Source organism: Hippopotamus amphibius, chromosome 2, assembly GCF_030028045.1.
Source record: "Hippopotamus amphibius kiboko isolate mHipAmp2 chromosome 2, mHipAmp2.hap2, whole genome shotgun sequence".
NCBI classification, from domain to species: Eukaryota; Metazoa; Chordata; class Mammalia; order Artiodactyla; family Hippopotamidae; genus Hippopotamus; species Hippopotamus amphibius.
The window spans coordinates 214066435-214136959 of record NC_080187.1 but is presented as its reverse complement, the minus strand read 5'-3'; the positions used below and the strand labels follow the sequence as shown (position 1 = coordinate 214136959).

At 53.2% G+C, this 70525-nt stretch overlaps 1 protein-coding gene across 1 annotated transcript; it reads left to right on the top strand.

The window, feature by feature from the left end:
• The first annotated feature begins 45227 nt into the window (after nt 1–45227).
• INSYN1 (inhibitory synaptic factor 1) lies at nt 45228–57721 on the top strand. Its single transcript, XM_057719784.1, has 3 exons — nt 45228–46240; nt 46664–47359; nt 56936–57721. Exons 2-3 carry the CDS (start codon nt 47204–47206, stop codon nt 57656–57658), a joined length of 879 nt encoding a protein of 292 aa, XP_057575767.1. The 5' UTR covers nt 45228–46240; nt 46664–47203; the 3' UTR covers nt 57659–57721.
• The last annotated feature ends 12804 nt before the right edge of the window (nt 57722–70525 follow it).

Below are 70525 nucleotides of genomic sequence, written 5' to 3'. Positions count from 1 at the left end.
CCAGCAGAGAAAGAAGAATATGTAAGCGAGTGATGCTGACCACAGGCAAAATGAATTCAGAGTATGTAGATGTCCTGTCCTTCCCCTCCTCCTAAGGCTTTTCTTCTTCTCTCTCCACTGCGCTCCAGGGCGCCCTGCTAGGCACCTGCCAGGAACTGCTCCATGAAGCTTGCCCTCTGGATCACCAGGGCAGGGGCTTCGGTCGCAGCAGCAGTGCCCAAAAGTTGGTGGCTCCGAACTCAACGCACCTGATCCCCCTGTAGCAGAAGCCAGTTCTCGCTCGGCCACACTTAGGAGTGGACAGTTCAACGCCAGCTCAATGTCCACCTCAAGCACCTGCTGTCAATCTTTCCAATCTGTCTTTCTGATGCCACAGGTGCCTGCTGGCCTCTTAAGCAAGTGCCATCCAGGCAGGCAGAGGCGTGGACACTCCTCTGGGGCAACTCCTCAACCAGTGGGGGATGGGAGCCAGTGGATATCTGTTCCAGGCTTCCATCTTTTTTGGCAAACAGTTGGAGAGATCTCAAGGGAGTAGAGCCTCGTTCCCCAACCTTGGCTTCTCTGCTGATGTTCCTTTATTTCAGCTTTCCTGCCTTCCCCCGCCCCCTCCCCACTCCTCCCTCCTGCTTCCTGATGTTCCCTCCCAAATATACCACAGGCACCCAAGTCCTTGTCTCAAGTTTTGCTTTCAAGGGAACTCAGACTAAGCAAAGCTCTCCATCTCCCCCAGCACACAATCTCTCTGGCCTGCCAAGCACCTCTAGAATTGCCCAAGACAGATAGATCCCCACGGCAAAGGAGCAGAGCCCAGTCTCAGCAGGGGGAGAGAGGACAGTGGCCCTCCTCCCGGAAGCTGTCCCTGCCTCCTCTCCAACCTGACCACAGATAGTGAGGCTGGGGGCCGCTGGATGGACGTGGGGTGGGGCTCAGCTCCACCGCCACCACGCATGTGACCTCGGACGCGTCACTTAACCTCCCCGGCCCCGTTTTTCCCGTCTGTCAAGTGAGGATAATAACACCACGTTGAAGAGCTGTGAGAACTAAATGAGACGGTGTGGAAGCAAGAGGCACGATCCAGATTGAGAAGCAGGAACCACTGTTTGTACGAATTTTGTCTCCCTAAACAGACTGCCAATTCCTTGAAGGCGAGGCCCTTCTTTATTTTTTTTTCCTGTCTCCCCCACAGCACCAGCATGGAGCTGGTGCACAGGAGGCTCTCATTGAGAACTCCCTGGGTGGAGTGGGAGTGAGCCCCGGGGCCCTGGCTCCTCTCAGGCCAGCAAGGCCGAGGGGCTGGGGGATGGCGCTGGCTCTGAGCGTGCCCTGGACGGCACGGAGCTGGCCTGGCCCCCTGCCCAGAACCAGCAGGAGGACAAGTGGCTCCCCAAGCTGAGAATGGAGGGGGTGCTGGCCAGAACCCCAGAGATGTGGCGCTAGCTGGTACAGCCATCCCCAGCCTCATAAAAAATCCAGGATGACAGCGTTGGGGGCTTCCATCAGCCCTGGACTCTGTTTGAGTAAAGGGGAAAAAATTGGCTTCCACTCTGAGCCCAACTGCATTCGACATCTGGCAGCTCAAAGTGAAGTGACTCATGCAATCCTTAGATACAAGGAAGTGGGGGGAGGAGGGGAAGAAGGAGGAGAAGAAAATCACACAGAGGGAGGGAGGGCAAGCAGGTGATGCGATGCGGCCCTAGACAAAAGACTCAGCAGCCAGGCTGGAGAGCAATGCTGGTCCCATGTCCGTGTGACCAACGATGAGGTGTCCAGCCTTTGTTCTGCTCACCCAGCTTCGGGCCTGGCATCAGAACCTCTGACCTAAAGAAACACAGATTCTGACCAGCCCAGGCAGGATATGGAGTGATGCTATAGGTAGTAAGCAGCCTGTCACTGGAGGCATGTAAGAGCAGCTGGAGGAGCCCCAGTAGGGGTGTGTTAAAGGCTCTGGCCTAATAACCACATATGTTTGTCTGACCCGGAGATGATCCACAAAGGGCTGGGGAGGGGGCTGAATGAAGTCGTGGAGGTTAAGGAGCCTCTAAGCTCATGCCTAAAGCCTGGTTGTCCTACTCCAGGAGCAGAAGCCATCTCTCTGCCATGCAGGTGACGAGGGCAGGCAGGATGGAGACGAGGGGCCCTGCTTTGGCTTTTCCTGGAGACCAGGGCTTGGTGGCCTTCTCCCCTCCAGCATGATCGCTCTGGGGGAGGGGGAAGGGGAAGGATTGAAGAGCAGCCTGTGACATCACCTCGGGGAGCTCAGGGCATGGCAGGGGAGGAGCTCAAGCCTGTGGAAGGACGGAGGAAGAAATCTCAATTTCACACAGTCCCATCCATTTCAGCAGAACAGACTCAGGCTGAGAGCCACTCAAGGAAGTGAGGGGTTGGCGGGTGGGGGCGATCTTGGGAGAATTCTTGGAGGAAGTTGAGTCTGGGGCTGTGTCCAACCACAGATACAGGTCCAACCAATATAAGGGAGATTTGGGAAGATAGAAAGGAAGGAGGAGGTCATTCCTGGTGCAGGGGCTGCTGAGCAAAGTTGTGAACTGCAAAAGAGTCTGGCCTGTGAGGGGCCAAAGCAGGCAGTCAGGGGCCAGGAGGTCCGCCTCTGTGCTTTCTAGGCCTTAGTTTATGCCTCCCTCGAGGATCTATCTTTTCAGGGTTCCTCCTGGATGGTTGGAAACATTGGACAATGTTTCCTGCCTGCTGGTTCCCTGGGAGGGCCACACACCAGCAGCAGGAGGTGGGGAGGGTGGTGAGCGGCCCTTCCCTCCTTGGAGCTCCTGTTTCCCACCAGCACAAGGTGTGTTGGACCACCTGATCCGTGAGGGCCCTTCTAGCTCAACTATTCCCAGATTCTCAGGCCTATAGGCCAAAGTCAGGCCAAAGCAGAGGTCACCTCTCAGCTGACTTAGTGGCAAGACCGCCAGCAGCTGCCTTTGCCTCAGCCAGACCAGTTCAACTTGACACTGGCCTGTGGGTCCCTAGCATCCCTCCCCCAGCAAGTGAGGAATTCTCCCCCTTTCCAGGAATGCCCCACCAGTCACCCTGACCTCCAGGCCTTAGCTCATCTGTTCCCCTTCCTGAGGATGCACTCGCTCTTCATGTCTGAGCAAACTACGAGTCCTGGGAGGGCCAGCAGCAGGTCCACATTGTATTCTTTCATTCAGCCTTCCAAGAAGAGCTTGGGATGGGTCACAGGCAGGGGTCTGCCCAGGGTGTGCCCTCGAGGAGCATCCTCCCATAGGAGACTTTGCTGAGTACCCCACCCACAGGAACCCTGCCCTCCAAGCACTGAGGAGCTGATGTGCTTTCTCCCTCCCCTGTCATCCCCTTGCCCTGCGGCTCCCGACATGCATCTCAGGATAGCACAGTGTGGGCCTTAGGAGCGTGGGCTCAGCGGTAAGATCCTTGGGTGCAAGCTCGCCACGCCTAACCGGATGATCGTGGGCAAGTTAGGGAGCCGCCCTGCACCCCAGTGTCCTCATCTGTAAAAGGGGGATAGGATAGTACCTACTCCATAGAGTTCTCATGAGCATAAATAGTAATTTACGTGAAGTGTCAAGTATTGCACCTGGCATATCATAGGGGTTCAATGTTACTCAGGTACAATGTTCAAATGGTACTATTGTAAGGACCCCGGCTCCTCTCCCCACTTTCCTCCGGGATCCTCAAGGGCAGGGCTTTGGAGGCGCGTGAAGGGCAGCATGCGTGGTGGAGGACTACCTCGTGAATGTGTATTTGATTGTTTCATCAGTCCCTTGAGCCCTTTGGACTCCCAGGGACAGCCTGAAGGGAAGGGACCAGGACAGGTAAGTTTGGGCCATACGGAGTGTGGAGCTTGAAGCATCCTGGAGGGGTTCCTGGGTAGTTTCGGTGCCTGGTAAGCCCTGGGGTAGGGGCTACTGCTGAGGGTAGAGCAGCTTTGGCCATATCGGGCCTCATTCAGGGCCAGGGAGATTGAGCGAATGACATCCAGGGACAGGCAGGCCCTGTCTCTGTCCTCAGGCTCCAAAGGCCACTGCATCTGTCTTACTGCAGACCTGGACTGGAGATGGAGAGGTTAGGGGTGCTGCTGGGGAGGAGGTCTGGCCAGGAGGGTCTGGGAACCACACTACATGGGAGACTGTCACCTGGAGAAACGGTGTTCCAAGGACAGGTATTCTGGCTTTGCTCTGTTTCCTTCCTGAGATCCCCCAGCGCCCAGAGTGGGGCCTGCATGTGGTAGCTGCTCAGTAAGCCTCTGTTGAGTGAATGAGTGAATGCGTGAGTGAAAGGCAGCAGGAGCTGGGTTGCTCGGCCGAGCTTGCCTGTGGGACCCTCCCCAACTCTCCAAAAGAAGCCCACCCTCCTCAGTCCACCCACCCCTCTAGTCCCTGCTGCTACCCCAGCTGTGGCTCCTAGCTCCGCCCCTCCCAGGCCCCACTGCGGCCAGTCTCTCCCCCCATCCTGCCCAGCCCCCACTCCTGCCCGGCAGCCCCAAGCAGGCTTCCAGGCAAGCCCTGGGAGGGAAGCCAACTTGCAGGCTTTCCGTTGTCATTAGCTGTCAGGTCTCAGGTAATAGCTCCTGTAGAGAACCAGCTGCCTTCAATGAAGAGTTTGCAAATGCAGCGCGGGAGGGGGCGGCAGGCAGCCCTCGTGGCTGGCTCCTCCCCTGGACACCCTGGCCCCCCCACAGGCTGGGGCGGGGCGGGGCGGGGGCGGGGGCGTCCCTCCCGCACTCTGAGAGCTCCCCCTGCACAGCAGGCTTTAAGACTCATGCTGCCTGTCTCTGGCCGCCTCTTGGCCTGGAGCTCCTTGGCCCAGGCCCAGCCACACCCCTACCTGATCCAGGTCACTCCTGGGCAAGGGGGAAGGCAGACGGGGGAAACTGAGGCTCAGACCAGGCACATGCCTTACTCCAGATAAGTGTCGCATTGCTTGTGGAGGAGGGGGTCCAGAGCTCACATCTACCTCCCCCTCCAAGTGGATGAGGTGTAGGTGGCTGGGCAGAATGCCCAAGTGAGTCTAGCCAAGGATACTAGTGGCACTGACAGCCCCTGTGGGTCACGGTGTTGGCCTCTAGAGGTCAAGGGGCCAGGGTGGGAGAAGCGGCAGCCCTTCCTTCCTTTAGTTAAGAGATCCCACCACCCAGAAGGCGCCCCAGAGCAGCTACTCACTCCCTAAAACTAGTGCTGTCAAAGATGCCAATTGCTTCCAACTAGGGTGACCGACTCCTCATAGTTTGTCTGAGGCCTGCCTTGTTTCAGCACCTAAAGTCCCAGATTCCAGGTAGCCCCTGAGTTTCAGACAAACCTGGACACTCGGTCGGCCCACTTCCAAGTTGCCCTGCATCCACCCTCCCAGCTGAGTACAGTTTGGGCTCTAATTTCTGATCTGTCACCTATGCCACCTCTGCCGGGCCTGGGCCTCCCTGGAATCAGCCCTGGTCTCCTGTGAGGGCCCCCAGAGGCCTTCAGGCCCAGAAAGCTCCTGCTTCTTGGCCCTGCTCCGGTAGACGGCTATGACTGGCCAGGTGGAGCCTGCTGCTCTGTCCTGTCAGGACCCTCTATGGCCATAATAAGATACTGACAAATGGGACTTCTCAGATAGCCCTCCCCAGAGGACAGGCCAAAGTGCCGGCCTCTGGCCACCAAGGGGGCAGCCCAGGGCCTGAGGTGGAACTCCTCCCTCACGGCATCCTCAGGCAATTGGTGGGAGCGCCCAGCCAGGCTCAGCCTGCCCTCTGGCCCCCTCCTCTGCTGGCTCAGTGCCCAGTCCATCAGGGGCCGAGCATCTCTAACTGGGTCACCCCATCCCCACCATCACGCCTTCACCAGCGATAGCATTTTAGCTGCAATTAAGAATTTCAAGTTGCAATTAAAAATTAATTGGAAACTGTGGGTTGTTTATGTCTCTCTGACCTCCATCACCTGGCTGGGGGCGGGGTGTGGCGGAGGGGAGGACAGGTGAGAGGAGGAAGGCTTTACAGAGCAGTTAGCCATGGGAGGGAGGGCCTCTGAGCTGGCCTAAGTAACACTGGAGCACATTTCTCTTCGAGGCTGAAAGGAATGACATCAACCTGTGGGCCTTGAATGCCGCTGTCCCTGAGTTCTTTGAGAGCCCAGAGCATGGGGGTCTGTGGATGGGAGAGGAGAGAGAGTGGAAGAAATGCACGTAAAGGAACAGGTGGCAGAGCCAGGATTGGAGGTAAAGGTCGGGGTGTCCTGAGTTCATGGTTGCTTCCTTGAGTCTTTGACTTGAGGGCCAGGAATTGGGACCAGGTAGGTCAACATCCTCAGAGCCCCACAGAGAGGCACCAGGTGTACAGTGAGAAGTATGAAGACTTCTGGTATCTCAGAGATGGCCCACTTGCTCTCTGGTCCTAGGTCCCACTGGCCAGACCTATGGGTGTGGTTCTCCCTCATGTTCTTAGGCAAAAAGACTGAATTCACATTCCTTGGTCTCCCACCAGGGTTTGATCTGTGATCTCTGTACTTTCAGATGAAGACGTTCCTCCCACTCAGTTCCCTGTGGACACAGAGGTCAAGGTCCCTTTAGCGTTGTGTTATCTTAGCCTCTGCCCTCAGGTGGCCTCTGTGCCCCCTGCCTCTCTCCTTCTCAAGGCTTGTTGCCCCCAGCTGGCCCTTCCAGGTCCCCTCTTCCTCCAGGAAATCCCCTCTAATCCCTACAGGCCACTGCCTCCTCTGAGACCCAGAGCAGCTCCTGTCCATGACCCTCCATGGACCCAGGTTTTATCCCATCTGTATTGGTAATAAACCAGACTGTGTGAGTCTATTTTCCCCTAGGACTTGACAAGGGCAGGTCCTGGGTTCTCTTCCATTCCATGATGCAAAAATTTGATCGAATAGTGCTAGAAGCAAACAGGTTCTCAATAAAGCAAATTATAGATGCCAGATTATGAATCTGCACCCCCATGGCCCCAGAAATAGACTGAAACCTGGGGTGGTAGACTAAGGAGATGGTTGAACTCCTTGCTTAGAGAATGTCTGTGACTGCTTCTCTCCCACTGATATTGTGTGCAAAATAGTGTATGTGTGTGTGTGTGTGTGTGTGTGTGCACATGTGCCCATGCCTGTTTGCAGATATATGTGTCTGTGGAGTGGGGTCCCATCTTTTATCACATTCTCAAAGGGGTCAGTGGGTTAGTTAGGATTTGCATTCAGCTGCTAATAACAGAAACAGTGGCTTAAGCAAATTAGAGGTTCATTCTCTCAAATGAGAAGTCTGGATTTAAGCAGTCCAAGGTGGCATTGTAGGTCCATGATGATCAGGGATCTGGGTGCCTTCTATTTTTTGACCCACTATCCTTACCATACAGCATTCATTTTCAAGGGTCCAAAATGGCTACTTGAGCTCCAACCATCACATCCACATTCCAAGCAAGAAGCAGAAATCAGAAGGCTAGTGGAAAAGGGCATGTGTCATCTGCCTATCTTCTCCTTCAGAAATATTCCCAAACATCCACACTACAACTTGTGCTTATATGTCATTGGGGACCTCTAGGTGCAAGGGAGGCTGGGAAATGTAGTCTTTCAGCTGGATATCTTGCTACCTGGAATGCAACAGAGGTTCTGTTACTAAGAAAAAAGGGAGAGAATGGGTATTGGGACTGCAATAAGTGGGCCATGTCACATCCAGCAACCCCAACAAGTCAAATAATCCCCAAGACCTTGAGGCTGGTGTGGGCCAAGATGTCATGTTTTTCAGGAAGGAGAGGGACTCCATATAGTCCCTGGGTCACCTATGAGCCACCACCTCCCTGTTCACAAAGAGTAGGAAGCCAAAGTTACCTGAGAGGTGCTTGGCAGAGCTGCCTCTTAGCTGGAGTTTATGGCCTTGCAGGAAAGAATGGGAGGAGGATTGGCCAGATGAAGCCTGGGACCTGAGACAGGGAGACAGATCAGGGACTTTTCTTTCATTCATATATTTGCTGTTTCATTTTGCATCTAAATTGTAGGCCTCCAGATTACTCTTCTAGGAGGTGGTGGGCACCACAACTGTACCTCTTCCTCAATTCTTTTCTAATGAAACACCTTTGCCTGCCTCTAGCTCCTGCCAGGAGAGGTACAGGATGCTGCCCAGAGCCTGCAGTCACCCTGCTGTTTTAATTAGGAGAGAGGTATCTTCTGAGGATGTCTATAGTGAGGCTGATAATTAGGGAGAAAACTAACTGCCTGCGTTTTCAAAACTGACTTGGACACCTTGGAAGGGACTGCCTTGACCAGCGCTGTTTGGAGTCTCATTAACAAACTTGTTTTGAGCACTTAAGATGTATTAGGCAGGGTCTAGGTGATGGGGAAGACAGACTCTCCCCACCCCAACCCCCACGACACAAGTACTTACAAATGTGATAGGGATTTTGAAGGAGAACGCAGGATGGAAGGGGACCCGCCGTAACTTGATGGATCGACCAGTGGGAGAGATGGAGGAGGAGGACCCCTAAGCCTCTCTCCTGGAGGTCTAGGCCAAGGAGAGACAGGGCTCAGCCTCATGGCACAGTCACAGAAGCACATTCATTCAACCAATATTTACTGAGCACCTGCTTTGTGTCAGTCTCCGTTCTAGGCCTGGGGTTGCCTCAGCAAATAAAGTAAAGACCCATCGTTACGGGGTACACACTGTAGCTGGCAGAGACAGACAGTACACAGTCGAGCAATTCAAGTGCTATAAAGACATGAAGCAGGCCAAGGAGCTATGGAGGGTTGGAGGTGGGGGGGGGAGAGGTTGCTCTTTGCTCCTGGCTGGTCAGGAACGTCACCATTTGAGATGAGATAGAAAATCAGTCACAGAGTAAGTCTTCAGAGTCGTCTAGGCCTAAGGGCTATATAGCATTAGAAACCACAAGTGCAGAGGCCCAGAGATGGGCGTGTGCCCAGCATTTGTTGAGAAGCAGCAAGGAGGCCAGTGTGGCTGGAACAGAAGGAGGGAAGAGGAGAGGAACGGGAGGGGAGGTCAGGTTGGTAAGGGGAGGCAGGTCATCAAGGGCCTTAAAGGCCACAGTGAGGCCACAGTGTGTGGAGCCTGCCACAGTGTGGAGAGTAGGCTGGAGAGGGCAAGGGAAGGAGTGGGGAGACTGGTTGGGAAAATATTACAACAATCGCAGGAGGTAGTGAGTGTTTTGGTCAAAACTGTCAGGTATATTTGATTTTTAAAAAAACACAGAATGGCCTAAGTATGAAAAATTCACTGGCTCAAGAGAATTCCCTGGCAGTCCAGTCAGTGGTTAGGACTCTGCACTTTCACTACCAATGACCTGAGTTCAATCCCTGGTCAGGGAACTAAAATCCCACAAGCCACATGGCACAGCCAAAAAAAATTTTTTAATGAATAAGATAAACAAAAATGTACATGCTGTATGTGTGTGTAAAAAAAGAAATTTACGGCTCACATAAAGGGATGTTTCAGGTATAGCTGAATCAGTGGCTCAACTGAGGTTATCAGGAATCCATATGATTTTCTCTATGCCACCTCCCCTTTTTGTGGCAAATAGTCCCCAGTAGTTCCCAATTTATCAATTGTAATGGAGGGCACCTCTTTTTCAATGGTTCCAGCAAGAGTCCCAGAGCAGTGTCCCATTGGCTCAGGATGGATCATGTGACCATCACTGTGCCTCTAATTGGCTAGCCCTGAGTGATGTGCCCATTCTTAGAAGCATAGGGATGAGGTCAACTCCACCCAGATCTCATAGACCGAAGTGAGAGAAGGGAAGTTTCACAAAAGGAAAAGATGGCTATGGTTTCCAGAAGGGGGGAACTGATGGTGGGAGAGAAAAAACAACAGGTTCGCTTTATGTAGCATACACAGAACAGAGCTAGGCTGGGTGCAGAGCTGTTATTAGAGGAAAGAAAGGGAAGGAAAGAGGAGCAGAGGGAGGGAGGGAGGAAGATTCAAACCTAGAGGACTTGCTCCAGGGGTGATTAGGAGAAAAGGGCCGTCACTGAGGGAATCCTGGAAGAGGAGAGACTGATTCAGAGGCAGGAGGGGACCTTGCGTTTGGGCAGGAAAGGGCCAGACTGACCCATTGCACGGGCAGGCGCAGAACCTGGCAGGCTAACTGCAGCAAGAAGACACTGAGTAGCAAGTGTGAGCCTGCCTGTGCCTACCCCATGCCCTTGGAATGTGTCCCACCAACGGCCTCCCTGGCCACCTTTCTATTTGTGGAGCAGTCATCACGCCCCATGTTAGACACGGCTGCTGTTCCAAATGGATTATTGCAAATGATTTAATCACCCACATTAGCACTCCCTGGCTCCCACGTGGTGGCCCCGGAACATCTCCTCTCACATCAGCTCTGGCAGGAGATTTTCTGAAGGGGCTGCTACCCAAATCACTGCAATTGACACAGGCTGCTAGTACATGAAGTGGTCTCCAAAGTACTCTTCCTGCCCCGGTGGGGGCACAAAAGGATTCACCGAAGTGTGGGGAGAAAGTTATAGAACTTCTATTTATATTTGATTTTTTTATCTGATCCCTTTAAAATTACTATTTTGTATCAATTTTATAACAAACAGAATACATTAGCACAGAAATACATGCATATAATTTACAAATGAATTAATATCTCTATAGACTGGAGGTGTCCTTAAATTTTTTACCGACAGGAGTGGGCTGTCAGAAACATTTGGGGTCTACTACTGCAGATAATAAGAGCTAACAGTTACGTGGAACTTGCCATGTTCTAGGTCCTGTACCCAGGGCTCATTTACTCCTCCCAGCAGCCCATTTTTACAAGTAAGGAAACTGGAGCACAGAGAGGTTAAGTAACTAGTTCCAGGCTACTCAGCCTAGAAGATGCAGGGCTGGGATTGTCCCCAGTGGTCTTGGTTGGAATCCGTGATGCTTTTCTGATTAGATGGGGGTTCTGGGACAGGAAGAGGGGATCTGGGATTGTTGGGTATATCCTTTGTTTCTGACAAGATAGCCCCTAAGCCACCCAAGATCAGTGGCCTGGGTCCCAGAGTAGCCCCCCAGGCCCAGCTCATTCCTGCCTCTCATGGCTCTCTCTCGCCAACCCACCTGTGCCACCCCCATCACCCCCATTGGATTTCAGCCCTTTTCTCCTCCTGGAAAATGGAGAGCAGATGTTGGTTTTGTTGACTAGAGCAGGGAGGGCTGGCCAGTGGTTGGAATTCTGTCCTCTTAGGAAACATCCAGATGAAGGAGAGGGGAGGAAAGAGGAAGACAAAAAGAATGAAAGAATCCTGGAGTCTTGTGATGGAGGGCCTGAGAAGTGGGCCAGAGGACTGCTGGAAAAGCGAGAAAGAGTCTTGTGGGGCCCAGGCAGCAACTGGGAGCGGGCGCATGGGAGGAAACCCAGCAAGCTACCGTCCAGAAGCCTGGGGTCCTCCACTCAGATCTGGCAACTGAAGGAGCCAGGGCTGCAGGGCTGATCTGCCCCCCAGAGAGCACAGGCCATAGCCAAGCAGAGTTCCCAAGAAAAGTAGAGAGTCGTCAAAGGAGTGAGACTCCTGCCCCAAAACCTTCCCTACCCCAAGCCTTCCTGCCACCAGCTAAGGTCCTCACGACTCAATGGCTCTCTTGGCTAGGGCTGAGCAGGCAGGCTGATGCTCTGACTCTCTGATCCTACTCTGAATCAGAAGGGCAGCGTTGGGGCCAGCTGTAAAGTGGCGAGCCCTGGAGCCTTCCATATGATAATGCGGGTGTGTATGTGTAGATGCGTGTATAACAGAGACTAACGATTCCTGACACAGTGTGTCAGGCTCAGAGCCAGCAGCTTTCCATCTCATTCGGCCTCCCCAGCTTATGAGCCACGTGTCATTCTCCTCATTTACAGGTGAGCAACTCAAGGTTTAGAGGTCAGAATGTTGCCCAAGTGAGAGTTGGCAAGTGGTGAACCAGGATTTGGACTCAGCCTGTGTGATTCCACAGCCCCTTCTCTTAAAGATTACCTTACACTGCTCCCAGCAGGCAGTCCCAGAGCTCCTGGGACCTTGCTCTAAGGAAAGTCAAGTTCTGGAAACATTAGCTTCTGACAGCAGCCCCAGGCTGAATTCTGAACATGGTCACACAAGGAACCATGGTCACACCGCACCCCACACCTGGTCACCCTCCGAGCCCTGATGGATGACTACCACGTTCAGAAAAACAGCCAAAAGCACCATTTGTTGAGTAGATCATCACCAATGGACCTGTGAGAGCTATACTGAGATAACAGCCTCCTCAGGAAGGATTTGGGGTGTTCATGCCATGTAAGATGCTGATGGGACGTTGCGAATTCTGTTAGTGGCTCAGGATCCGATGGGGTTCTTCTTGGAAGTCAGGCCCTGGGAGGCACCCCATGCAGGCGCCTGGCAGGAAGGATGGCCAGGTTGGGGCAGAGCTACCTGGAGTCCGAGGCTTCTGGGATGGCAGTGGCTGGCACAGCAGGGACATGGGTGGGGAGGGGGACTGAGTCTGTCCAACAGATTCCTGCTAACTGGGAACCTAGCCTACTTGATCAGAGAGAGAAGGGTCCCAAGACCCCCTCTCCAGGGACACTGGGCAGGTCTAGCAGAGAGAGGTACCCTCCTTTGCTCTCCACAGGGAGTGGCCTTTAACTCTCCCAACTAAGGCAAGTGCATTTTCCAGGCTTCGTGCTTGCCCTGAGCCTTCGAAACAGAATCTTAATCACTCTCCAGCACACCCTCCAATACTCCCAGATCTTCCCAGTGCCCCTAGAAGGAGGGAGCAGGGCAGGGATGCCACTTCTTCTTTTCCAGATGAAGCATCTTGGGTCCGGAGAGGGAAAGTAGCCCATTCAAGGTCCCACCCCACTTCTCCAGGAAGTTTTTCTGATACCTCTGGTCCTCCTAGAGCTCTCCATCTTCCTCCCACAAGCACCAAGCGCCCAGGGCTTCTCCTTTCACAAGGCCATGTTCTGTCTTTACAACTACACAGGCTGAGATATTGGAGCAAGTGGTGGAATGAACGAATAAATTAATGCGTTCATTACTGGGTGGCTGGCTTGCTGCGTGGAAAGGGTCTGTGTCAACACCATAGGTCCTCCAAAAGTCTTCTCCATCCCTTCCCAGGGCTCTGGCCTCTGTTCTTTCTGCCCCTTCACTGCAGAGATCCGCTCATCCCCAGATATTGGTGGATGGGGTTGTTAAACACTTGTGTGACCTTGGGCAAGTCACTTGCCTCTCTGTACAGTTCCGTCGTGGGAAATTAGGATTCCAATAGTGCCCACCTCACAGATTTGCTGCAAGGGCTACATCTGGTGGTGCAGGTAAAGCAGCTTATAAGTGAGCGGGCTCCAGCAAAGCGCCTGGCCTTAGTAGATGGTCAATTCAGCTGAGTCCCAGTTTCTGCCCTCTGTCTACCACCTTCTCTATGCCCTAGTTGGCAGGAGGTGGAGTGGGATGTCCTTGCCTGACCAAGGGATCCCTAAACCCCAGTACCTTATTCCCACTGAATCCTCAGATCCCACCGCCCCCGCCCCCTGCAACTCATTCCAGCCATTTATCCACTCAGTCTCTCCCCACACCCGCCTTTGCTCTTGTAGTTGTTGGTTTAATGTGCACAATACAATTAGGCAAAATGGCTTTCGCATCAAACCCCCAGCAACTTGCCTACCCCCACCCCAGCCCAGCATCACCAGGCCCCATTCACTCCCTCCCTTGGGGACCATGGAGTTTAATTTCAGGAAATAATTCCCCGAGTAACTCTCCTCTAGGGAGCTTCACACACACCCCAGAGAACCCTTGGAAGCCAAGATGGAATTTGGTTGGACAGGAAGCCCCAGGAATCAGGGTCAGAGCCCAGTAAGAGAGGAAGTCCATAGTCAAGACATTTCTACTGGGTAGCTCGCTGTCTTGAGAAGGGCTTTCTCAAAAATAGAATCTAAGACCATAACTTGGAGGCAGAAAGTTTGAGAGCAGGAGAGCAAGTGGGGGAGAGGACCAGCCAACATAAGGAGCACCCTCAAGTTCCCTGTGGTGGAGAGGAGGCTCCCTTCTGCCCTGACCCCTGAGAAGTACACAGACCACCTCCAGGACTGTCTGCCTGAAAGGCAGGGGGCTGGAGCAGTTACAGGCTGGCTCCCCCCTCACCTTGGCTGAGGGTTGTCTGGGGATGTGAGGTTCCCCTGCACTTTCAGCCTGTGTTTCTTCACAGGTCAAGCACGCTTCCCTGGCATTGCACAAGGCCCTGAGGCAGAAAGCGAACATCTCCGGAGTGTGCTCTAGTGGGAACACGGCCAGCATGGAGTGAGACCAGGCTTACCCAGAACACTGCGCTGCAGCTGTGGCTGAAACCAGAAGTGAGCAGAGAAGATGTGCTGGGCCCAGAGAGATCTGCTGTGCTGGGTGGTGCCTTCTTGCTTCCTCGTGTTGGAGACCCTACAAGGGTAGAGATGACAGCCTTCTTCGGTTGGAACCATCCTGCACACTGCACTCGTTCATTCTACATACATTTCCGGAGGCATACTGAGGGCCAGTCCCTGTGCTGGGTGCTGGAGTCAGGAAGGGCAGTCAGGTACAGATCCTTCCCTTGAGGACTTCTCAGGCTAGGGGAGGAGGCAGAGCCACACCTAAGCAATGCCACAGAGGTCTGGGAAAGTAGGAGCACAGAGGAGGGAGTTAGCTAGGAGGAGTCAGGGAGGGCTTCACTGGGGAGGTGGTATTTGAATTGGCCTTGAAGGGTAAGAGCTTAGCAAGTGGAGAAGTGGGCAAGGACTGTCTAGGTCTAGGGCCTGCCCACAACACACCCCATAAACAGTCAGCAGATCACCTTTCTAAAACCCACATCAATCCTTTCAAGAGTTCCTGTCCAGCTCTGTCTGCTCTCCCTCCCCAGGATGGCCTGGGCTGGGAACGCAGATTCAGCAACGCAGGAGGCTCCCTCCTGGCCCTGAGCCACCTTCTCTGGGTCCCTTTCAGAACCTGGGTCCTAACTATGCCTGTACCTCCCAGGGCCTGGATCTCAGCCTGTGCCAACTCCTACCCCATCACCTACCAGGCCTCCCTGATGCCACCTTGTGGCTCACCAGGTCTCCAAGGCCACCAGCCCCATGAACCCAGTGGGGAGGCAAATGACCTTGAGGGTGGAGTCCTGGGGTGCACGCACCTGGATTTGGATCCTGGCACCACAGTTGTAAGATCTGGGGCAAAGTGCCACTTTCTGTGAGCTTATTTCCATGGGCTGCAGGTGAGGGTTACAGGCGATAACTAGAAGCAGGAAGCACCTTGGGCACAGGAGAGATGAGGTAAAGGCAGGTGTTATCCCTAAGTGGATTGTTGTTTATTTGCAGGGGAGATTGGGAAGGGGCAATGTCCCATGCGTCGGCCCTGAGCTGTAGAACCTACCCAGCCGTCTGGGGACTTGCTGGGCACAGGGCTGGATCCTGGAGCTGGGTACCAGGAGGCTAGGCTGGGAAGGACCCTAGAGACCCCGGCCCTGTGCCCAGGGCCTAGGCTTGGGGTGGGTTTCCTACTGGCAATTTCCCCTTCAAGCTATTTCCATCTGTCACATTAGCATGAGAATGGGGCTCCGGCTGGGATGTGAGGGTTCAAAGGTATTTGTATTCCAAAGTGTTCCCTCTGTTCCCTCAAAGTCTTCGCTATTTGAGCTGGGAGGCTGGGCTGGGATCCAGAGGCCACTGCAGGGCTGACGAGGGGAGAGAGGCACCCGCCAGAGGGGAGCCACCCTGGGCTCCAGGCCCTCTGCCACCTTCCTTTCCAAGGCCCTTGCCACCATCTCCCTGGTTGGCCTGAAGTCCCTACAAATCCAGCCCAAGCTATTCTTACCTACTCCCCCCCAACCAGAGTGAGCCTCAGTTGTGTGTGTGGGGGGGGGGGGGGGAGCTGCTTTTTAGTTTGGAAAAGCATATTTCATATAATAAGTGCTTTGATTTGTTTTTGGCCTCAACCTTTTATTTCTTTGACATTTGCAATCCCGTACCATTAACAAGAGTTTGAGGCTTGTATGCTTCTCACAAGGAAGGCTGCAATTTTTTAAAGTTGAGAAACATTGCCCAATGGGATTAATAATAACCACCAGAATAATAGCTCACAGTGGTGAGCATCTGCCCCTGGCCAGGCGTTATGCTAAGCAGTTTACACATATTATCTTTTTTAATCCTCGTAAGGAGCCTATGTGATACTGTTTCAATCCCCACTTTACTGATGAGACCACTAAGGCTTAAGAGTAGTGACTTGCCCAGGATCATAAAACCAGCCAGTGGCAGCATGGACCCCCTACCCAAGCAGCCCCAACCCCCCAGTCCTCTCTGGAATGGAGGAGCACTAAGGGGTGCGGGCTCAGGCACTGGGATGGGGGTGGGCACAGTTCCAGGGGGAGGTTCTCCCTCAGACCGCTCACCATCTACCCCGCTCCAGAGGTGCCCGCTGGCAGGAGGACCGGCCTACCTCAGGCTCATCAACACCCTCCCAACCTTGTGTGCAGCCCTGGAGCTCAGAGGACACAGTTAGGGCCTCTCCTTTGGGCTGAGCTCGCTGACATGTCCAAGGGAAGGGCAGAGGAGTGCCCCTAGCTCGAGTGCCACTCACAGGAAAGAATCCAGGATGCTGCGTCTGCCCGGCAAGGATGCTCTCTACTCATGCGCCCGGCTCCCGCTCCCCCTCTCCTTGTCATTCCTGCGTAGATACCCTTGACACCTATTTTCCCTCTCCTCCTCCTCCTCCCTGCCCACTGCAAGCCAAGAGCCCCATGAGCACTGGGGCCACTGGACAGAAGAAAGCTACAGGCCCCACCAGGGCCCATGGGAGGCAGGCCCATGACCTGCCCAGACTCCCCTCTGAAAAACCTGTCCCTCGCTTCCTATTCCATCGGGATGTCATCATACAAGCCAGAAACCCTCATATCTGGCTTTGTCACTTCCTCAGCCAAAGGGTCCCAGGATCTAGGACATCCTGACCACTCCTTCCACACTGGGTAGGAGCACCTGTTGTGACCCCCACAGGAAGTGCTAACGAGGGATTCCAGGCACCAGGTCGTTCCTGCCATCTGTGCATCCCACAAGGGCCATGGCTGCCCACGTCCTACTGCAGATCCGGGTACAAGCTCTTCGCTTGAGTTCAAAGGAGCTGAAGGTGGGGGTGGGGGTGGGCTGGGGGCCGGGACAGGGATTGCGGGGAGGTGGGTGGCCTGGGGAGGAACAGCCTTGCCAGGCTTTTCATCTGCTCCTTATTATCCTCTGCCTGAGAAGGTAATTAAGTCTTCCTCCCATCAAAGGCTAAGGGCTGGCTTCACCCCAAGGCCTAGCTCGCATGGAAGGGTGATAATGAGTGCTCTGGCCAGGGCTGGGGAGGGGTAGGAGCCCAGCCCAGGCCCTGTCCCCACTCCATCACACACACCCATCCGGGAGGCTGGGAGGAAAGCTCAGCCCCCAGGATGTTCTGATGGCCAAGGGGAAAATCTGTGTTGTCCCGGGCCTCTGGGTTTAGGATGAGGCTGTGGAGGAGCCCAGGAGAAGGGGGAGGTGCCCCCAAGTCATTCATCTAATTCAGCAGAAAACAGGACGGGGACCAAGGGTGTTCCGGGAGTCGGTCGGGGAACCACAGATTCCCGTCAGCAGAATGATGAATGAAGAGGCTGACACAGCTCCCTCTGCTCGCGTCCTCGTCCTCGGCGTGGGCCGCACACTCTGCTGGGCCCGGGGAGGCGGAATCTCGTTTAGTGAAAGCGGCACCACGCCCTCGCTGAAGCCGATTCTTGTCGTTCCCTCATTTTTTTCCCAGAGATACAATCTGAAGCTTGGAGAGGTTAAAGAACTTGTCCCAATGACAGAGGAATTCTTCCTGGAGGAGTGGCCTTTGAAGGATGGGAGGATGGTAGGAAGGCCAAGGGGAGGATGGCGGGGAGGACAGCAGCACAGGTGTTGCTGGGACAGTGGGTGGTCGGGTCAGGCTGAGCCTTGTGACGTGGGGAGGGCGGGCAGAGGAAAGGGTGACAGTGGGGGCAGCAGCTGCTAGGGAACCACCAAATGTTTAGGAGCAGAAAAGTAACAGGAACAGGCCTTAGGAACAGTGCTGTCAGGTGGAGAGAAGGGGCCAGTGTTTAGCAGTGGCAGGAGCCTGGTCTGACCCCTGATCTCAAAAGCCTGCATTCCTGGCTCTCCTCCAACAGGGGAGGTGGTTCGTCGCTGACCAGGGATAAGGTGGAGGCCTGTGCCATGTGCCATGACCTCGGGCAGCCAGCTGCCCTGGCTCTTGACCTGCTTCAGTAGGAATCAGCCACACCTCTCTGAGCCTCAGTTTCCTCACCTGTGGAATGGGATGATGATGGTGTCCAGCTCACAGCTGGAGAGGATTAAGTGATGCCATGTTTGTGTCACAACAGACCTGCTCTGGGTTGCCACAGGTTTCTTCCAGCCAAAGGAGGTCCTGGACAAGCTCATTGCCTTTTGAGGGACTTCAAATCTCAGAGATATGCACATTTAATAGGAGGGTTTCAGGCCAACCTCCAACTTTCAAGTAGTAAGTGCCTTGCCCAGAGCAGCTACTCAATTACCCTTAACCTTGATGATGTGGAGCTGGGCCACTGCAGACCCCAAACAAGTGCTCAAGCCCCGTCCCCCAGTTACCCAACCCCCACCCCCTCCTTATGGTCCCCAGGTGACTGGGTGTGGATGTGGATCGCTCAGGACAGCTTTTCTCTCCTGCCCAAAATTGCCTTCTCATGCCAGCGGGTCAGATTGGCAGGCTGGAAGAGAAAATGTTTTGGGCCACAGAGACCTGGTTTGAAATTCCACCATTAGCACTTGGCTCGGGGCCTAGAAGGCCCTTCTCAACCTGTCAGTCCCCTTTGGGCACCCTTATTAGTCATGAACAGCTGCCTCTAGGAGTGATTTTATTAGATCCCTTTTAACCAGTGGGTCTCTGGGCAGGAACAGGTTTGGATGGTGGGAGAGCAGAGCAGAGGGTGTCGGCCTCACAAGGCAGGAAAGGAAGCCAAGAACACTGAGCCTGATAACCAGCTGGGTTGGGGCCTCATCTCAAAGGCTGAACACTGGGGCCCCTGCCTCATACAGGTTGAACCTATCTTATTACAGGAGCCCCAGGAGGAAGTTCCCCAGGTGTATGGCAACAAACACACACACACACACACATGCAGAGAACTCTTCTTGGTTACTTCTGGGCTGAGTGAGCCCATCAGAGAACAGAAAGAGAATGGGAAGCTGCGGCTGGTAACGCAGGCAAGGCCTCACTTGATGTGAACTCATTTTTTCTTCCTGGAAAATGGGGAGATTTTCTGACTTCGTGTGATCAGCTCCTGCTCCCCACGTCCTTGTCCCAGAGCTGGTGAAAGTACCACGCAGCACTGAGCTCTGAGACCTATGACTCCAGACGGAAGGACTGAGCTGTGATTGCTCCCCTGGGGAAGGCGGTTCACTTTAATGTGGACGGGAAGGGCGGGATCAGATGTGCTGGATGTGGCGAGACAGGCCTGGGCATGGTGGAAGGGAGTGGTGGGAGGAAAATATGGGTTTTTTTTTTCCACTCAAGCACTCTGGTTTCAAGCAGATGCTGCCACAAGGTGTCACTAAAGGCCCAGAGAGGTTGACTGACTTGCCCAAGGTCACACAGGCCTTCTGATGCCCAGCCCTTGGCATTTCTTTCCAGACCCAGAGGGAATTTCTGCTCTCCCTCTGAGGCTGGGTGGGGCAGCCACGGAGAGGACCCGAAGGACCTTGCTGTGCTGTAACATCGGAAATAGTGTCCTGGGCTCAAGGCCCTGAGGACTAAGGCTGTGCCAGATATCATCAGTGGCAAGAGGCACTCTCAGAGGGGCAGGTAACCTGGGCTCTCGGACACTGTGGGGGCTGACATTGCTGGGACGGCAGAGACCTCCTCACGTCACATCCAGTTCATGGGTAACTCTACTAGCCCTGTTCATCTCACACCTTCTGCAACCTCCAAAGGAAGCCACTTCATAACTGGTCAGGTGAAGTGGGGTTTTGAGACTAAGCTTATTTAAACTCCTTTTCTCCAAAGTCAAGAAAAGCTGTTTGTAGGCTCAGGACCCACCAATGTTCAGGGGGCAGGACCCCTGTTCCTCAAGGCCGGGCTTGCTTTGGTCTCTTGCTCTCTTTTCCGCCTGGCTTGGGTTGAAGCTCATTTCTCCACTGAGCTCCAGGGCCCAGACCCAGGGCAATCATTACTGTTGGTTGAGTGACTGCTCCCAGGAGGCCATTTCTGGACCAGCTGCCTCCCACTTCTGGGGGCTGGAGGCTGTGCGTGCTGCTGGGAAGGCCCACCTGCAGCGGATCCTGTTGGCCAGGTGATCCAAGCCCTTCCACAACGCCTCTCTCCCCAGCCACCTTCCAGTGACTGGTCTAGAGATGGCCACATGACACACTTCTGGCCAGTGAGATGTAAGGGAAGCACTGGGCGGGGCTTCCATGTGCTCTTTGTAAAAGGGACAGAGCTGGCATGCCCTTTAGCCTTTCTGTCTTCTTTCTGCCTGGAACGTGGACAGAGGTCTGGCATTGCTACAGCCAACTTGCTATTATGAAGCAACAACCTATAAGACAAAGGCTTTCACACTAAGGGTGGTGGAGGGGATGATGGAAGGAGCCTGGGGCCTGGAGAGCCTAGTGGAGATTTCACACTGGCCCTGAACTGTCCATCCCTGAATGACATGCTATACAGAACAAATACTCTCCTGTCCCCCTTATGTGTTAGGATGCTGTTAGGTTTTCTTTTACTTAACAGCCATCCTTAATTGTTATACCACCCTCCTCCAGTTTTGAAATGCTGAGCCCAGGTGGAAAGGGATCTTTTTCTTCTAAGCTTAGTATTTGTTGAGGGAGTCCAGGACCCTCCTGGAGCGGGAACTGACCTGGAAATAAGACTGAGTGTTGAGTGTCAGTAACTCCACTAATAGACTGAGATCAGCAACCATGTGGTCTCTTACTCCCCTGTGTAATTGCACGTGCATTTCCTACTCCCTGCCCTCTCTCCCAGCTCTACCAACCTCCTGGATAACTCCTACTTGTCTTTCAAAACCCAGCCCATGCTACCTCTTCCAATGCCCCCCTCCCACCTTTACTGGACCCCTAGATGGATTAGACATTTTTCTTTTTGCCCCCACAATACCCTGGGCCACTTTCAGCACTGCATTTATCACCCAAAGATATGATACCACATGTGTATGTTGGCCTCCCTCACCAGACCAGGTGTCTTTTTACCTTTATTTCCTGAGAACATACAGTTGGTGTTCCAGCCATCCAGGGAGCCATCGTTCTTTTGCTCATTCCTTTGTTCAGGTTTATTGAGCTCTCCTTATGAGCTGATGCCACATGGAGAAGCTTTGCTGTGCCAAGCTGTCACAGGGCCTAGAACATCCCTGCATATGGGATCCCTGGGAACAGTCCCCAGAAGGCTGGACTCAGGGATGGGTACTTCCAGCAACAAGCCCAGCTTCTCACAGCTTCACAGAGCAGGGAGGGAACATAAGCCTGGAGCCAAGAGAGCAAATTAGGTTCTCATTCTGGGCATTCTGCCCCACCCCCCACTCAGCCCTGCTGTTCAGTGAGGAAAGAGAGTCAAGGGCAAAGTGTCGAGGGCAGTATGGTGCAGGCCCCTGCATTGCCTAGGCTCTGGAGCTGGAGGGGTGGTCATGGGGTACCTCACAGGGCCTGCATTTATAATCATCTTTCCCAGGACTCAGATTTGGGAGCCAGGGATCAGGGAGGGTCAGAGGCAGGCGGCATCCCCTGTGGTTGAAGCCATCTGGCCCTGAAAGCTTTCTGGACAGGGAAGGCCTTAAAACTCATTCCTCTCCCTCCTCTGGACCAAAAATCTTCCTCTGCACCCCTCCCCCATTCCCTTATTCCCTTTCTCTCCCTTGATAAGCATTACCGGAGTACCTGAGCACCATCGGGCACTTGGCATTTCAAAACCAGAGCTGCTGGGCCCATCGATGTGGAGGTCCTGAGTGCTCTGCTTCCCCTGGCTCCCTGGGTGGTCTGAGGCCTTGGACAGCCCCTCCAGCCTCGTGTGCCAGCTTTTCAGGGCCTTCCTGCCCTAACCCAAGTCTCTCTGGCATTTTAGAAGATTTCAGGACCCATTGGGGAGGCACTGGCTCCCATCCTGGTTCTCTAAGTCTCTGGTGGAGGGAGGAATAGACATCAGGATGCCCAAGTGCAGTGTCAGGAAACCTAATGTGTTACAGGCCTAGGTGGGGGTGCTACTCAGTTACTACACACAGGGAGTAGGTAACTCAGTCACTCTGCCCAATAATCCTGCCTGGTAAGAGCTGTTATTATCTTCCTAAGGAGAAGGAAATTTACCAAAACGAACATAGAAGAAACAGAAAATAGGAATGCTTCTAAAATTCCTAAAGACATTGAATTTGCAATCAAAAACTCTTCTTACAGAGAAGGCTCTAAGTCCAGATGATTTTTCTGGTGAATTCTACCTAATATTTAAGAAAAATAAATAAACCTTTATTATACAAAATCTCCCGAGTAATAGAAAAAGAGGGAATTCTTTCCAAGTCATTGTATGAGGCCAGCATAACCTGAATACGTCAATTCCCACATCTGTAAATTAGTGCCTATTTCAGAAGCAGGGAGCAGGATTAGGATTAAGGAAGCTGTATGTAAGAGCCCTTGGCATGAGCCCTGGCACCCAGCATGTGCTCAATGCATGGCAATTGTTTCTATGCGGCCAGGATTCAGACCAAGGCCTGTGTCTTGTCTGCACCGTGCTGAGACCAGAACAGCATCCCTTCAACAAGGAAAGAGAGAAGAGAGCCTGTTGGGTGACAGCCACTTAGCAAACTTGATCTCATTCAACCCTCACAAAAATGCTTTCAGGTAGGTGTATCAATCCCATTTTACAGATAGGAAAGCTGAGGCTCAGAGAATCTAGGACAGACTGTGTAAGGTCTAAGCCAGGCCTATCTGGAGATAAACCTCGTGATCCTCTGAGGCTTGCTAAGCAACCAAGTCACAGCAGTGGAGCTCTCTGACCTTGGCCTAAGCTGACACTGAACTTCAGGGTCCCTGTCTATAAAATGGGTAGAGGGGCTGCTCTCTGATTTGTTGAAAAACAGATAAAGCACATGGAGTCTCCTATGTTGCCATGTGTGTCCATGCCTGTTGGAAAAGTTCCCATGAACAGGCCCACCTGGGCTCTCAGGCTCACCCCTGCTAACCCCGGCCTCCCCCACAGGTCACCACCTGCCCCAGCCATCACATGCCACCACTCCCGGCACGGGGAGATGGGTCACCCAGGGCAGATGTGTTTTTATTGCAAAGCAATACACTCTCATTGTAATAAAAACCGAACCAATTCAGAAATATATTGAATGGTAAGGGAACATGCCCCTCTGCCTCCCCTCCCCTCCCCCACCCGGAGATGAATGCAGTTCAGACAGCAGCAAATACCTCCTTCCAGACCTACTTCTGTGCATTTACTCTCATACACATTTATACATATCTATACATGTCCTTCCAAGGCTGTTTTTTCACACGACTGCCATCATCCTGTATGTATTGTTCTGCAACTTGCTGTTTTCTCTTCCCAATCCCACATGCTATTTATATCTTCTCTGCTTCCCCAAGGATTTGAGGAGATTTACCAGTGTTCCCAAGGGCTGAGTGCAGAGCAGTGGAGAGAGCCTGGGCCCTGGAGGGACGCCGACCTGGACCGATGTCCCGGCTCTGCCACTGCATCTGGGGGACCTCGCGCCAGTGCCTAAACTCTCTGAGCGGCAGTTTCCTACTCCGTGAAACGGGATGATGACAGTAGTTACCTCACAGGGTCAGTGTGATTTCACTGTGGGACCACAAAGAGGGCATTTAAGCACTTCAGCTCCCCAGCCTCCCTGGGGCTTAAAGAACAAGGACCTAAGTGGTCTGGAGGCCAGAGGTGGGCCAGATGGTCCTTAGAACTCAGATTCCAGACCTCAAGTCTTCCTCTTTCCCCAAAGAGAAAAGACAGAGAAGTGGGAGAACAGCAGCGGGGCGAGTGTTGAGACCTACCCCATGGCTGCGGGTCCCGGTGGGTCAGGAACTCAACGTTCTAAGGGAAAGGCTGGGTCTCTTGCTCCCCTACATCCCACAGAAGTGGCAGCTGTGACATCAGCCAGGCCCTGTTTTCCCCAAGCAGGGGGAGAAGCAAGCTGCCCTTGATAAATATCTGTCGATAGCTTTTGAACGATTCCATGACCTTTTCCTTCACTTCTGAGACCTGGCAGAACCTTGTTCTCCCTTTTCGGAAAGTGGGGAAACTGAGGACGGGGAAAGTCAGAGCTGCGAGGTCTCTGGACATCATCTGGGCCAGCCTCCTCAACTGACATAAGGGAACAGGCCCCGAAGGAAAGAAAGTAACTGGCCCATAGACTGTTCTGGTATACAGTTAGTATAATCAATGTTCACTAGATTGGGGCCCAATGCTCTACTTAATTCTCATCTAGCACAGTGAGGTAGGTGCTGTGTTTTTCCATTTTATAGGCCAGAGAGCTTAGGTCACTTTCTCAAGGGGATGCCACTCATAGGAACCAGAGTCAGAGCTCCATGTGTAAGTCTCTCACCAACCCACTGGCCAGGGGTATCCATCTGCGCAGAATGTCCTCTCTGCCTCCTGCCAGCACCTCCCCCACCCTGCCTCATCCTCCTGGCAGCTCCATGAGCTGCAGCTCCCCGAGGAAGGCTCTCCTGGCCCCAGGGGCGGCTCTGCCCATCCTCCCATGCCCTGCTGCTCCATCCTGACATTCAGGATCCCTGAGCTCGCTGACCCGATGTTGACTCTGTCTTCTCCCCCGAGACTGTGAGGCTTCAGGGAGAAGGGTCTGGTTCTGATTCATCTCTGTGTCCCCACACCTAGCGCAGGGCCTGGCACAGAGTGAGCAGATGTGAATCTTTGTGGAAGAAAAGGAGGGAGGGAAGGGGGAAGGACGGATTCCAAAGTCCATGCTCTTTCCTCTGTCCCACAGCTTCTGTTGACAGAGTCAAGGTCAGGAGACAAGGCCCCCAGGTTTTATACCAAATTGGATCTCCTTCCCTGCTCTCAACACCGCTGCCCCATCCGCCCTTCCCCAGGCCCCCTCTCTCATATGCTGGTACTCCCCACTGCCAAGGGCAGCAGCCCCACCCCGCCTCCCCGGCCACGCTGCCCACAGCTCTCAGGAACTGCCCTGCCATCCTCACTCCCACGAGGGCCCAGGCCTCAGTAAGCGTCCCCCCACCAGGCCACTCGCCTGGAACAGGGGACAAGGCCTTAACCACAGACCAGCGGGGGAAGGGCTAGGAGGCTCGGCCCTGCCTTTGAGAAAGTGGCACCTCCTGCATCAGTGCCACCCTCCTGCTTGGTGAGGGGGTCCTCGTGGTCCGTGCTCTCCCTCCAAGGTGGGTAGGGGGCTGGGGAGACTCCCAGTGTTTGTCAGCCAGAGTACTGTAGTTGGGGAGGACTGCGTTTCCATGGATACAAGCCATGGGAGCTGCTGGGAGATGGGGCCATGGTGTACACAGACACGGATCCACACGGACCTGCAAGAAAAATAGCAACAGATTTGCTGAGTCACTGGCCCCACGTATTTATAGTCTCTGGCAAAGGCAGACCTGCCTATCAGAGGCTAATAATACTGCAGCAGCGTGTTAATTGCGAAGACGGAGTCTTCAAGCATCCATTCAGACCCCCGAGACCGCTCCTTGAATAAAGAGTGGGGCCCTCATTGTGAGAGCCGGCATGCATGTGAGTGTGCGTGTTTAGGAGTATGTGTGTGTGCAGGTATGTGGAACCCGGCTCTCGTAGATTAAGAAAGCCTAAGTATCACATCAGCTGGTCCGGAACCACCCCAGAGCAGTGTTTGTTATAAAGCACTCTTCAATCACCTAAGGAAGTCTAGGACTCAACCCCAGCAGAGGGATAGACAGGAGAGGAGAGGAGGCTGGTGGCTATCTCCTGGGTTGGGGGCCAGGGGCAGGATGCTGGTGGGTAGCCCTGAGACCTTCATCCCTCGGCCTGTGGGGACAGCCATGGTTTTCTACCTCTGGGCAATTGGGCACTTAGAAGAAAGGGAGAAAAAGACCTCTGCCTTCTGGGAGGTCAGCCCCAGTGGGCCACCTGCCACACATGAGACCACACAGGGGCCCAAATATGGGAGGCAGAGTCAAGGACGATGGGTGCCCAGGAGCCTGGGTGCCATCTTGAATAAGTGCCCAAGGGCCAAACTCAACTCTGGAGGAAAGTCTTTGTACCATCACCTTTGGGAACCAGGAAACCCATCTAGCTTTGATCCAGGCAAATCAAGTCCTCGCCTCCTACAACTTCTATCCACACCTGGTGGTTCTGCCCCTAAAGCACTGCTTTAATGGAGGTGTTAGTTGTGTTCCTGTCCATCACCCCTGCCACTCTGGCAGCTCTACAGAGACTGGGCCACACGTCCCCAGCAGAGAAGGACCTCACTGAGGACTTGTGGATGAAAAACCAAATCCCTCCAGTTCCTTGAAGGCAGTTCTCAGGTCCCTGGAGTCTTCTGAACTTCAAGCCAAACACTCTGCTGGCAAGGGTTCAGGTCTCCTCCCTGGCTCTATTCCTCTCTGGATGTGCTCCTCTTATACTGCACCCCCCACTGGACAAAGAGGGCAGAGGATGGGGCCCTAAGGGGTCCCAGCCTACAGCCGCCATACACTCACTCCTGCCTTCAGGAGAAGGAGGGGCAAGGATTGCTGAGCCAGCTTGCTTTTGCTCCAGCTGGAACACAGCCCCCTGGCCTCTGGCCTCTGGTTCAGCCTAGGAAGATGGAAGCCATACTCTCCCTCCAGGAGGCTGACAGCAGGGTGCGTGGGGGGCCTCCAGGGCCTCCAGCAGAGCAAGGCTGTCAGGGAGGAGGGGTATCTGGGTTCATTATGTAAACTGGGCCCCGATTTCTCCCACTCCAACCCCCCAAACAGCTCAATCATTTGTGACTGCGTCCGCAGTATTCTGAGGGAGGGAGGAGGGGAGGGAAGAGAGGGCCATCCTTTCAGTTTTCACTTCTCTTCAAGGGAAGGTTGACTTGAGAGCTATTATTAACAGTAAATTAAATAGCGTGGTTATTCTGAATAACAAAGAGCTCTCCTATTCCAAGTTTACACTGTCCTCTCTCCAGGGAAATACCTGCTGTGGCCTGAGATGTGACAACCAGTGGTGGGCATTTGTAGCCAATGCTGATGCTTCTGCTGTACCCAGTCACAGGCGGCCACATCCCCCCAGGAATGCCTGGACCGCCACAGCTACAAAAGGGGGGGAAGACATTCCAGGTACCCTCTGTGATGCCACCGTAGAGCCCGAAGTCACCTCATCCATGACGTCCCTGCTGGCAGAAACTGGCCTTCCTGCTTGCTAGCTGGTAAACCTTGGGCAAGTTGTGAACTGTTAGCTCCCAAATCTGTAAAATGGGGATAAAATAGTACCTATCTCATGTTGGTTGGAGGATTAAAGTTAATAATAATATTGTTATCATGCATATAAAGTTAATAGACATAAAGGGCTCATAATTCTGCCGGGCACTCAGTAAGCACAATGTAAAGATTTGCTAAATAAATAAGGGACTGCCAGAATGTTCATAGGGCAGAGACCTGACTGCAGGCATCAGGGTCTTTGTGATTGAAATTATTACTCCTTGCAGAGAGCTCCTCAATAGACACAAGCCCAGGCTGAGGGGGGGATTCAGCAACTTGATATCTCACTCCTCTGTGGGCCCTTACTCCTTTCTGTAGCCACACGTGAGTGAGGTCACAGCTTGTGAGGTCACAGCTACGGCCCAGCCTGCTCTGACCTGTAACGTATGACATCAGCTAACATTAATGGAGCTCCTACTATGTGTGAGACACTGTGCTGAGCGCTTTCTAATCAGTCATTTCATTTAATCCACACCACAGCCCTATAGGTGGACACTCTGCTCCTCAGACAAAGAAACTGAGGCTCAGAGAGGTTAAGTAAGATGCCCAAGATCACACAGCCAGCAAAGAGTGGAGTTGGAATTGGAATCCAGGTCTGCCTGACACCACAACCTGATCTGACATCCTTTAAGCCATGTCACCTGACCTCTCATCAGATTCTTGTCCAGGAATATGTTGTGTAACTCAAGGTTGCTGGGGAGAGGGGCTGGGGGAAGTTGGGTGCAAAAGAGAGGGGGCAGGCCTGGGCTGCCCCCACCCTGCCCCGAGCTTAGCAGCCAAGCAGCCCTCCATTTGATATCAGCTTGTCCCAAGAGGTGAGAACTCTAGCTGGCTGTCTGGTGGCTGGGGGAAGGCAGAGGGTTGAAGATGGGTCCTCTGGAGAATGAGCTGAGGAGACTCCGAGAGGATAAGCCTGAGGCCCAGTGGAGAGGCAGAGGCAACGCTTTTGCAGAGGCCCAGATCAGGCGCCAGCATCTGGGCTGCGAGGAAACCCAGGGGAACACGGCCCATCAGAGGCCCTCCTGCCCACTCCCTCCCATGTCCCCCCAGTCATCTGGTCCCTCCTGGGCCCACTTGGCTTCCCTCTCCTGCATCTCCAATGGCAGCAGCTTTGGGGGGGAACACTCTCCCCTGGGGCCTTGACGCTGCACTAAGTTGTTGTTTATGAGGAGGAAACAAGACGGACTGCATTTTCTAAAGAGGCTCCAGGGAGTTGCTGCCACCTGTGAGGCTGGCGACCCGGGCCTCTCAACACTCGCTGCTGTTGGAGCCGGTACAGTGCATTCGGGGGGCACAGGTGGGGTGGGGGGCTCAAGCGGTGTGCATTCGTGAGTGTGAACACATAGTGTGTTCACAGGTGTGCTCCCTCTAGGGCTGATGGAGCAACACGTCGTGGGGGGGGTGGGGCTCTGGGCTGGGAGATGGCACCCCGGGAGGAGCAGGCTGGTCCTTGGCTTCCTGGAGCTCCTGGAGGTAGCCGGGCACAGAGAGATGACCTTCCACCTGGTGAGTACCAAAGAGGCAATGAGCTCGGTGGGGGCTGTGGTGCCGGGGGAGGGGTTCCTAACTCAGCCTGCCAGGGCAGGAAGGCTCCCTGGAGGAAATGATGAGTCCTGCCTCAAGGAAGTGGGAAGGGCATTTCAGGCAAGGGAGCAGCGTGTGAGAAGGCCCAGAGGCCTAGAAGGAGACACAGGTTTGCCACCTGCCAGGATTTCTGTGTGCTTAGTGGGGAGAAGATGGAGTTATAAGGGAGGGTGGGGGTGGACAGAGGCCAACCGTAGGAGGCCTAAGCAAGGCACCTAGAAGCTTGAGTTTTCAGCTGAAGGCAATGAGGAGCCACTGAAGGGAGTCATCTGATCTGACTGACCTTTAGAAGATCCCTTGGGGGATGAGCTGACACCCTATCCTACCCTCCAGGGTCCCAGCTCAAGCCCCTAAGCATCACAGTGGCCAGCCTAGATTAATCTGCATCCTGAATTAGGGGGTGTAGGGGCCCAGAGCGTGAGCATGCTCACAGCTGTGGGATTCAGGGCACAATACAGACCTGCCATTCAACCGGATTTCTCTCGGGCGACGGATCTCCTCCCCATTCTACAGATGGCTACGTTAGAATGCAACAGGGTAAAGATGATTACATATCAGAAAATCAGCCCATATAGTTAATCATGTCAATTACCAGACGGGGACAAGTTCTGTGACAATCTTAAGAGACACCAAAAACGCACTGGATAAAACTGAACATCCATTCTGCTGAAAGGTCTTAGTATAATAAAAATAAAAGAACGTTTCCTTGACATAATAAAAAATATCCATCTGTAACCAACAGTCAACATCATTCTTAGCAATACAACACCAGCAAGAGGTTTTCATATTTAAGTCAGAGTGGGACAAGAATGCCTGTTATTACCACAATTAGTTTACATTGTTCTGGAAGTTCTAGCCAACGAAATAGTACTCTAAAAATAAAAAGCATAAGGTTTGGGAAGGAGGGGAAATTGCTATCATTATTTGTTCATGATATGATTGTTTATCCAGAAAACTCAGGAGAATCAACTGAAAAACTAATAAGAGACCATGAGAGAGGTCAGTAAGATGGCCGGAATCAAAATAAATACACTCGCAAAATCCAGGTAGAAAACATAAAAGAAAGAAAAGTCCCCATCATGGGTTCTTCAGTGACTCCCCATGCCCTGAAAAAATGGAATGAGGCAGCAGCCCAAGGGCACTCAGAGTTCAGGAATAAGCTCCAAGCAACAGAGACCTGGTGGGGAGGAAAGGAAGGTGAAACACAGGGTAGAGCTGGAGAGGTCGGGGAAAGGAGGAGGAGGGTATCCTGGAGCATCTTCCAGGGATGGCAACAGTTGGGCTTGAGCTGGGAGCTGCCCAAACTTTGGGTCTGGTTCCCAGCAGCTCTGGAACAATGAGACCTAGCCGCTCCCAATAAGTCAGTGAGCCTGGGCTCACCTGGGGGCAGGACCCGCCTCTGGTGGCTCCAGCTGTGCTGGATACGGGGTAGGGGGAGTGCAGACCCTGATGGAGAGTCTTCATCCATTACCGGGCACAGACTCTCAACAAATGAGATTCCAGCAAAAGGAGTATTTCTGGACATTTGATGGGCTGATTACAAAACTGCTCCTCTGAATTCATTAAAGCAGATTTCCCAAGAGAACCTGTCTGTGGCAAAGAGACACACCCGGCCAACATCTTAGCTCCACTCAAATGCCAGAGGTTCACTACCCAGCTCTCTGCCTCCAGACTCCTGGCAACGTGGCCCTATGGTGCTTGGGGTGACATGATTCCCCTGGAGGCAGCCAGCAGGACTGCAGATGCACGGGCACTGGCTACTTTGCTCCCAGGGCCCATCTTCAGAAGGTTAAAACGTATTGATTTCTCTTCCGTTTTCCATGGTGTGAGTTTGGCATGATAGGCATGTGTGGCTTCTCTCAGATGCTGGGTAACCTCCCAGTTTCCATCACGCACTGCCAGGGAAACCCCTCAGCCAAAGACATGATAGCTGGCCAGTGTTTCAGGGTCGCACTCTCTTGTCCCTGCCCCTTTCTCTTTTGTCCTCACGCACAAGCAACACCTGCACTAAAAAATAATCACTGCCCCCACCTGGCTCCTGGCCAGGGATGGGGCAATTATCTCCCAAGGGAGATGTTGCTATTTAAAAGAAGGTTTGGTGCAAAGCAGTGGAGCTTCCATAGTGGAATCTTAGGTGCTGGGACAATGTATAGTGGCATTTTAGTCACTAATTATGTGAGGATCAAGTTATTTAGTGCCTGAAAGCAGGAAACTAATGAGCAGGAACATGGTGCTTCAAATCCCCCCGGCAGCTGTGCTGGTACAGTGGTGTGGAGGAGGGAAGGGCAGGAAGGAGGAAACAAACATGTCTCGAGCACCTACTGTGTGCTTTACCTGTATGTCCCATGAAATCCACAACCATGGGGCACAGCTCTTATTTACACCTGTATTCAAACCCTGGTCACTTGGATTCTACAGCCCATGTTCTCAGGCTCTGGCCCCCCGCTGATCCTTAGAAAACCAAGCTTTACATGGCAAGCAAGGCCCTGATTCCTCACCAGGTGCTAATTTCCTTCTCCTTGCAAACCCACCCCTGCTCTATGGCCCACCTACCTCGGTCTCCTCACTCGCTTTGGTGTCTAGAGTAACCCCATGAATGTTTCCTACCCTTCGGATCAGAACGTCCTCCTGTGGGTGCCCTACAACCATCCAGGTCTCCATGTGAGGGGCCACACTCAGCCCCACGCCCTCCGAGAAGGGATCTTTCAGGCAGGACAAGGGGTGGGGGACAGAAAGGAAAGAGGAGCACCGATTTCTTTTGCAGGCTCTGTCTTCGTGCCCCAGCCCCAACCCTTCCTACTTCTGTAAACTCACTGATTATCTAGAACCCCCTCCCCAAGCCCAGAGTCTGGGAGAAGATTCAGGGGAATGGGTTTGTTTGTTCTAATTCACCAAGTCTCCCTGGCTCCTTGGTCTTGTCAGCATGGAAACCTTGTGAGGTCACCAGCATCATTAAAATGGGGAAAAAAAAATCTCTCTTCCTCTCCCAAAGTCAGTGCCCACTTGGTTTCAGTGGCTTTTCTACAGGAGTGAGGAAGACAGTGTGTGTGTGGGGGGGGGGGGGGTGGCGTGGGGGTAGGAGAGGAGACCTAGCCCCATCCTCAGGGATAGATTAACCCCTGATGCCCAGGGTGCTGGCTGCTCAGACATAAGTCTTCTGCCTCCCTGAAGATTTTCAGGCATCCTTACCAGGGAAGAGTGAATCCAGCAGCCTTGAGCACATGCCCAGTGGGCTTCATGCTATACCCAGAGAAGTGGGAAAGGGCTCTTCCCAGGCAGTGCTACTGAGTAAATGCTCATCTTGCAGACTTGGGGAGCTGCTGTTGGGGAAGAGAGAGGAAGCCAGAGTTCTGGATCACTGTTCTAGACCCTTCTTTCTCTCAAGGGAAGGTGAGAGCAGGGTTGCTGGTTGGGGCTGCCACAGGACTGGAGGGGGTTGGGGTCCGTGGGTTCTAAGGTTGGATCAGGTGCCACACACCCTTCACCCTGTCTTCCTCCACGCTGCCAGCGGACCTCAGATGCTTGCTTACATGCTGCGGACCTCATGCTGCTTCCTTCATTTCCATTGTTTCCCATCCCTAAGTCAACCTCTCTCTCCCTTGTATCCATTTAATCCTATATTACAATTCCTCATCGTCACATACCATTTTCACCTTCATGTTTCCATAGCACCCAGCACTACCATCAGGAACTTCTCAAACACTCCGCCATCACCGCCCTCACCACCACCATCACCACGGGGCTCACTTCACCACCAGCACCACTCTCAGCACCACCAAACCACCACCACTGCCCCTCCTATCACCCACACTGCCTCTCACCGCCATCATCACACCTCCCCACTTACCACCACCACCCCACTGTCAGTGCCATCACCACCATCTGTGATACGCTGCCTTCCATCACCATCGCCACTCTCAGCACCATCCTAAATCATCCCCGCCACCAACACCGTCACCACTACCACCGCCATAACTGCCATCCCGCTGTCAGTACCGCCACCGCCATCTCCATCATTGACATTGTACCCACCATCACCACCACTGTCTGTCACCACACTGTCCTCACCTCGTGACCACTCCTCATTGTCATCACGACCACTGCACTCAACACCGTCACCATCATTTGAAGGGACATGATGTCTCCCTTCACAAAAATCTATCGATCAATCAATCAATTTCAATTCCTTCAATGGTGGCCTTAGAAGAATCTGTGTAGGGAGGGGCAGCTGGATCCCATAGCCCCCATTCTTGCTCCCTGAGATCCTTCATCCTTTTGGGAATCTCTCACCAGTTGCCCTTGTTGCCACCAAAGTGGCCACAGGGGCCCTTTCTTTAATACCTCAGGGCATAACTGAGACAAACTGAATCATTTATAGTAAGTAGGACAGTAATACAAGCTGCTGATGAGAGTATAAACTGGCACAAACTTTCCGAAAAGTAGTTTAACAATACGACAAAGCCTTTGGAAGGTGCCTTTTCAAAAATTTTACTTCTAAGAATCTATCCTAAGGAAATAATTAGATAAATGTGCAAGAATGATGTGTGGGTGTTATAATAGCAAAAACTGGAAACAGCCTAAATGCAGAGCCAAAAAGGAGATGGTTTAAAGAAACCATATAGACTAATATGCAGCCATTAGGACAGAAAATATAGATATATCTGTTGACATAAAAATATGCTGACTCTGTATTGTTAATGAACAAAAGCAGGTTTCATATCAGCATTTGTAGAATAACCCTCAGTCCTAAAGATATAAATGTGCTCATGAAACAAGGTAAAAATATTTTATCTTAAAAGCTGGCACCAAAATTCTCCTTAGGAAACTGTCTCTGTTTGGGACAACCGTTTTGACAGATGATGATAGCAAATCACTCAGCGTGAGCCAAGGAGAGGAACTCCTTTTGCTCCTGAGGAAGATGGCAGAGAGAAGTGCATTGACGCGGGAAGAAGGGAGAGAGACAGAGAAGCCGGCACGGATGAGAGAGGCCGAGATGGAGGACGCGTGCCAGGAAACTCCCTGGTGGTGCTGGGGAGTGGAAGAAGGCTTTAAGAGCTGGGATCCCTGCTGTTTGCCAGTGGGTTGCAGTATGGGCCATTTCTTCTTTTCCCCACACCAAGTATTTGGTCAGGTCTTCTAAGCGCTCAGAGTTTCTGAATGGAATTGGAGAAGGGGCTGAGCTTGAGGTCTGATCTACCCCAAAGTGATTATACCACCCAAAGTAAATTATGGGTGGTATATGTATTTTTTAGTTTTGTGTATTTGCATTTTCTGATTTTCTACAGTAAACATTAGAGAAAAAGAAAGTAAGTTTCAGAAAGTACACACTGGGACTACACCACAGAGTCAGATGGAACTAGATCACCTGGGTTAAAAAGCATAGGCTATGCCCTCCCACCACAGACCCCAAGCTGCCATCACACTGTGGGCATGTTCTTGACGCCCCCACTCAAGAACACCCATCCAGATGTCTCAGCACCTTGAATCCTGGTCCCATGAGAGTAGCCTTCCGGGGAGACACAGGGAATCCCCACTCCAATGCCTAATACCCATCTTCTCATTCAGGTCTCTGCTCAGAGGACCCACATCTTCCTGCAGGATTAACAATAGGAATGATCTCCCCTTTCAGGGACTGTCCTGACACTCACAAGAACTTAGACGTGCACTTTCACAAGATAGTGTCTTAAGACAACACAGCAATTTCAACAATCATACAAAAGAGGCACATACACAATATAGCAGGGTGGTCATCTGATTTGATACACCACCACCACCACCACCACCACCACCACCACCACCACCACCATAACCTCCAGCCTCCTTTCTATCTGAGCATTGTACATTCATCCAGTTCCACCTACACTGAGGGTTAGCTTGAGGTGGGTTGGAAAGGACACAAGAAGAAAGTGGGGAAAGTCCATTTTGTCCCCATCTTCTGACATGTCCCTGGTCCTCACAAAACCCTGTGCAGTTCATTCACTTGGTATTCAATGGAATAATGTATCTGGTAATGAATTTGTTTTGCATTCAGTTGGATAACCCTGTTAGTTATGAATTTATAATTTGCACAGGGATAAGGCTTTTTTTTTCTTTGAGGCGTCAGAGAAGCTGTTGCTTACAAACTTGTAATTCGCCACTGCAAATCCATCTGTAAATGACACTATTGCAAACTGAAAAATCTCCCAGGCACAAGGAATACAGCCTTAGAATTAAATTGTGTGTTTGACAAGCACCCGCTGTTCTGTCCTGCCCCAGCCTGGTGGGCCCCGCCCTTCCTCCGGGATTCAGCCTCAGCTTTGCCGCTGCGGCCCTCATTATCCAGCAGCCCAGCACCAAGCCTGTGCTCCTCTCCTTGCACATCCATAACGGGGTTGATAGTCAAGCCAAGGTTGTACCACTCTCTGAGGGAAATCGCGGAGCAGCTCAGCCAACACAGTCATCATCTGGGTCTGTGGAATGAACACTGGAACCCCACTGTCCACTTCTCCTAACTCTCTCTGGGCCTTGGTTTCCCGATCCCCAACCCCCTTAGAAGTGTTTCACCCAGCATTATCAACCAGAGTGTGGACAGGCAGTCTGAGTCTGCTCAGGAAAGCGCCCCCCTAACCAGGACTGAGCCCAGACAAGGCAGGGGAAGAGGGCGGGTGAGGAATTGACCCAAAGACCCAAAGGGCAGAACTGTGTGGGGGCCAGTGATCTGGAATAGCTCAGCCCACAGACCATATGGGGCTAAACCTCTTTGCCTCAACTATACCTCGGCTCTTGTATTTTATACTGTTTGTCTTATTTCCTTTTGTGCTTCCCTCAATTATTAACTCATTTATTATTATTATTACTTTTAGTAAAAGTTTCTTTTAAACTTTTAGGTTTCTTTAACTTAGGATGAAAATAAAAAGGAGGCTCAATCCATAGCTGAGCTGAAGAATGAAACTGGGGCTTGGCAGAAAGGCAGAGCTAGAAAAGAATTTGAGAGACTCATCAACAGAGAGGCAAACCAACAAGCACACACAGTTTTACATCCCCCACCCCCCAAATGCCAGATGATGACCGAGAAGGCAGGGGCACTGGAACGTGTAAGACAGCATGGCCTCCTCTTCAGAAGCTTAGCAGGGAGAGGGGCCATTGCACAAGCAGCAAGGATAAGGTGTGACTACTGCTTTGATAAAGGGAATGTGTGTGTGTGTTTTGGGCCCCATGGCAGAGAAACCAAAACTAGTCTAAAAGGGTTTAAGGTGAGACCTGCTACTGATAAGCTGTGTGACCTCAAGCAAGTTGCTTAACCACCCTGAACTTCCTCAGTTATGTGTGCTGAGCATTTGTATTGTAGTCAATAACAGGGATGTACGTTCTAGTTGGGAACGCAGGTATGACATAATTACAAATAACAGGGGGCATGGGCTAGTCTGGAGGAAGGTTCTGGGAAGGCTTTCCTGAGGAGTGAAATTTCATCCAGGGCCTTGAGGGTGAGCAGGAGTTAGCTGGGTGAAGAAGGGATAAGAGCACCCCCAGGGCACAGGGATATAGCATGTGCGAAAGTCCAGAGGCCCTGAGCGTCCAAGGCACTGAAAAGAGGTCAGCGTAACTGAAGGGCTGAGAGTAATGGGAGGTGGGGAGAGAGGGGAGCAGAGAGCTATAGGCCAGACCACCCAGAGACTTGCAGATGTAGAGAGAATTTGGACTTTGGGAAAATGTGAAGAACTTGAGGGATTTTAAGCAGGGGAATGGTGTATCAGACTCAAAAGTTTTTAAAGATCCTTGCGGCTGCTGTGCGATGAATACCTTAGAGCGGACCAGAGAGCACGTGGTAGAAGGTGAATTTCATTGTCTGATGGAAGGATGATGGATGATGGTGCTTCAGACAAAGAGGGTAGCAGCAGAGAATATTCAGATATCAGAAAATATTCAGGAGGCAGAATAAGCAAACAGAGGTGGATTTGAAGTGGAGGGTGAAGAGAAGATATGAAGGAAGATTCCCAGAGTTTCTGTAAGAACAGCTGAGATAGTGGATACAGGGGGAAGAATTGTTGAGGAAATATCCAGAGCTCAGTTTTGAATCTGATGGCCAACTAATGGCCCAGGAGTCAGAAGAATCTACAAGTCTGGAACTTAGAGAGAATCAAGCTGGAGATGCTTATTTGGAATGGGAGCCGTGCAGGTGGTAACAGCAACAACAAGAGGCGGGGTATGACAGAGCAGGAAGAGAGAGGGGTGAGAATGAGAAGGGCACAGAACTGAGCCCTGAGCAACTCCAGTGTTCAAAGATGGGCAGGGTGGAAAGCGGGCAGAGGAAGCTGAGAGCCAGAGGTGAAAAAGTAGCCAGCAGAGATCCAGAAAGGCTCGGCATCCCTCCAGCCCGGGGAAGAGAGGTGGTTGGCAAAAAGGTTGTGACTGAACAAAATGCAGTGGGAAGACAAGGCAGATCAGGACTGTGGATTGAGCATCCTGGAGGTCACTGGTGACCTCGGCATTTAAAGTTTCATTAGGGGAATAGTGGAGGCAGACTCCAGACTGCAAAGGGAGGAGAACAAGTGAGAGCTGCAGGAGGACAGACAGGGAATGGGGACGACTCTTGGGGCCAGTCTGGCGGTGGGAAGAGGAAAGATGAGACAGCCCTTGGAGAGGGAAGTGGGATCTTACTTTTAAGATGGGAGAGTTTAGAGAGTGGGTTCAAATATTGATGGAAAGGAACCAGGAGAGAGGGGCTGTGGGGAAGAGACTGAGCTGACCGGAGAGTGGAGAGTAAAGGATAAAAGTCAGCTAAGAACCCCCAGCAGGCAGGAGGGGTGTTAACACCACGGGTCTCCCACGCTGTTGGCAGACTGGGGATTCTTCGTGTGAAAGTACTCTGCACAATATCGTCTTCCTGGAATACTCCAACACCCCATCTTTAGAAGAAGAAGCAGAGGCACAGAGAGGGTATGTGATTGGTCTAAGTCACACAGCAGGGCTTGGCTTATAAGGAGAGGAGAGTAGGACTGAGCGTTAAAGGTTCAGGGGAGGGGTGCGACGGCTCAGCATGTGTGTTGGGGGCCCCCTGAGCTCTGTGCCATGCCCCCTCTCTCCAGCTTTTCCCATCTCAGGTCACCTTAAAATATTTTGTTTAATAAAAAAGTAAAACACCTAAGTACTTTAGAGATTTAAATTTAAAAAAAAAAACATACCTGGAGAACTGACTAGAGCAGACTCTGCTGGACACCAAGGGCATGGGGGTGTCTTCCCTCCAGCAGCTCATGGTCTTGGTGGGAGACAGTCAGACTCACGATGACAATGTACTGTGGCAAGTGCTGGACTCATTGGGGATGAAGCCTCTTTCGTGGCACAGAGGGGAGACCTCACACACTGGAGAATACTTCAGGAGGCTCTGGAGGTTGGCCTGGAGGAGGAGAGTGAGAAAGGAAGCACTCCAGGCAAAGCAGAGAGGAAGTGTAAGGATGGTAGTGAGGCGGAAGCTGCAAGCAGCTCAGCCTGGCAGAAGCATCAGGAGTAAGCGGTGACAGAGAGGAGCCTGGAGAGACAGATGAGGGCAAGTTCTTGAGAAGACGCGAATGCCGAACTAAGGGGACCGGACTTGCCTCGCAGGGATGGGGAGCCACGGAGGGTCATAAACAGGTAGATCCGAAAGCCAATACCAGCAGCAGTGGACTCCACAGGGTAAGTCTGAGGGTTGGAAGATCCATTCGTTGGCCATCAGCTGATGCAGGGGCCGATGGGTGCAAGAAAGGGCCTGGGCATCAGCAGAGAGACAATGAAATCCATCTACACGAGGTCGAGAGGGTAAAATCCACAGGACTCAGTGAGTAACTGGATGTGGGAGAGTGAGAGCCTAGGGTGATCTCAACTTGCTGGCTTGCATGGGGCGGGTGGAGGGCGGTGTCATTTTCTGAGATGGGAAAGATAAAAGGGGGACACGTTTGGGGGGAAAAACAATGGGTTCTGACTTGGGCACATTGAGTTTGAGGTGTATGCAGGACTGCCTCATGGAAATGTCCAGTAGGCAGCTGGCAATATGGTCTGAAGGTTTGGAAAGGTCTCATCTAGAAATAGCAAACTAGAAGGCAAGAACTTCTAGGGAGCGTGAAAGAGCTCCCTTGAGGAAGGTGTATGGAGTGAGAAGAGAGCCCGAGTTTCCCACAGATCACCAGCACTTAGGGGAGAAGACACTGAGCCAACGGAGAAGCAGGGCTCAGAGAGGTAGGAAGAGAAACAGGAACAACGAGACATGACGCCGCAGAGGAGAGGGTGCTGGAAAGTAGGATGAGCCTCAGTAGGGTCGAGTACCACAGAGTCATTGCCTTTGGCAGGGGAGGAAAAGTGTCCGCTGGTCTTAGCAAGATCAGCATCTTGCTAGGTGAGGGTGATTTCAGCCATGCAGTGCCGGCCGCAACCAGGTTACAAGATTTGAGGGTGGTGAGGAGTGAGGAAGAGGAAGCAGCCAGTGCAGAAAACTCTTTCGAGAACTTTGCCTGAGCTGAGAAGATTACAGTGGGCAGGATGATGACAAAAATGCCCCCAGACATAGTTTCTTCAGTGTGAGCCCCGCCGCCATCCAGACACAGAAGGACATGTGACACCTACTTGTTCTGAAATGGCCTTTCCTGGGAGACTCAGACACGGACTCTCCTTGACTTGGGACTTTCTCATGAAAAGTTTGTCTGTAGAGTTATCCGCTCATCCCATCTTTGTGTTTAGTGAATTTCCCGAAGCCCTAAATATCAATAACAATAGCTAATTTTTATTGAACACCTACTAAGCCCTGTGCTGAATATGTTACATAGACTGCTTTCTTTAGTCCTCAAGATGATTTACAGAGAAGGGAAACCGAGGCTTGGGAGATTTAGTGAGTTACAAGCATGGCGGGAAAGCTAGCTTATGAGCCAGATTCTTCCAACTCCACTGCCTAAGTACTAGCTGCTCCATTGTCTCCGTCCTCTTGCTCTCTGAAGCCTGAGCATACTCACTGTGGCCCTGGCACAGCCTCCCTGCTGCCAGGACCTACTCCTTCTGAGAATCCAGCTTGCAGATTGAATCTTTGTTCCCTCCTGACCCACATGCAAATCATAGTCCTACGCAATCCACCACAATGGACAGCAGGCTAATAAAAAGAGCTACCATTTTTTCTAGCTCCTGCTTCCCCTGCCCTCACCTTGGGCACTATGTTTGGTACTTCTTGTTCCTTATCTCAGTCCACTCTCAAGGCAACCCTGTGCAGTCACTATTATTTTTCCTGTTGTACAGATAAGGAACCTCAAAGTCAGAGAGGGCAAGTAACCTGCCCAAGATCACACAGCTGTTGAATGGCAGAGCTGGGACATGAATCCAAGCCTGGCTGCTGCAGTATCCTCACAAATACCCTCTCTCCCTTCCACGGCCACAGGGCAGCAGCTCCCAACCCTCTGGCTTCAGGAACTTTGGACATCCCATCCCATCTGGGAACCTAATCGTTTCGTCAATCGTCTATTCATTTAGTATTCCCTGAAAGTATCTGCCAGGTTCCTATTGGTTGCATGAGACAAGAACCCAACCAAACAAGCTGGAGCAATAAAGGAACATATTGGCTCTTATAGATGGATAGGATGTTGTTGCAGCTCCCAGGACTAAAAGAAGGACTAAAACCAAGGCCATGAGACTCTCAGAATGCAGCTAGCATGCTCTCTGAACTCACCTCCCCTCTGTTGCCTTGCTTGGATCCTACATTTAGTGGGAAAGATGACTTGTTCACAGCCTTGGGACTATAGCCTCCAGCCTTGTGCCCCAGGAGAAAGAAGGCTTCCTCCTCCTGGCATCCACATATCAATCCCAGGGAAAGACTCTGATTGGCACTGCTTGGGAATGTGCCCACCCCTTGGGCCAATCACTGGTGCTAGAGAATGGGGTTCTATGATTGGTGAAGTCTGGGTCTCATGCCTACCTGCTGGCAATGGGGTAGGGATGGGTGGGAATACTGGGCACTTTAAAGGACAGCCCACCAGGACTATGTGACAACAAGGAGGAAGTTCCCAAAGGAAAGGGATGCCTAAAGTGGGATGATGGAAAACAGGCCGAAGTAAAATCACTAGCTGTCACACTCCAATCCACTCCACTGGTCCATGTGAGAGACAAGGGCAGACACCGTCCTGGGAGTTCACAGCCTTGCAAAGAAATAAGGCTTATAGACACAAAGCCATTAAAAAGAGCTGATAGCAACTACCATCTATGGAGTAACTACCAGATCCCAGGCATCGGGCCAAGCGCTTCCATGTGCTCAAAATGACCCTGGAAAGTAGGTACTATTATCATCTCTATTTTTCTGAGTCAAAGAGACAGTAGAAAACAACTTTTTTCTTTTTTTCCTGTTTTGGCAAGACAGCCAAAACAGGAAAAAAAGAAAAATATTTATGGGCTCCTTATCCCTGTTCAGAGAGGTTAAGTAACTTGCCGAAGGTCACACAGCTAGCACATTAAATGAATACCCTGGGAAACATTTGGTTAAGGTCCAAAAGAGTACTTCTGTTCCTGCCTATTGACTGAAGGACTGGGGAAGGCTGTCTGGAGGTGGAGGGTGGATCTAAGCAGAGATCTGAAGGATGGGATATCTGGGCAGGTGGCCAGGGAGCCTGGGGGAAGAGAGGATGGGTCAGTCTGTGAATACTAAGGAAGGTGAGCCCAAGCACCACCTCTCCCTGAGGCAGCCCTTTGAGGACTTACAGTCAGAGACTCTGTCCCCTGAGACTCCTCTTCTCCAGCCTTACCTGACCAGCCTAACACTTCTTCACAAGACATACACACCAGTCCTCCCCTTCCCTACATATATGTTCTCCATCCTGGCTGCCCTCCTGTGGACATACCCAGTGAATTGGGGTCCTAGACATAGTTTGATTCACACAGAGGGCAGAAGAAATGTCACCTCCCTTCTTCTAAACACCACACTTCTATTAATGCGACCCAAGATCAATTAGGTATTAAGGAGTCATATCCCATTCTTTCAAACGGAGTTCACTGTCTCCTAACAGTGAACTCCCAAGTAGCTGTGAGTTCAAATACACCTCCCAAGTTCAAATACACCTCCCCTATCCTGAACATGGCCAGATGCTTCCATGGACCTAAGATAAGAAACTCCTTTTATTTTCTCAGGCTCAGTCCATTTTTTATTTTGGCGATCCCTTTGCATCATAGCTTCCATGAAAGTGATCAGTGGCACTGTATGATTTCACTTATATGAGGTATCTAAAGCAGTCAAACTCATAGAGACAAAAAGTAGAATGGTAGTAGTTGCCAGAAGCTGGGGAGGAGGGGTGGACAGTTATTGTTTAAAGGGTACAGAATTTCAGTTTTGCAAGATGAAAACAGTTCTGGAGATGGATGGTTGTGATGGTTGCTTAACAACGTCAATGTACTTAATGCTGCTGAACTGTTCACTTAAAAATGATAAAGATGGGGCTTCCTAGGTGGCGCAGTGGTTGAGAATCCACCTGCCAATGCAGGGGACATGGGTTCGATCCCTGCTCCAGGAAGATCCCTCCCTGCTCCAGGAAGATCCCACATACCACGGAGCAACTAAGCCAGTGTGCCACAACTATTGAGCCTGTGCTTTAGAGCCCGTGAGCCACAACTATTGAGCGCATGTGCTGCAATTACTGAAGCCCACGCGCCTAGAGCCTGTGCTCCGCAACAAGAGAAGCCACGGCAATGAGGAGTCCGGCGCACCGCAATGAAGAGTAGCCCCCACTCACCGCAACTCGAGGGAGGGTGGGGGGGAGTTGAGGGAGGGAGGGAATATGGGGAAATGTGTATAAAAACAGATGATTGAACTTGGTGTACCCTCCCCCCAAAAAAAAGCCCACGCACAGCAAAAAAACAACAAAAAAAAAGATCCAACACAGCCAATAAAATAATAAATAAATTAATTTAAAAAATGATAAAGATGGTAAATTTTATATAATGTGTATTCTACCACAATTTTTAAACAAAGTGATTTGCGGGCCCTCTAGATCCACCTTCCCAGGAGAACATCCCCCGCACCTCAGGCAGATGGATTCACACTTTCACAGCTTCTGGAGGACCCAGTGCCTCCAAAGGAGCCCTGTGAACACACCTCTGAGAGAACTATAAGAACAAGTGAAACCATTAGTACCCATAACATATCACTGTCCCTGGAATTCAAGCCCCCTGTGCGCCAGCCTCAAACCACCATTCAGCCCCACCTCCCTTGACCCCTCATCTGCCTCTGATTCAAGATCTCTACTCCCTTGTAATCTGAACTTTTGACAATGTCACCTAAAGTCACTAACTCCTATTCCTCATCAATCACTCAGCTCTCAATGCCCAATAGTTTGCCTCCTCCCAACTTCTCCCCACCAACCCCCCTCCACCCCCCCCCCCAAAAAAAAACCCTGCCTCTGCCACACCACCACTGGCTTCCTAAATACTAAGACCAATAGACACTCTCCGTTCCTTCTCTCACAGCTGCTCTCTGCAGCCTTTGACACTGTTGAGCACTAGCTTCCTCCTGGGCCTGCATGACACCCACTCTCCTGGTTCTTCTACCTCCCTGACCACTCCAGTACCATCTTTCTCAGGGACTTCTTTCCAAGACCCCAGCCTGGACCTACTGCTTTTGTTTCTGGTCTACACAGTCTTCCTGATTAATTTCATCCCCTCTACTGATGATTAAAAAAAAAAAATACTCTCAAGCCCAGGCATAGACCGTATACTCAACTGTCTTCAGGATATCTCCACCTGTCCCAAATTAGACTCCTCATCTTCACCCCAGACCTGTTCTTCTAACTCACTGGGTAGCACAACCATCTACCTAGTCTCTCAAGCCATGAGCAGAGGCATCCTGGACTCCCACTCCCTCTTCAAGTTCAATCAGTCTCCAAGTCTTCCCATGTTCTCCTAAATTATTTCTCAAAACATCGCCTGCTCTCCATTCCTCCTGCCATGCAGGCCCCTCCTCTCTCTGCTTGATCCATTATCCACAAAGCCCCAGAGGGCTCTCCGGAGAGGTGAGCAGGACCAGGTTCCTCCCTAACACCATAGCGTCCCTCTACCTCAGGATAAAATCCAAGCTTCAAATCCTGTCCTCTGAGTCTCTCAGGATCTGGTCTTCCTCTAATCCACTTTCCACAGAGCTGTCAAAATGGCTATCTCTGAAAGGCCACAGTTGGTTCAAACTCCCTCCTCCCCTCACATCTGCTTCTTGCTTCTGAGCCTCTGCTCTCGCCCTCCTCCCAGCCCGCCCTCCTCCCAGCCCGGAACGCTCACCCCCACCTCCCCGACACTAACAGTCACCTGGGGAACTCCTACTTCTCCTCTGAGATTCAGCCCAGGGCATGCCTCAAGGAAAGCCTGCCAGCCCCTGGCCTGGGTTGCTCCCACCCTCCCCCTCCTTTACCACTGCTTCTAGAACTTGCCTTTGCCCTGCGTTTACCACCCCTGAGTTTACTCAGGAGCGTCCCCACAAGCTGTGAGCTTCCTGAAATGCTGCTTTTCCTTCCTGTGACCCGCAGAGTCTAGCATGGGGTCTGGTACACAGAGGTGCCGAATAAATGTTGAGAAAATGGGTGAATACCTAAACAAAATGACCTGTGTCTAATGCATCCCTGTCCTCTGCGGAATCTCCAACTCCAGTGCCATCCAGCCCAGAGCCTGGCACACAATAGGTGCTCAGTAAAGGTTGTCAGTATTCTATTTTCTTAATTAATCTGACAACGCGATGTCTGGGAGTAGTTTGAGGTATAATGGGGGGAGGGGGAGGGTCTGGATGCGGGAAATTTAGCCGAAGGGATGCCCGGGGCGCACCGCAGTGGGGGAAGGGGCAACGGGGGTTTATGGAAAGGTAGGAAGGGGCTGAGGAAGCCCCTAACCCGCTGCCCCTCCGCGCCCGGAGGTCAACAGGAGTGCGCCCGGACGAGCCGCCCGCAGCCCTGCAAGCGCTGGACGCTTCCACGTCCCCGGGGTGGCGAGACCCCCCGGCTCGCGCGCTCGGGGCTCGGCGCTGGGAGGCGTGTGTGTCGCTTTAAAAGCTCCCTCCCGGCGCGCCGGGCCGGCCCCTTCCCTGGCAGCGCCGAGGCGAGCGGAGCCGAGCGAGCCGGGCGGCCTTGGAGGGAGCCTGCGCCCTCCCGGGCGGCCAGTCCGGCGGGGGGCGGCGGGGCGGGCCGGGGGCTGCGGGGCGCGGCTGCGCGGCGCTCAGGGAGCGGGCCCAGGCCCGCGGAGCCCGGCGGGGCAGGGCGGGGCGAGGCGGCCGAGGGAGGCCCAGCCGGACCCGGCGCCCGGTGGCCCCACCGGCCCCACCGGGCGCCCGGGGGCTGGCCAGGCGGCGAGCCGAGAGCCGGCGCGCGGGAGGCGGCGGAGCGCGGCGGAGCTGAGGCTGCGAGCCCCGGGCGCCCCGGCCCGCCGGGCCCGCCGCGCGCCCTCTCCCCTCCCCTCCCCTCCCTCCCCTCGCCTCGCCGCCTCCGCCTCTCGCTCTCCTCGCCTCCTCTCCTCCGCCTCTCGCTCTCCTCGCCTCCTCTCCTCCGCCCGGCGCCGCTCCCGCCCGCGCCCCGGCCGCCAGAACCAGCCCGCTCGGGCCCCTGGCCCCGCGCGCCCTCGGCCCGGCCCGGCCCGGCCGGGACCTGGTCCCCGCGGCCAACACCGCCCCTCCCCCCGGGGCCCGGCGATCCCGGACCCTTCCGACCCGGGACTGAGCCGCGGGAGCGCGGTCGCCCTCGGGGAACGGCGGCGCTGGGCTGAGCGGACCCTCGCGGCCGCTCCGGACGCCGCAGGTGCGGAGCGCGGTCATTTTGGGTCCGGACTGAGCGCGTCCCGGGCGCCCACGGGTGCCAGCTCACTCAGGGCAGGGCAGGGCAGGGCAGGGCAGACCCCGGCGGAGCCCCGAGCCGGCCGATCTGGACTGGACAGAGCGAATTCCGGACGGTGCCGAGCCGGGGAATGCCGGGCGTAGGCTGAGGGGATCCCAGCGCCCTCCGATCCCTCCGACTTTGGCTCGCTCGCTGGGACTGGCCCGGCGTCGCCTCGGTCGCTGTGCCCGGGTCACCTGTGGCCTCGGAGCCCCGAACCCGCCGGAACCCTGCTCATTCCCCACCCGCAGCCTGGCGGGGGTTGGGGGAGATTTTTCCTGCCCCCTTCCTTGGAGCGTGGAGGCCCCGCCCCCTCCCACCGCCCAGATGTCTACGGTGGCATCTCTGAGGACCTCCTTGAGGCCAGGGGACGAAGGGTCCAGAGAGAGAAGCCCGCCCTAGGGAGCCTTGGGGGCCCCCCAACCTCGCCTTGGGACTTGGCCCCCGACGCTGCTCGGAAGGAAAGCCGGTGCCCCCACCCTTGGTGAGTCCGGGAGCGGAGTGGGGGTTCTGACAGAAGGCGGGGCTGGGGAAGGAAAGGTCCAGCTGGGAACGAGGGCACCCCGGGGGCACTAGCAGGGAGGACGGATGTCTGGAGAGGCCCTCCAGTGAACCGGCGGGGCCAGGCCTGGCCTGGGGGAGGTGGGGGGTGTTGGGGGGAGGCAGGGCAGGGTGCCCCATCGCAGGCTGAAGACTTCTGCTTCTGAAGCAGGGGCTCTCTCGTTTCCCTCTAGAGGAGGGGCTGTGCTGTAGAGCATCTGCCTCCACCATCTCTCCCCACAAAGAAAAAATAAAACCAAATCCCCAGCGAGGAAAGGTTCAGGCTTGGGGTGAGGAGGGAGGCAGCAGCATTGCCGGCTGGTGCTGCAGCCTAGGAGGGCTGACGCCAGGCTTGTTCTCTCTGCAGGGGGCTGCCCTCCTCCAAACCAGCTCCCTTCCCAGAGCCACCCACATCTGGAGCCCCCTTCACATCTGGAAGACCCCAGCCACCATCCCTCTGCAGGTGTCAGTTGCATCTCGAGACCTCTGCCTTTGCAATTGCCTAGGAGTTGTGAGGGGATTACTGCTGCCTTCTGCCCGTCCCAAGGGCATCTCTTACCCTTAGTCCCTGCAGAGTCATCCCCCTGCCTGTGTCCAGCTCAGGCACTTCAAGTCCTGGAGACCACTCCTGAGACCCAAGGCCCCTCCCCCTGCCCTCCGGTGTCCTCACCTTGACCCCCCTGTCAGACTCTGTCTCCCTCTGGGTGTCTCATTCCCCACCCAGAGGTAGAGAAGGCGGGGTGGTGGCAGGGGGCAGGGGCTGGGTGAGGGCCACCCAGGGCCAGGGTGGGCTGGGGGGCCGTTAAGATGTGGAGCTCTGCCCGGCTGAGGGGGGCTCCGTGGAGACAGACGCAGCGTGCGCCCGGCTGGGGGGAGTATGGGCAGGCCTGCGGCCACGTGGTAAAGGATGAACATTCGGGGCACCCCGGACCTCGGGCAGCCCAGTGACGACCCCAGCAGTGGTGGCGAGCGGGAGCGCATTCGACAGCGCATGAAGATGGTCATCGGGCAGCTGGAGGACATACTGCGGGAGCTCAAGGAGGTGGCCAAGGAGCTAAGGGAGGTGAGTGAGGGGCCAGGTAGCCCCTAGACCGGTTTTCCTGGGCCTGGCACAAACACGTGTTCACACGTATATGTTTAAGTGTGTGTGTGTGCGCGTGTGCAAAGCTGGGTGCACCTGTGTCACTCTGCTGGGTACTTCCTTCTCCTTGTTGTCCTTTCCCCAAAGCTGCTTTGCTAAAGATCTCACTGTACCCCAGGGCTGGAGGGGTCTCAGTGATCCGGAGACTGCTTGGGCAGCATATGGTGGGCCCGTGGCTCAGAGCTGCCGATGTGGCCAGTAAGGACTGAATCCCACAACATCCTCTTAGCGGAAGACATTCTTCTGGGATCCAGGCTGACCTTTGACCCCATCATCTGCCTCCCAGACTCTGACTGGCTTACAAGGGGCCCTGGGAGAGTATGGATGGCTCTACTGATGCAGTCCCCACTGTTCGAGGCCCAGCTTAGAGCATTCGTCAGAGATCACGCAGATACTTAGAACCCTCGATCCTGGAAAAATTAAAGCCCTGCCCTGAGGTGGGGATGGGTTTAAGGATGGGTGCTCGTGGGTCTCAGAGTCCCTGTGTACATTTGCAGGGGAGGAGTCTCCTCTGAAGGGATGCAGCCCCAGCCCACAGTTCTGAGTGGTTTTTGCCATGGCTGAAAAGTCACCGAAAGACCCTGGGATGTGTGTCCCTCTCTGTCTCTCTAAGCAGAGCCCGGTGTAATTACTGCTTCCCACAGCGCCAGGGTAATGAGGTACACATGTCCTCAGCCCCGCCCCCTGGGCTGTGTTCGAGCCCAAAATGCATGACCAGCATTCTGAGCCGCTGGCCTGAATTTGCCTGCTGGGTGCCATTATGCCAGCCAGGTGGGCTTTAGGCAAATTTCAACTCCTTGTAACCAGGGTCCCTGCAGAGATGGCAGGGAGAGTGATTGAACTGGAGTTATGGGCTTGAGCTCTCCCCAGCCAGCTGTGTGGGGAGAATGGGGGTGCTAGGAGAGTTGGGCAGAGGGAGTGATGGTAGACCAACTCCTGACTGGCAAAGTGGCATTCCAGCCTGGCCTGGGAGCCAAGGAGCAGAGAGTGTTTGAAGGGAGTCACGTTTCAAGTAGAGGGGATTGTGGAGATCCTGGGACAGAGGCAGAGGTTGGGCAGGGCAGCCCCTCTGCCCAGAGTCAGCCTCAGGGAGTATGCTAGGAGGTGGGAATGGCTATTGCTGCAGGTAGAGAGAAGTGGTGGTACTTCTTCCCATGGACTGGGCCGGCCATGGTCTGGGCTGAACATCTTTGGGGAATACAGTTTGGAGGTCAAAGGTCAGATGCTCCTGAGCAACCCTTCTCCCAACCTCATTGGTCCAGAGCACTACAGTCCCCCCTTTGACTCTCCCCACCCCCCCCCATCTTATTTCAGATGCCCTGTGGTTCCATCTGGACCATGGGAACTGTCTAGAGTCATGGTCTTGGGCAGGGGCATGGGATCTATGCCCAGCAAGCCTGCCCAGAAAGAGCCAGGATTGACTCTAAGCCTGGGAGGCAACTTTGATAAGCTCAGAGCCTACTCCCAACTGAGCATCTTCCAGGAACCTGCCTTCATCTTCCCCACCCTGCACAGCCATCCAGAGCTTGAAGACATCTCACAGGTCATCCAGACCAGCCCTGTTTGTTTGCTGTTGAAGAAACTGAGGCCAGAGAGGGTTAGGGGCTTATCCAAGGTCACACAGCCTACCAGTGGCAGAACTAAGCCTAGAACTCAGGTTCCTGATGCCTATTCTGGGGCTTCAGCAGGTGGGCTAATGGGTGTCTTTCCGTTTTGACAGGGGTCTTCTAAAGGTGATACCTTATGCTCATGCTGTGATGCTCTAAGGAGTACCACTTAGGGGTGAGACAGGGAGCTCAGAAGTGCTAGGATTCATTAGCAGATCTTTAGATCTGTCCCTTCCCAGCACACACACTCACCCACTCCCATGTCTCGAACAGCAGAGCTTCAGAGTCCCAGGCTCTGCAGCCTAGAGACCTGAGCTAGGACAGGAAGAGATGAGTCCCCTCCCCCCACACACCCTGTAGGCCATGCGCCTCCACCCAAGACTTTGGCAGGTTGCTACAGCAACCAGAGTCTGCCCCGTATGCCACTGCCTGCCCGCTGCCAATGGCACCCGTCTGGGAGGGGGGCCAGGCCTCAGAGCTCCCCCATCCCCCAGGCAGGGTCTGGACATGGGGTGATGGGCAGAGGAAGTGTTGTGGAAGGCAGGTGAGGCTCTGGGAGGCCCAGGCAGAAGAGATGCCATTACTGACTTCCTGTGGGGTGGAGTTTGTCAAGAACGGGGTTACTGAGTAGGGGTGCCAATCTCTGGTTTGGAGTAAAGGGTTGCAGTCCCCCAGCTCCTTGGAACCTGTAATCTTGGCTCTTGGTCCTCCATGGGTCCCATAAAGCTGGATCTGTCAGACTCTCCTTCTCAGTAGCTTCGTGTGGCATGTTCCTTTGGGGCTGTGGGTGGGCCCAAGGTCAAGAGGGTGGCAGGCACACCCCACTCCCTGGGGCAGCACCAGCTCAGGGCTCACCAGTGGAGTTCTCATGTCAGGGAGGCAAAGCACTTAGATGCGAAGACAGAACGCACATGCGAGACTGCTGGGGAGTGGTACAGGATGCTTGGTGAAGGAGCAAGGCCCGCAGAGAGGAAGGGCTTAGCTCTGTCCCCCTCGGTCATCCTCCTCTCTGCTGCTCCCTTCCCCAGCCCCAGACTCCACTGGTCATGGCAGAATCTCCTCACCCTCTTGAGCACACAGCCTGAAGTTCATAGAAAGATGGGGGATGCTAGGGCACTCCTTCCCAGGCCCCTGAGCCTCCGTCTGCTCAGCTCTGAGATGGGGGTGGTGATCATTCCTGCCTCAGTGTGACCTTAGGGTCTCTTCAAGGGTTGGCATGTGGTAAGGAAGCCAACACCTAGTCACACCCCTAAAGGATTTGGAGTTTCCAGTCCCATACCTCCCATACCCAGCCAAACCCCTGCTGCAGCTCTGCCATTGGCTTCCCAGGCGATGAGGAACAAGTTCTGTCCCATGAATGGGGAAAGTAGTTTAACGGACTAAGTGAGGTGAGGAATGTAAATGCTTTGAAAGCTAAAATTGTGCTGCACAGGGATGTGACGGTCAATCGTTAATTAGCCCTCATCTCTCCTAGGTTCCCCAGTACTCCAGGATGCCAGGCCGATCCCAGCAGGCTCTCTAAGCTCCTCGAAATTCTGTGGATCTTAATTTAGAGACACAGCTCAGCCTAGGGGCTAAGAGCATGGGCTCTGCAGCCAGATGTCTCTGGTTTGAATTCCAAGCTCTGCCCCCTACCTAGCTGTGCGAACTTAGGAAACTTACTTTATCTTTCTGTGCTTCTGTTTTCCCATGTAAATGAGGATAATGAATTTTACACTCCTCACCCACCCCCCAGCCCCAGGATTGTTGTGAGAATTAAATGTGATATTATATGTAAAGTACTTAGCACACTGATGGGCACAAAACTCACTCCATATCTGTTAGATATTATTAATGAAATATTCTAGCACTGGCCAGCCTCTTACTTCATGCGTGGCTTTGTTCTTTTGGAGTCATATCAGCTTCTTAGCCATCATCAGGGAGGTCAAAGCCAGGACCCTGGCCTCCTGGCTGGCACCCTTTAATATCTCCTGCAGTAGGCAGTCCCATCCTTTTGTCTCAGGGAAAGGGATAGAGAGTGACAGTGATGGAGGTAGGTAGGGGTTTCCAATAAGATGGCTTTTGAACAGAGAACCAAAGGAAGTGAGGGTGATATCTACGGATGAGACTTCAAGGCAGTGAGAACAGCCTGTGCAAAGATCCTGGGGAAGAAATGTGCTTGGCTTGTTCAGGATTAGCAAGGAAGCTGGTGCAGCTGAAGTGGAGTGAATTTAAGAGGATAAAAGCAGGAATACAGGTCAAAGAGAGAGCAGGGAGTCAGATTACACAGAGCCTTGAAGGCCACGGTATAGAATTTGGATTTTGTCCTCAGTGAGAATCCCACATGCTCTCCAGGAATCTCTTGGTTGTGTTTCTTGGTGGGAGTCTGCCTCCCCACTGCTCTCCCTGTTCCCTACCAACTGGGAGCCCCCAAGGCCAGGGATAAGGGCCTTGCCTTTGGCCTCCCGGATGTTGAGCTTAACTTGAGCAGATACTTGGCCTCTTCCTCCTTGGTTTCCCCCTCTCCAAGATGTCGCTCAGCATGGGGGCTCAAAAGTGTTTCTTGTGTTGACCTCCTCCGGTGTCTCTCACATCATCACTGACTCTTGGGTAGGACATAACTTAATGGCACAGTTGCCCACCTTGGCCTAAACACCTCAGGAGGATGGAGGGGTGGGCACAAACCTTTCACAGGCAGGGGTGGTGGTGGAGGATCTCCCCCCACCCAATTTTCATGGGGAGCAGGCCCGGTGGTGATTATGCGGTCCCCTTGGCGAGGTGCTGCGTATGAGGTGGCAAGGAAAGCCAAGGGCCATTCGGGCATGAGATAAATGTGGCCCAGCCAGGAAGCAGCTGGAGCAGTAGAGGCTGGGGACCACGGAGCTGTGCCAAAGTGGGTCAGCTCCATCACCTGCAGCTCAGCAAGAATTGTGCGGATTTTTTTCTTATTATTTTTTTTTTCTCGCCTTCCTTTCCTCCCTTTTCCCTTTGCGTTCTCCTCCTCCGGACAGATTCACGAAGCTCCCCGGGCAATTAGGCCAAATTGCAGAATGAGAATCATGAATCACAGTCAACTCTCTCCCCCCGACCCCTTCCCCAACTCCACAGCCCCCCTAGGAAGACAATAAACAACGTAATCAAGAATTAAAAAATAATCAGTGGTCATAAATAATGCAGAATCCCCAGTTATGTAACCAGCTGCCCGGGGAGCTGGGAGGGAGGGAAAGAGGTAGCAGCTTGTCAAGGGAGTTGAAGGGGCCAGAGGGGAGGGGGGAGGGGATAAAAAGGATCTGGGGCTCCCAGGTCATCAGTCCTGGGACCTTAGGGAACAAGGACATGCTTTCCTTGGAGACGGGCCCCACCCACGGCTGGAGGGCGGGCTAGGGCAGGCAACGTTGGGGTGTCCAGGACCGTGGAAGTTTTTCTTGAAAAAGAAGCCCCAAGTGGTTTTTTTAAGCCCTCTGCCTCAACTCATCCACTCATTCAAAAACTGTATTTGTAAAGAAGGTGCCAATCCCTGTGCCAAACTGGGGTGCAGTGGTGGGCAAGACAGATCCAGTCCTGCCCTTCATGGGGCTTCCTAACTTCCTAACTAGTGAGGAGACAGACATCAACCGCATTATAATATATGCACAGAAGATGGTAGCAGTGATAACTACTGGAAAATAAGGAGAGGTGCTGGGTGCTTTGAGAGGCTTTCACAGGAAACCTGTCCTCAGCTGGGGGTCAGGGAAGACTTCCTGATGGAAGTGAGAGGGAATGAGTAAGAGAGAAAGGAGACATCCCAGGTGAGGCCCAGAGGCACAAGTGAGCTCAGTGGAGGGAGTTGAGCTGGTGAGGAGGCAGGCCTGGCAGGGTGGAGGCTGCTTAAACAGGACCTGTGACCAGATTTGGTATGGGGTTGTGTTCGGGAGGCTCAGGAATTTGGGGAGCAGGGAAGTGCAGGAAGCAGAGGGGTGACGTGGTCCTGCTGGCTGCTCAGGAAGATCCCTGGATACAGCAGGAGCCGGACAGGAAGCTGCTTTCAGTGGGGAGTGTTTGGGGCAGGGGGTGGGGGGTGGGGGTGGACGGCTGCTGAGAATATGACCAGGACACAGGTTGTGGACACCCTTGGGACAGGGCCTGGGACCCCCAGCGGGTTTTGTCGCAGCCCTCAGCCCTGCCCTTCCTCTCTAGTGTTCACTCTTGCCCCCTGTAGAGCAGGTGATTCCTGTTCTTAACTCCCGACTTCCAGTCTCAGCTCAGCTCCTTCTGGTCTCTGGGTCTCAGTTTCCCCATCAGCAAGCACAATGAGAAGGGTGGTTTTGATGGATCTCCAGTCCCTCCTGGCTTCGCGTTTCTATGGTTCTGCGATTTCTATGGTCCCATTTGTCTCTCCATTCTCTCTCTCTCCCTCTCTTTCCTTCTGTGTATATAATTATTTCCCTGCACTCCAAGACAATCCCAAATTACATGTAGGCAGAATGATGATTACATCTCAGAGAGAAATCATAGATTTCAAGACAGCCAAAGCAGAGAGGCAGGTAGCCTGGGGCCTACCCCATTCCTGCCCTCCTAACTGGCCCCATGAAACGAGGCAACAGGGACGGGCAGCGGGGTTTGTGGACCGACACAGGGCCTGCATACAATCTGGGTCCCCGTGACACATCACTTGCCTTTCTGGTCCTCACTTATGTCACTCAGCAAGTGGGTGTGATGTGTCCCACCTAATGGACCAGACCCAGATTTGCCTGTGAGGTTCAACGATTTAGCTTTTAGAACCTCTTTTTCCCGTTCTGTCTGGAGACAGCCCTACTTTAGGAAACATAGGTGCCACCCATGTGCTGGGGTTTGAAAGGTCCAAAATGTTCCATTATTTACCACAGGCACTGGAAATGTCCCCATCACAGTGTCATTCCTTTGGTAAAGAACTGACTCCCATCAGCTCCTGGGGCTGACGCCAGGGGCCTGGCCACATGTCAGCCCTCTGGGTGCACAGCAGATATTGATAGTCTGTGTTGTTCTACGTGCTTTCTGTGCATCGAGTTGTTAAGTCCTTACCAGAGCCCTATCGAGTAGGTATGGTTAGAATTCTCCTTTGATGAAGAAACTTAGGCCCAGAGAAGTTGATTAACTTGGCTTAGCCTGTAAGTGGTGAGGCCAGGGGTGGACCCCAGGCCTGGTTGCAGAGCCCAGGTTCTTAAGTGCTTGGCTATGTGGACTCTGCAGTTTAAAGCACATTCCTATCTATTGAATCCCCAGCGTCTGGCGAGGAGAGGCATGTCATCCTATTTTACAGGGGAGGAAATGAGACATGGAGAAAGAAATCACCTGCCTCTCAAGCCTCTTAGCCAAGATGGGGCAGACTTGGGACTTGAGCCCAGACCTCCCTCTCTTCCTTCCCTCCACTCTCCCAGGATGGAAGCAGAGAGGGGCGTTCTGATGGAGAAGGGGAAGGGCCCGAAGGTGAAGCCCTCCTGAGCAGGTGGCCAGCAAGGGCTTCTTGGACGGGAAGAGTGTCCAGGCCTGAAAGCTCTAGAGCTCCTTCTCTGTGGACCCTGCATCTTCCTCACAGGGGATTAGGAGCCCAGCTTCAGGGCCTGGCCTGGCCTGGCCTGAGCCAACCCTGTGAGCTCACAGCCAAGTCATTTAACTCCAGATTCCTACCATCATCCTCCCACCCTCAGACAGCAGCAGACTCTCAGCAGCTCTGCTTGATCAGGGGCGTCTCATTAGAGGGTGTGGTGGTCCCAGAGGCACAGGGCCTCTCCCGAGGGCGGCAGTGACCTGGGGTGCTATTTTTTTACGAGCTTACATCCCCAGTCCCCGAGGCCAGTGGTCCTCAAAGTCTGTTCCTGCACCACCACCAGCAGCAGCATCTAGAAACTTATTAGATATGCACCTCTCCAGCCCCACCAGGACCTACTGAATGTGCACCCCAGTTTGAAAGCCCCTGCTCTAGGCCAGGGCTCCCACCAGCTCTCAAGTGGGGCTTGGGTTAAGCAAGGGTTTCGGGGAGATGTGAGCTTCTTTGGGATGGGCCAGGGCATAAGAAGGGGTGGCCGTGCTGGAGCGTGGAGCCCTCTCCCCACTGCCTGTTCAAGCCTAGAAATCACAGCAGCACCTCAGCGGTGTGCAGTGTTGCAGGGCCAGGGGAGGCCGGAATCTCAGGTCCCTGGTGACTGATGCCTCGGGCCCATCATCGGTAAACTCAGGAGCTGATGATCACGTGGGTGGAAAGCCTGACACATAGTAGGTGCTCAGAGGTGGGAGATGGTGTCACTTTTATCACTGGTGCCCCCACGAAGCCCTTTTACCGCCTTCTCGTTGTTTCTCAGGAAGCTCTGGTGAGGTTGGCAGGGTTGATATTGTCATGCCCACTTGGTGGTGAATGAAATCAAAGTCCAGAGAGGTTATGGGAGTTACTCAAAGACACACAGAGCATTTGATGTCTAAGCCAAATCAGGAACCCAAGCGTCTTGACTCCCCTGGCTCTTCTATAGGCCTCAGTCGAGTGTTCCTTCCACCCCTGGTCTGGGGCTGTGGGAAGTGGGCATCCCTAGGCATTGACACCCCAAAATAGCTCAAGTCACTCCTTTAAACAGAGTCCCAGAATCTCCGAGATGGAAGGAAGCTTGGAGATAAACTAGTCACCCAACTCCCCATTTACAGATTTAGAAACTGAGACCTAGAGAGGGAAAATGACGGACCAGGTTGCCTGTGTCAGAGCCCCTGTGTCCCACTGAGCCAGACTCCCCCTGACCCGTCATCTTTGCCCTTGCTTCCCTCTTGCACTTTGGGCACTCACCAGCCCCACTCCTTGCCAAACACCTAGCACATCCCTGGACAGCAGTTGTCTTCAGTACAGATTTGTTGAATTAGGGACTGCATTAGTTAATAAATTAACTGACCGCTCTGACCCCAGGGAAGGCGCACTGGAGAGTGCTGGGAGCCAGCTGCGGGGCCTGGTGACTCCCTGCCTATGCCTTTGTCTCTGGGTCTCCTGGTCCCTCTGCTTTGCTTTTGTTGTTGTTTTGCTGGTTTGGATTTTGGCCTGAATCTCCTCTCCTCCCCTTGCTCTGGCCTCTCCCCATGTCTCTGACTGGGTCTCCCTTTCACCCTCACTGTCTTCATCACCGATGTCTGTGCTGACAGTGGCCTAGGCAAGGGGTCGTCCTGAGACAGGGCCACCTGCATGGGACGGGGCTTCACCTCACACGGGGCAGGCGGGTGCAGTGACCTCTGCGGCCCCTGAGTGCACTTAACAAGCAACTCTGGGCCCAGGATGGATGGTTTTCTTACTGCCTACCAAGTAATGCTTGCTTCATTCCTTCCCCAACCAGCCAGGATTGATCTCCACTCATCAAGGGGCAGGGAAGGGGAGGAGGGAGGAGGCTCTGGGGCTATGTAGGGCTGGGGAGGTGGAGACCATGGGGGGCAGTCGCCGATCCCCTGCAGGGGCTGGTCCAGGATGCTTCAGAAAGCCTGGGCAGAGCCTTCTTGGCAGTTACCGCATATTTCCTCTCCGAGGGTGGATGGGCTGCTCAGCCTGCCACAGTGGACTTGCTGGAGTCTCTCAGCCCTTTTTAAATGGCCACCTGTCAATCAAAGCAAGATCAGGTTCTGAGCACCAGGACGGCCCCCCAGAACAGCAGCTGGCTTTGGGGCAGAGGGGTGTGTGCATGGATGGGGTGCAGGGCTGGAAGGCATCCCCCCGCCCCTGGAGGCACTGAGGAGTGGAAAATGGGAACGGCCGGAAGCAGCTCTGTTCACCCTGGTCCAGTTTGCATCCTCAACGGGGCAAACAGATCTGTGACCTCAAGTCCAGTGGTGTCCCGTAGGGTCATCAGCCGGGGGATGTAGCAGGGTGAGACCGTACACGCGCACCTAGGTGATGCTGGCCCCTCTCACTCCTCTCCCCTTCCCCGGCCAGGTGGTGAGCCAGATCGATAAGCTGACCTCGGACTTCGACTTTGAACTGGAGCCAGACGACTGGACCACAGCCACTGTGAGCAGCACCTCCAGCAGCGACAAGGCGGGCGTGGGCGGCCCCTTTGACCTGGGCCACCTGGACTTTATGACAGCCGACATCCTCTCAGACAGCTGGGAGTTCTGCTCCTTCCTGGACATCTCCACCCCCTCGGACTCTGTGGACGGCCCCGAGGCGACCCGGCCGGGGGCTGGCCCTGACGACCGGCTCATGAACGGCGGCCTGCCCATCCCCAACGGGCCCCGGGTGGAGACCCCGGACTCCTCCAGCGAGGAGGCCTTCAGCGCCGGCCCTGTGAAGGGCCAGCTGCCCCAGCGGACCCCGGGCACACGGGAGAGGGTGCGGTTCAGTGACAAAGTGCTCTACCACGCCCTGTGCTGTGACGACGAGGAGGGGGACGGCGAGGAGGAGGCGGCAGAGCAAGAGGTGGGCCTGTCCCCAGAGCCCCCCCACACAGAGGCCCACGCGGGCCCCCTCAAGCCCTCCCCGGCCCCCTACAAGCCGAGGCGCTCTCCACTGACTGGCCGCCGCTCAGGCCCCACCTTGGCCCCCGAGCAGACCCGAAGGGTCACGAGGAACAGCAGCACCCAGACAGTGTCCGACAAGAGCACCCAGACGGCGCTGCCCTACGCGGCCACCAGACAGAAAGCCAAGGGCAAAAACTAGGGGCCGGGGAGGGGCTGGGGGGCGGTGGACACATAGAGCTATAAATATATATATTTAAACAAACGCAGTCATAATAAAATTTTAAAATGCTAAGGGTCCAGCCCTACAGGCCCCAGAGCTTTCACAGAGCTCCTCTTAGACACAGAGAGGCCTACTCACCTCTTAGGTCGCAGGAAGTGTGGCCAGAACCAGCCTCCCTTCCTTCTCGTGGCAGGGCTCCTGAAGGGGGTGTCCAAAAGTGTGCAAATGAGGGAAGGCTAACCTGGGACACCTCTTGCAGACCCCTGAGCACAGTGGTGGAGTCTGGCTCTGGGCCTGGGCCTTATACTGGCGGGGATTCGCCAGCAGGAGGTGGGCCCTCAAGGAGCAGTGTCCACGGTCAGGGCTAACGGTGTGATTTGGAGGAGACTGCAGGACCAAGGGCCTGGGGCGGCGTCGCTCCAGCTGGGCCCAGGCTCACTCACACCCCCGTGCCTTTTCCTCCAAGGCTGACTCTTGCCTCTGCTTCCCAAAGGCAAACTTACCTGGATATATCAATCCTACCCCCCTCCCATCTTAGGGTTGCCCAGCACATAGGGAAGGAACAAGCTGTTCCTGTGGACGGGCCTCCATGCCGGGAAGCTGGGCTCCCACAGGCCCTGGAGGGCCAGGCTGGGCTGGGCAGAGGTTTTTTGGAGAGCATGGACCATTCCCAGTCCTTTCAGCCTTGACCTCTAGGGATCAAAGACTCAGGGCAGAACCTCAGCCAGCCCCTGCTTGGCCCTGAGCAGACCTGAGGTCCACATGAGAAAGCAGGCAGCCGCCACAGTAGGGCTGTGAACCAGAGCCATAGCAGACTCCCGGCCGCCTTGACCAGGGAGGCAGCCCTGGAGAGGAGTCCAGTGGCCCTATTCTGTCCCTGCTTCTCCACACTGGGACCCTAAGCCCAGCTTAGCAGGTCTTGAATGACACCAACAGAGGCAAGATGGGGGCCTAGAGGTAACAGGGCTTCATCTGGGGCGTGCCCTACACAGGGACAGCATCTGAGTATCCTTGGGATAATAACCAATCATCGCTCACATGTTTCGAGCAGGTCCCTGTGCCACTACTATGCCAAGGTCGTTTTACAGCATTATCTCATTTAATCCTCACAATAACCTGACAAGATGGGAACTATCAGTATCCCCATTTTTCACATGAGACGACTGAGGTTCAGAGGGGTTGAGTACGTGGCCCAAAGTCACAGAGCCTGTACCACCCTGCCCACCATGAGCATGTGGTTTCCAGGCTATACCTGGCACAGCCATCTAGCAGCAGTGTGACCTTGAGCAAATCCATTTGCCTCTCTGAGCCCTTCTACCTCATCTATAAAATGGGTGTGAGAGTCTTTGCCTACCTCATCAGGGGCTAGGGGGCATCAACAAGATGGGGAATGTGAAAGCAGTGGGTAAGCACCAAGGCACTGAGCATGCGTCGTGGTCAATGCAACCCCAGCCCAGATCCCAGTGTTTTCCAGGTGGGGAGCCCTGAGTGGAGCAGGCAAAGAAGCCACCGCCATCGCCTGGGAGCCACCCTTGGGTCACTGCTTCACGTTGTCCGCCGCAGCAGCTTGGGTTTCAGAGGTTGCTGCGGCTTGATTCACTGCCCCTCGCTCAGAGCAGGGAGGTAAGGACACCACCCCTGCAGCACATGGGGGCAACGTGGCAGCACCTACTGCCCCTGACTGAGAGGCCAGAGGAGGTGCTGTCCAACTCCGCAGCGCGGGAGCTGGAGATTGTGCAGGCCAGTCTGGAGCAAGTGCTGGGGATGCTATCAGGAAGAGATGGGCCAGGCCTAGGGTGCATGCTTTGCAGGGTGGGAATCTCCCCTCGGGCCCAAGGTTAGGGTCAGAGGCCTAAAGATCTAGCCAAGGTGCAGCCTCCAGGGTGGAAATCCAGGTGGCCTAGGCCAGAGAGCCAGGGGTCCGAGCTCCTTCATCAGCCCCAAGAAACTCTCAGGCAGTTGGGGCTCATCAGTGATGGGATGCTGGCTCAGAGGCTGAATGCCAGGGCCAGTTGGGTTCTGCCCTATCTGACAGTAAGGAGGGGGCAGTCCCGGGCAGCCCCACCTCACCCCAGGTGTGGGCACACCTAGCTCTGAAGAAAGACATCCCGTTCTACCTCCAACACTTGACTGTCCTCTCCAATGGCAAGACTGGTTTTAGCCTTACAGTCTCTCATCTTTACAACAGTCAGGGAAAAGAAACCTACAGAGGAGTACGCATTTCACCAAGGAAGAGCCTGAGACCCAGAGCCAGGGATCTCTGAGAGAGCCCTGGGTAAGGCATTGTCCTTTCCCGGAAGCCCCCTCCTTATCCCCCACTCTGGTTCTCTGTAACTGCACGTGGTCATGGCTAACACCCCTCAGTTAGCCAGAGCTGCTCCTGCGGTCCACCATCTGGCTACTTACCCCAAATAGGGCAGAGCTGCGAGGGTGTCTTGGAAGAGGGGAAAACAGGTATTCGTTCTGGAAGGCTCCCCAAATTACTTGTCTTCCTTTATAATTATGCCACATCCAGTCTAGGCCTCACTCATGGTGGAGTGGCATCCCCGTGGCTTCCCTATGACTTGAAATGCAGAACGTGGCCACCTAGGGAAAGAATTAGGACAGTCAGAGTTGTTGAGCCACGAAACATGCTGCTTCTGAGTAGTGAGCTCCCCGTCCTTGAGCAGATGCAGCCATCCTGGAGACCTTCCCCTCGACCTTCCGGCTCCTCCGGGCACAGTCCCTCCCTGCTCTTCCCCACCTCCAAGCCTCTGCTGGTTTCTGGGTGTCCATCCTCAGAATGTCCCATCAGATCTCCCTGTTTCCGAGAAGTCTCGTTTCACTGACCACCTCCTGTGTGCTCGGGCTCGTGCTGACCGGTGCTGTGGAGGGGGTAGGGGGAGGCAGGGGCTTGCGACGCAGAGTGGAGTCAGGCTGATAGCTCATGTTCCCCCAGCATCCGCTACGCACCGGGTATTGCTCTAAGCATGTGCCTTATCTCATTTATTCCTCCCAGCAAACATGAGATAAGCACTTTTATTTAAGCCCGTTTTCCAGATGAGGAAACTGAGGCTCTGAGACGTTAAATAATTTGCCAAGGGCACAGGATGGGTTATGGCACTAGGATTCGACCCCAACATCAGTGACTCGGCACTCAGACATCTGCTGCAGTCAAAATCCACGGTGGAGCCAGGGCTCCGGTCTCTGGGGTGAGGGAGGGGCCTGGGGCTCTAAGAGCCAGGTGGGTCTGTGGGTGGGTGGGGGTGTTGGGAGCAGGAAACCTGTGAATGCCATTCCGTCTTTGGAGAGCTTGGCTCCTGTTAACATGAATGTCACAGCCCTTGACACAGCGCCGGACACCAAATGGACTATGCGTTCAATAAATGTTTGTTGAATGAATGAATGAGCCCCGCTTGCAGAGGGATCCATTGTGCATTCATCCAATCAGCTTTTATTGCAGACTTGCTGTATGCCAGGTCTCACGTCGCTTGTGCACACACGTACACACTCTCTGGGAGGGTCTGCCCTGCTGGGGCTGGGGGTTGGGCACAGTCAGAACCGAAGGGTGTGGGTTTTCAGTGCTGAGAAGCCCGCAGGTGTTGGGTCCAGCCTGTGACCCCTGGGAAGGGAACCCGGAGCATGAGGCAGGAGGCCAGCGTAGTGAGGAGACAGCTCTGGGACATGTCCTCGTGGGGGCAGGGGTCCTCAGCCTGATGCCACGTTAATGCGGCGGGCACATGGCTGAGCCCCAATGTCTGAGAATGAGGCCCTGTCTCCATTTTACAGGCAAGGGACAGATGACCTAGTCTACAGAAGCGGTCTGATGAAACCAAGGGGCAGAAGGGGGGCAAACTATTCAGAGGCCCCGGCACCATCCCCCTCCCTTAGAGACAAAGTGAGACCCTGTCAACAGAAGGAAAAAAGGGCAGGGAAGAAGCTGGGAATTCAAGGCAGGCCCAGCCTTCCACCTCTGCCCCTCCCGAGTTCCCTTGCTCTGTCCCAACGCCTCCCTCCCCCCACCTACCTCCCATCCTCCAGCTGCAGCTTGTATAGGAAAACTGACATTTATCGACCACCTGGTATATGCTGGGCACTGCGCTGCATCTCTCACCTAACACTAAATGACAGATCTCGTTGTACTGGTGCATAATAGGTTGCCTCAATAATTATTTATTAAATAAACGGATGAACCACAATCCTTATTTTCCAGGTGAGGGAGCTGACGAACAAACGAAGAACTTGTTCAGAGCTGCACAGCAGGAAATTGGTGGAGCTGGGGATTTACCATTGTTGTTATTTACACTGTATAAGAGCTACTATTTATGGACTACCTATTCTTTGATGCATTAGTCACTTTGCATAAATCATCTTACCTACTTTACAGCAACCCTCCAAGTTACTGAGACTATTGCCATTTTACAAATGAGAAAACTGAGACCCAGAGAGGTGTAGTATCCTTCCCAAATAAGTCAGCTCCTAAATGCAGAAATAGGATCTGGATCTAGACTTCACCATGCTTCCCACACTCCTAGCTTCAGGGTACCTGGAACCCCCGCAAGTAGAGCTGTTGTCAGAGCATGGACTTCCCTCCGCATAACTGACTAGTGCTCACCAGGGCTCAGGCCCTACTTTCTTCAACTCAGCCCTCAGGTCCCTGGCAGCAAGACTCCTAGAACCTGCCCTTAGTTCCCTGTGGTTCTGGGGCATGGACTAGGGACCAACAGAAAATAGCCCCAGGTCCAAAGTATCCTCTTCCCCTTCTCATGTCTCCAGCAGAGCCAGGGAGACTAGGCTGTCCTCAGCCTAATAAAGGTCCAGCCCCTGTCTGGTCTGGGCTGAACTGGCATTAGTTAGGGGCTGGCATATCTCACCAAGGCTTCCAGGAGGAGGAGGATTTGCAGTGGAATTCATTTGCAATGGAGAAGAGCTTGGACACTTGGAAGTGGGAATGAAGGACATCTGGGGCAGGCAAAACTTTACAGAGATGGCTGGGGTGGCCATCTAGGGGACAGCAGAGAAAGCCCTTGCTGAAGCAGGGCACGTTGGTGGGAACGATGAGAGCACCTGCAGCGAGGGACTTGAGAGTTCCACGACCGCCTCAGCGCCACTCCATCCTCTTGACTTTTGGAGGAAGAATTGGGGTTTCCTGTCTAGTCTGAGACTGGGAGAAGAGACTAACGGGAGCTCAGTAATGCTAATCCAGGAGAGACTATGGTGATAGGGACCCACTGTAATCAACAGGTAAGAACACCACGTGATGAGCACAATAGTAAGTAAAATAGATCCACTCAAGCTCCAGTGTATCCCACAAGTACATTAAACGCCCCTCCTGGGAACGTTCTCACTGAACCTTTCTTTCCTCCGTGGGGTGGGGGTTGGGATACTGGGACCGCATCGGCCCCATTACAGGTGAGCTAACCAAGATACTGATTAGACCTGACCCTGCCCACCTGCCTGCCCTGAACCCTGAACACAGAAGTTTGCGAGGCCGCCATCGCCACTCAGCTCTCCCACTTTCCTGTCCCCAGCCATGGCAGCCAAGGAGACCGAGGTGGGTGACCTGGGGCCCCATGCTGTCCACACCCAGGCACCATGCCTGATCAGATCTGACGCCCTGCCAGCAACGCTCAAGCTCACACACCTGCCTGCGGCTCCCAGTTCCCTGTGTAGGCTGCTCCTGCTCCCATCCCTGCAGAGGGTGGAAGCGTCGCCCTGTGGGCAACGATCCCGTGGTGCAGACCCAGCAGGGCGTTCTTCCCTTCCCGCCGCTGCTGCCGCCATCTTAGAAGCGCCATAGACGCCAGCTCACCTGCCCCCCCACTCTACCTGTCCCAGCCTCCATCCCAAAGAAGGTAGGACAGGGCAAGGGTCTCTACGAGGCATAGCCTGTGGAGGAATTGTGGTAAGAGGCCTGGGGGCCTGATTTTTGTGTGGTTTCCTTGTGGCCAGTGGGAGGACCTTTCCAGGAGATCTTTGTAGGGATGGAGAATTCCCCCTGAGCCAAGTAGTAGACTGTGGGAGGCTTCCCAGAGGAGGTAGTGATGGTTACGTCCACTTTGGAGAGGTGGGGAAGGAAAAGAGTTCACTGGTGACCCCGGAGTGCAGGGAGAGGGGCAGAGCCCTGGCACCATCTCTCCCCTTTGCCCCCAAGACGGACCACTCTCTGGGGGGACAATGCTGGGGGATGGAACATTTGGCCCAGGGACCCAGGGCAAATGTGGAGAGTTACGTCCATGAAACCAACGAGAGAGGATGAGTCCCAGGAGTGAAGAGCCCAGTGTTTGGGGTGAAGATGGTTGGGGGCAGCCTGTGATCCCAGAGGCACCCAGGGGGGCGGGCAGGGGGTCCCTGGGAGAGGAGCCAGGAGGAAGAGGCAGGAGACCAGCCTGACAAGGCCCAGGGTGCTCAGCCTAACACCCCTTTCACGGGCGGGGCACACTGCAGGGTCCCTGGTGCCTGAGAATGGGGTGCTGCTCTCTCAGCATGGATTTCACTCCAGGCCTGGTGTAGGCAAGAGGAGAGGCCGTTCAGAGTGGGCCCCTAGACTGGAGTCCAGCCTTGTCCACTCGGTATCTGGGTCTCCCATGGGGTCCTGCATTCCTCAAAAGAAGGCCCCATCCAGGCCCTTCCCTCTGGCTTCCTTGTGCTCAGGCCAGAGCCTGGGGGCTTGTCCAGGAAGCTGCAGGTGGTCCTCTTGCCGCACGGGGAGCTCTGAGAACTTCTTAGCTCAGAGGTGCCCCTCTTAGGCCAGGCTGACCCTACTCACCCTCCAGTTCCCTGGGTGTTTCTTTTCCTTTCATCCAGAGATTGTGAATTGGTGGCCTACACTCTTCTTTGCTTCCCACACATAGTTTTGTTTTAAAGAGCATGTTACATAAAATCACAGATCTCAGGTTTCTTGGAGAAAAATCCCCTCAATTTTGTTCTAAAAAATTGTCTTAAAAAAAAATCAATGGGGAATTCCCTGTTGACCCAGTGATTAGGACTCCGCACTTCCACTGCCTGGTGCTCAGTTTCTATCCCTGGTCGGGGAGCTAAGGCCCTGCAAGCCGCAAGGCATGGCCAAAAAAAGAAAAAGGAAAAAAGAAAAGAAAAGAAATCAGTAGATCTGACAGCACTGGGCTGGTATCCCACACGGAAAGAATCAGCAGAAACTGCGTAGCAGCGCCCCTCCTGCAGGTGGGCTGGGCATCACACGTGCCCCCCACAGGGTGGCCCTCCCCCTCCCCCCCGGTGGCTCTCATTCATTTACAGAGCCTCCCGAAGGCAGTCTGATTCCTCTGCTGATAGGACCTGCCCCCAATTCATCTTTCATCAACTCGTCTTTCATCGTGCCCGCCCTTCCTTCTGCCCCCACATGTCTTAAAGGTACCTTCCTTCCACCCTCATTACTGCACTGAGACTGACTTTCCGCACACAGCTTCTCCTTCAGTGGATCACAAGCCCCTGGAGGGCACGAATAATCGCTGCGCTTCCAGGAGCTGGCGCAGGGTTGGCACATAGTAGTTTCTCAGTGAATGTACGTTGAGTGAACACGCCTCTCGCTCAGGCCCCCAGTAGCCCTCCTTTGCCCTCAGGACTCGGGCGAGGGGTTTAACCTCTCCAGATCCACAGTGGGGGGCATGAATCCCAAAGTCTTCCCAGAAGGAGGGGGTATCATTCTGGGTCTTGGGGGAGCGAAGGGGCAAGAAAGGCACTTTGCCTGACCCTCCTGCTCCTCCAGGCGCCGACCTCTGCTGGAAGGGCTGAAGCATCCACTCAGTTTTGTTTTGCTTTGTTTGTTTTTTAATTTAGAGGCATCACTGCAAGACCGAGGGATGAATTCATACTTTTTAATAAAGGAATCTTCAAATCAAATAGCACTTGTAGCTATTCCATCAATCCACTGGAGCACCAGCCACAGAGGCAACTCATTCACAAAGTCATTGCCGTCGTTCAAGGGTTGAATGGGACATTGTGGGATGTCAGTTAAGTGAATTTTTGCTTAATCAAGTGCCTTTCCCCCTTTAGGTTTGTATATTCTGAAAGCCCAGTGGATATCAGTGAGGGATACACTTGGCTAGGCCTGCTTACCAGGTCTCCTCATCCCCCTCCTAAGTAAAACCCAGCTGGGATGTGGCTGTGGGGAGGGCCTGGGGTCAGACCTCTGTCCTGGAGGCCCAGCAGAGCTCCAGGTTATCATTATGTGCTCCCCCACCCCCCTCTGGCTGCAAGGAAGCTCCAGGCTTGTAACAAGAGGCCCCTTCGTTACAGAATAGGGAACTTAATGTTCTAGGACACCTTCCTCTCCTCCTCCACCTCCTGCTCCTCCTGGTCCTCCTCGATTCACAGGTGCAAGGCAAACATTGTCCAGTCATCCTTCACGAGGAAGCTGACACTTCTCTGCTTTTTTAAGACATGAGCTCTGGGCTGTGCACATAGCCATAGAGAACGGCTGTGTTGAGTGAATCACTCTTTCACCTGATTGCCCCTGTGATCGGTGGCATTCCGGGGATGGTTGGATGAGATGAGGGCTCTGCTGCTGGACAGGCTGAGTCTACATTAAGAATTAGGGCTCAGGGAGAGGCCAAGGACAAGACTCAGTCAGGGCAAGGGAGGGCTCTGTGTGTGAGCAGGGTCAGGTCTCCGTCTGCTCTCCCTGACTCAGCTCCCCCATTTCTGGTGTAAACCATTTTTCACATACAAAATACGAAACAACGTGTCACTCTCCTGCCTTAAAACCTCCTATGAAACAAAGAAAAAAGAGAAAAAATTCAGTGGTTCCTCATGGCCTTTGGGATCACAAACCAGGACATTTAAGGGACTTCCCTGACAGTCCAATGGTTAACACTCCATGCTTCCACTGCAAGGGGCACTGGTTTTATCCCTGGATGGGGAACTAAGATCCCGCATGGCCAAAACGACAACAAAGAAAAACAAAAACAGAGCAGGACATTTAAGACCTTCCTAGCTTGATGTCTGCCAGTCCCTGGCCCCCTTGCCACTCCCATCCATGAAGCTTGCGTTCAAGGCAGATGAGCTGCTCCCAGTCCCTGAAGTGCCTGCTTCCCTCTTGCCTCTGTGTTCTCAAGGCCATTTCCCCTCGTGGGACCGACCCTGCTTCTGCTCAGTATTGTGTAGGACCTAGAAGCTCCAGCTCTAGAACTGAGCAAAGCTGGGTTTGATCCCTGTTATCTCATTTGCTGGCTGTGGGACTTGGGGCACATAACATAGCCTCCTCTGAGCACAGAGGACAGTTACGGCACCCTTGTGTGGGCCAGGGTGAGGATTTCAGGGTGCGCCCACAGACACATTTTAATGCGTCTGACTCATTTTAATCATTCATAGTTCCCCGCTGTGTTTATGTCTGATTAACACTTGGCACCCTATTCCCACCCCTTCCCACCCCTTCCTAGTGGCCTTGCTAGACTGCTGGGACTGGAAAACTGTAAAGGACACTTTCCAGGCCCCCTTACAGCTGAGGCTGTGTGTGGGCGCTGGGTTCCAGCAGTTAGAGGCACTTTGACAAGATTCAGAAGGCAGAAGAGAAATGCAGCAGCATTTCAGGGTTGAATCTTTCAACTCATGGGTATGGGGAGGCAGCAGCACGATCCCTGCTCCCTGGCCCGGCTACGGCAGAAAGGTCCTGAACCCAGTGATTCCAATGATTCCTCACCTACACCCCATATTCTTTTTGCCGCCATAATCAAGTGCCATGAACTTAGAGGCTTAAATGCTATCATATAGTATTTGTCTTTCTCTGATTTACTTCACTAAGTGTAATATTCTCTAGGTCCATCCATATTGCTGCAAATGGCAATATTTCATTCTTTTTATGGCTGGAGTAATACTCCATTGTGTGTGGAGTATCACACACGTAGAACTTGGGTTGTTTCCGTGTTTTGGCTACTGTAAATAGTGCTGCTATGAACATTGGGCTGCATGTATCTTTTCAAATTAGAGTTTTTGTTTTTTTCCAGGTGTATACCCAGGAGTAGTATTGCTACATCATATGTTAGCTCCATTTTTAGTTTTTGCAGAAACCTCCATACTGTTTTCCATAGTGGCTATACCAAATTACATTCCCACCGAGAGTTTACGAGGTTTCCCTTTTCTCCACATTCTTGCCAACATTTGTTATTTTTAGAATTTTTGATGATAGTCATTCTGACAAGTGTGAGGTGATACCTCATTGTGGTTTTGATTTTCATTTCTCTAATAATTAGCAATGCTGAGCATCTTTTCATGTGTTTTCTGGCCATCCGTGTGTCTTCTTTGGAAAAATGTCTATCTTCTGCCCATCTTTGATTGGGTTGTTTGTTTTTTCAATATTGAGTTGTATGAGCTGTTTGTATATTTTGGATATTAGCCTCTTATCATTTGCAAATATTTTCTCCCATTCCATAGGTTGTTTTTTCATTCTGTTGATGGTTTCCTTTGCTGTGCAAAAGCCTTTATGTTTGATTAGGTCCTGTTTATTTATCTTTGATTTTATTTCTTTTGCCTTGGGAGACTGACCTAAGAAAATATTGCTACCATTTATGTCAGAGAATGTTTGGCCTATATTCTCTTCTAGGAGTTTTAAGGTGTCATACTTTATATTTAGGTCTTTAAACCATTTTGAGTTTATTTTGGTATATGATATGAGGGAGTGTTTTAATTTCATTGAGTTACATGAGGCTGTCCAGCTTTCCCAACACCACTTTTTGAAGAAACTATTTTTTCTCCATTGTATATTCTTACCTCCTTTGTCATAGATTTACCATAGGATCATGTGTTTATTTCTGGGCTCTCTATTCTGTTCCACTGAACTATATGTCTGTTTTTGTGCCAGTACCATGCTGTTTTGATTACTGTTGCTTTGTGGTATAGTCTGAAGTCTACAAGGATTATGCCTCCAGCTTTATTCTTTTTCTTCAGGATTGCTTTGGCAATTCTGGGCCTTCTGTGGTTTCATATAAATTTTAGGATTATTTGTTCTAGTTCTGTGAGGAATGTATTGGGTATTTTGATAGGGAATGGATTAAATTTGTAGATTGCTTTGGATAGTATGGCCATTTTAACAGTATTAGTTCTTCCAATCTAAGAGCAAATGGATGTCTTTCCATTTCTTTGAGTCATCTTCAATTTCCTTTATCAGCTGCTCTGGCTAGAACTTCTGATACTATGTTGAATAGAAGTGGTGAGAGTGGACATCCTTGTCTTGTTCCTGAATTTAGTTGGAAGGCTTTCAGTTTTTTACTGTTGAGTATTATGTTGGTTGTGGGTTTGTTGTAAATGGCTTTTATTTTGCTGAGATATGTTCCCTGTATACCACTTTGGTGAGATCAAGATTCTTAACTTAATCACATCTGCAAAATCTCCTTTACCATTTGTAAACACCCAGGACCCTGCGTTCAACCCCTTTCTGCTTAAAATATAGTAGCTTCTGTTTCCTACACCCAACCATGACTAAAATACCAATTATCCTTCAAGTCTCAGTTCAAATGTCACCATCTTTGGGAAGACTTCCCCAATTCCTCCAAGGTTCCCTCTCACTACTCTGGACCTCACAGGTCCTTCTAGATAAAATCTCCCTAGTGGATCATGACCTCTCCATCCAACTATAGCAAGGGATCAAACATAAAGGAAGGCTGCATAAAGAAATGAACCAGACGCCATCAGCTGAGAGCAACTTCCTAAGCATTAAGCCTTGGATGTGGACTGAGGCAGGCATCGTCTGGGAAGGGCTGGAATCAGCCAGGGTGGAGGGAACACAAGGAGGCAACACAAGGAGGGAAGCCTGGGATAGGAACGCCACCTCAACCTTGCAAAACTCCCAGGACTCAGAGGAAAAGCAAAAGGAATCTTCAGATACAGAAGCAAGTCAGCAGCTGGACACACATGAAACAGTACATTTTTCCACTCCAGTGATACTGTACAGTCTGGGGCCTCATGGCCTTGAATCCAGAAATGCAGAAACAATGGCATGTGACACACCCTGATCCACAGGAGAATGTGGAGGGTCAAATCTAGAAAACAATGAGAAGAAGCTGAATCTCCCTTGACAAGGCAGGAAAGGAAACAGCGCAAATGATGTCCTCAGCCTACAGCAGCCCTGACCCTACCTCCCCTGTGACAGGACAAGCAGTCTGGCCCCAGAACCCAGAAGGGCATGCCCATGCCTGGGTGTAAATGGAGCAAGGAAACTGTTCCTTAAAAGTGTCAGATGCATGCAACACAACAAAGAAGACTCTGCATGCCACCTTAGATGACATGCATATGAAGATGAGACAATAGGGAAAGACAGCCCTGCAGAAGGCCACCTCCACTGGCGGGCAAGAACTAAAGAGCCCAAACTGGAAAACACAGAGGTTCTGTCCTGCCTGTGGCTGTTGTGTGCTGTGACATTGGGCAGCCCACATGCCCTCCCTGGGCCTCAATTGCTTCCATCTGTACATTGGGAACAGTAGACTCCATGCCAAAGGATTTGGGGAAATAAGGAAAACAAGAGAGCTCTGTGCAAAGCAGGGAGTTAGGAAGGGCAGAGGAGTGGGAGATGGGGATATTGCACCATAGCAGGAAAGAGGCTCTGGCTGAGGACGGAGGGCTGGGAGGTCTGGGGTGTCACTAATGAGGTCCCAGCAGACAGGGCTGGGCATGAGTGAGCTTAAGGAAACAGCCCTCCTCCATCCCGACGCTTGGCACACTTCAAATTAATAATTAAAATGCTTCCTGTCAGATTCCAGCCTGACACGTAATTAGAGCAGCTCCAGGCTTTAGGCAATGGTGATGAAAACAGTTCTTGTTAGAAAGAGACTTTTCTGGGGATGAGCTAGGTGAGGCTAGAACCCTCCTCCCTAAATTTGCCATCAGGGCCTCCCGCCATCTGCATTCCAGATAGAT

Excerpts from the sequence above, each read along its gene's own strand:
- INSYN1 (XM_057719784.1), top strand. The coding sequence starts at position 47,204 with ATGAACATTCGGGGCACCCCGGACCTCGGGCAGCCCAGTGACGACCCC. Across the intron at positions 47,360-56,935 it reads TGGCCAAGGAGCTAAGGGAG|GTGGTGAGCCAGATCGATAA; the intron begins GTGAGTGAGGGG and ends TTCCCCGGCCAG.